Consider the following 72,089-nt stretch of genomic DNA (forward strand, 5'->3'; position numbering starts at 1 on the left):
TTAATTGCGTTGTTTCACTTGAAAGTTTCCCTTTAATGTAAATTTCAGTACTATTGTTTTACTCTATAACAGTTTTCTTTTTTAATTTTTTTATTGTAGTTAATATTTTGCACATGCATGTAGTAATGTGCTTTTTTCTAATCTACAGCATTGTGGAACATTTGTATCATTCATGCGGTATGTCCTTATTTTATTTATTCCAAATTTTTATGTCTTTTATAAAGGATACATATAAACAATGGCTTAGTGATAAACCCTTCACAGTTAGCAAATAACTGCATGCAGTTTGACAAGTGACACATCCTTGAATTCTGTGTTTCAGCCTCTATCTCCTGCTGTCCTCAGATTACATAGACAAAACCTGCTGACAGATTCCCTTCAATTGAGCATGGATCTGGGGTCAGCAATTAGTTTTCTCAAGGGCTCACATAAGAGACTGCGCCTGTTGTGCAGGGTTAAACCAACACACTGAATTTAAGAATATTAGTAGAAATATTAAGCAAAGTTATTATTATATTAATTTTGACTGCTTGCTATTTATCACAAGCATGTTGATCAACTGCCACTATTAATAGAGCTTATTGTAACGTGCTCTTACTTCGAGCAGCCAATCAAAACCATATAATTTATTGATTTTTATATCGCCCATGCCCCAAAGCTCCCTCCCACGCACAGTATAATAGCCATCACAGCCACCATACACATAGTAGATGCCCCTATGGCAGGATGACTACTGTTCACCCTACACATTTTATGGTACCCCATACATACAGTATCATTCCTCAAAGTTCTCCCCCAGACACACACAAGGTATGATACCAAACAGCTCCCTCCTCACAAAGCCACCATATGCACAGAATGCTGCCCACAAAATGTGTTGGCTCCACACCCCCAATTCAATATGATTGCCCCACTGTACCTCTGTGACTGTCTGAACCCAACCTGAACAGCTGTGGGGGAATTCTAAAGAGACAAGTTAAGAATCGCTCTACATTCAGGCTCTAAAAAGGTCCTTCTATAAGAATAGAAAAAGATAGATGTTACAATATGTCACCAACTTTTTCATTCCATGTCTAGAAGACTTGGTGCTGTCCTTAACAATATAGAGGTCATACAAAATACTACATGTAGTAGTTTTGATGTGGGGTGTATACATTTTTGCATCAACTAATGTGGGAAAACTGAAGAGTTTGTAAAGAAAGTTATAATATTAACCTTACCTTTATGCTTTATGGGTCAAAAAAAATGTTCTGTGAAACCCCGTCTTGTCAGCATTTTGGAAATTGTTCTTGTGTTCAGTGAGGTATTAGTTAAAATCCTACTTTTTGAAGGGGTTGTGGTCACTTTTTGCTGAGCACTGCAAAAAAAATTACATTTAAAACATGCATAAATATATCACCTATTTTCATGTTACATACATTATTGTATTACCCTGACTAATCAGTATTTCCTCTAATTACTATTTAGCATAAGAAGAGCATGACTTGATTTGTCAGGTATGTACTGCACATTACCATTCCATGTCTCCTAACCTTGTCTTGTGGTAATCAGTATTAACCTTCCTGACAGCCCCATTATTCAAGTTTGACACATCAATTTATGTGGTAATAACTGTAAAATGCTTCTGCCAGTGATACTGAGATTGTGATTTTCTTTTCTCTTTCGCTTCATTAGGTGACCCAGGAAACCATGGGTGTATGCTGCTGCCACTAGGAGGCTGACACTATGCACAAAAAAGTTAGCTTCTCCCCAGCAATGTACACCCCACTGACTGGCATTAAGTTAATCAGTTTAGTTTAGTGTCAGTAGGAGGTGGACACTGATATTTTACTAGACCCAGATTTACCTCGAGTTTCGTAGTTTTCCAGTAGTGTCTCCCTCTTCTTCAGAAGGCTCTTCTCCTAGATTAGCTCTGGAGGGATACAGTGTGCGACGGTCACACTGTACTCCCATTTAAAGGCTATGAGTATGGTGTGAACTGCCACTCCATATCCTCATGACTATCGGCTAGGACCCCAACCCCTTACAGTGTGTTCAGGTGATCCAATCGTCGTTCCTCGCACCCCTCTCCTGCCCGGTTGTCTACCAGAGCTTGACAGTTTCAGGAGCGGTGGACGTCCTACAACCCAATGAAGCCTGGACATCTTTTGATCCCACTACATCTTCAGGGATGGAGAGGTACTTCTTTTTCGCTCTCCATCAGGTTCTCATTCCAGAGGCTAAGAGAAGACAAAGTTCGATAGGAAGAAGAAAGAAGATTCCATAGGCATGGGGCTGATTTTATTGTTACTGTGTACTGTTACATTGTGCTTACCCGGGCACGTTAGTCTGAACTTTGTGCATTTATCTCTACAGGGGCCCTGCTTATTTGTGTTTCCCCTGCAGCAGGCTGTATCTGGGCATGTTAAATGGGACTCTAGGCTACTTGCAACGTCTTTTACAGCCTTCATGCCGCAACCCCCCTCTTCGTCGGCCTCACTTTCTAATTTAGGCTCTGGCTTCAGTGTGGCCTAATTGCAGTGTTTAGCTCTGCCCCTTCCCTGTCCCCTCAAGCGGGCTTTTCTCTGTCTGTGGTTAGCTCCACCCTTATCCGGCCTCATTGAGTGGGCTTCTCTGTCTGCCTTGGTCAAGTCCCCTTCCCAGTGGCGCGGAATCTGCGTGCCTTTTTACCTCCTCTTTCTCCTGCTTCATCCTGCTGCCCCCTATTTGCCGACATCCAGCCAGCTTGTGACAGGCGCTTTCCTCCGGTCGCCCTGAGCCCTCCCTTCTCCAGGAGTATCTTCAGCAGTTCCTTCCTGGTACATCCTCTCCTCAGACTACTAGCAGCAGACTTTAGGACCTCATCACTTCTGTGGGTAAGCTCTGCTCTGCAAACTGGCACTCTCCTCAGCAAATCTTTACCTGTCCCCTGACCTCTGGCATTGGTTAGTGACTCTGCCGTCTCTTTTATCATGTCTAAGTCTAAAGGAGAGCACTCTCGCCCTCCAGCCTCTACTACTCTGGTAACTGAATTTGTCTGTTCTTTATGTAAATGCAGTCTCCCTTCGGGTCACTTTTCTTTCCTCTGTCGGAACTGCAACATTACTCCCGCTCCTGCTACCCCAGAGGTCCCATTGCGTCCGGAGTGAGTGTTCCCCCTATCACGGGTGGGCGACTTCCCTGTTACCCTGGTAAGGTCCGTGACAGATTGTATCTCAGATCCTGGTATCTGCATTATACAGATTAGCTACACCTGCTTCTACCACTGCCAACGAATCACAGGAACCTCCGGCTAAGCCTACCAATTTCGGCTGTAAGAGATCTAGGCAGGAAAGCCGTTCCAGGTCCTCCTCTCTCTCCCACACTCCCCCTGGTCCTTCCCGGCGGGCAGCTTCTTCCCGGTCCTCATCCCCTGACTCACCTGTCGAGCCAGACTCGGATACGTTTACCGAACCTGACTCTGACATGGACTATGACCAGGCCTCTAACAAGTGGGACATAGTTCAGAGCCTTATTTTAGCTGTCAACCAGACCTTTAACATTAAGGATACCGCTATGGAAGCCGCTGAACAGCCAGTTTTGTTTTTGATGGTCTAGACCAACCCCTAATTTATTCGCTGCTCAAAAGGAATTTGAAGAGGTCCTTTCCAGGGAGCGAGAATACCTCACCAGATGCTTCCAGAGAGGGAAGCGTCTCGGCATCCTGTACCACTTTGCTCTCTGACGTTACTGAGAACTGGACCACATCCCCCATGGTAGACCTCCAGTCTCTAGGTTATCCACCAACATGGGTCTTCCTGTTACGGACGGGGCATCCCTCAAGGACTCCCATGACAGGCTCTTAGAGTAGTTTTCCAAATCAGCCTTCGAAGCAGCATCTTCCATGTTGTGCACTGCCTTTGCCACTACATGGGTTTCAAAATCCATCTCTGCATGGGCTAAACAACTCAGTCAAGTCATCCTCACTGGAGCTCGGGCTGAGGAGTTAGCTGATTTGGCGGATCAGATATCTCATGCGGGAAAATACGTGGTATCTTCCTCCTTTTACGCAGCTTCATGTGCCGCCCAAGTGGCCAGTAATGTAGTGGCCATCCGCAGAACCATTTGGCTAAAGGCGTGGCAAGTGGACTTGACATCTAAGAAGTCCCTTACCAATCTACCTTTCCAGGGATCGCAGCTATTTGGTACCAAGCTGGACCAGATTATTAAGGACGCCATGGTAGGGACAAGCTCTCTCCGTCCTCTGGCCAAACCCCGACGTCCTCCTCCGAAACTTAAGCTTTGGTCTTTTCGCCCCTTTCATCCACGGATGAGCCCTCAAGCTGGGAGAAGCAGCAGGCACGTAAGGAGAGGAAAAGGGTTTCCTTTAAACCAACCCCTTTCAAGGCAGATCCTCCACGGCCCAGCCTGGCATGTTCTCCTCCGCTTTACTCACTACCACCCAGGGATTCCCACAGGTTGGGCGGTCGTCTCATGTATTTCAAGGACATCTGGCTAGCTTCCATTGAGGACACCTGGGTCAGAGAAGTTGTATCTTCAGGATACAAGACAGATTTTGTTTTGTGGCCCTGAGATTACTTCGAATCCTTCTCCCCAAGGGATCCATCTCTGGTCCTGGGTTTTTTTGGAAGCCGTTGCCTCTCTCCTCAAATCAGGGGTCATCGTTCGTATTCCAATTCAGGAACGTTTCACAGGCTTTTATTCGAGACTCTTTGTGGTTCCAAAGAAGGACTGGTCAGTTTGTCCCATCCTGGATTTAAAATTGCTGAACAGAAAGGTTTGTCTTCACCATTCGTTCAGTAATAGCTTCCATGGAGTTGCAAGAGTTCCTGTGCTCTATAGACATCCAAGACACCTACAGTACAGACCAAAAGTTTGGACACACCTCATTTAAAGATTTTTCTGTATTTTCATGACTATGAAAATTGTACATTCACACTGAAGGCATCAAAACTATGAATTAACACATGTGGAATTATATACTTAACAAAAAAGTGTGAAACAACTGAAAATATGTCTTATATTCTAGGTTCTTCAAAGTGGCCACCTTTTGCTTTGATGACTGCTTTGCACACTCTTGGCATTCTCTTGATGAGCTTCAAGAGGTAATCACCGGAAATGGTCTTCCAACAATCTTGAAGGAGTTCCCAGAGATGCTTAGCACTTGTTGGCCCTTTTGTCTTCACTCTGCGGTCCAGCTCACCCCAAACCATCTCGATTGGGTTCAGGTCTGGTGACTGGAGGCCAGGTCATCTGGCGTAGCATCCCATCACTCTCCCTCTTGGTCAAATAGCCCTTACACAGCCTGGAGGTATGTTTGGGGTCATTGTCCTGTTGAAAAATAAATGATGGTCCAACTAAACGAAAACCGGATGGAATAGCATGCCGCTGCAAGATGCTGTGGTAGCCATGCTGATTCAGTATGCCTTCAGTTTTGAATAAATCCCCAACAGTGTCACCAGCAAAGCACCCCCACACCATCACACCTTCTCCTCCATGCTTCACAGTGGGCACCCAGGCATGTAGAGTCCATCCATTCACCTTTTCTGCGTCACACAAAGACACGGTGGTTGGAACCAAAGATCTCAAATTTGGACTCATCAGACCAAAGCACAGATTTCCACTGGTCTAATGTCCATTTCTTGTGTTCTTTAGCCCAAACAAGTCTCTTCTGCTTGTTGCCTGTCCTTATCAGTGGTTTCCTAGCAGCTATTTTACCATGAAGGCCTGCTGCACAAAGTCTCCTCTTAACAGTTGTTGAAGAGATGTGTCTGCTGCTAGAACTCTGTGTGGCATTGACCTGGTCTCTAATCTGAGCTGCTGTTAACCTGCGATTTCTGAGGCTGGTGACTCGGATAATCTTATCCTCAGGAGCAAAGATGACTCTTGGTCTTCCTTTCCTGGGTCGGTCCTCATGTGAGCCAGTTTCTTTGTAGCGATTGATGGTTTTTGCAACTGCACTAGGGGATACTTTCAAAGTTTTCCCAATTTTTCGGACTGACTGACCTTCATTTTTTAAAGTAATGATGGCCGCTCGTTTTTCTTTACTTAACTGCTTTTTTCTTGCCATAATACAAATTTTAACAGCCTATTCAGTAGGACTATCAGCTGTGTATCCACCAGAGTTCTGCACAGCACAACTGATGGTCCCAACCCCATTTATAAGGCAAGAAATCACACTTATTAAACCTGACAGGGCACACCTGTGAAGTGAAAACCATTTCCGGTGACTACCTCTTGAAGCTCATCAAGAGAATGCCAAGAGTGTGCAAAGCAGTCATCAAAGCAAAAGGTGGCCACTTTGAAGAACCTAGAATATAAGACATATTTTCAGTTATTTCACACTTTTTTGTTAAGTATATAATTCCACATGTGTTAATTCATAGTTTTGATGCCTTCAATGTGAATGTACAATTTTCATAGTCATGAAAATACAGAAAAATCTTTAAATGAGAAGGTGTGTCCAAACTTTTGGTCTGTACTGTACCTCCATGTCCCTATCTTCCCAGTGGATCAGAGATTCCTGCGCTTTGCGGTACTTCAGGACCACTTCCATTTCGTCACCCTGCCATTCGGCCTTTCTACAGCTCAGACTTTTCACAAAGATAATGGCAGCGGTAATGGTCCTTCAGGTCAGGGGCCTAGTGATCATTCCTTACCTTGAGACATTCTCGTCAAGGTTCCATCCTTCTCCCTCGCCCAGTCTTTCCATTGCTCTTGCTCTTGATACACTGTCTCGACTCGGGTGACTTGTAAACAGGAAAAAATCTTGTCTTGTTCCTACCCAGCGCCTGATCTTCCTCGGCATCCTACTCTCCGCGCACCAGCCGATTGTTAGCTCTCTTCAGACCCCTCAACCATTATCGCTCTGCTCGGCTATGGCGGTCCTGGGGAGGATGGTGGCGGTGTTGGTAGCGATTCCTTTTGAGCAGTTCCGCAACAGACCACTTCCGCACGCCATCCTTTCCTAATGGAACAGATCATCTCTCTCCCTTGACCGTCCAGTTCGGATCTCGTCCCGGGTCAGGATGTCTCTGAACTGGTGACTGTGTTCCCCTCTTATTAATCAGGGTCGATTCCTTCTCCCCGTTCACTGGCAAGTGGTGACTACAGATGCCAGCCTCCTTGACTGGGGAGCGGTACTCCACAACATTGCTGTCCAGGGACATTGGTCGTAGGAGGAGTCCACTCTGCCGATCAATATTCTAGAGATCAGAGCCATTCCATTGTCCCTTTGTCACTGCAGGACCTTCTCGGAGGCCTACCAGTCCGAGTTCAGATAGACAATGCCACGGTGGTGGCATATGTCAACCACCAGGGAGAGACTCTTGAGTCCTTTGGCATTATCCGAAGTCTCCAAGATCCTTCTCTGTGCTGATAGCAGGGTTCCGGCAATATCCGCAGTGCATATCCCCGGCGTCGAGAACTGGTCCGCCGATTTTCTCAGTCGCGATGGTATGGTCTCTACATCAGGACGTCTTCCTTCAGATTTGCCTGAGGAGGGGCACTTCGGTTGTAGATCTCATGGTGTCCTGGTTTAACCGGAAGGTGCCGCAGTTCATTTCCAGGTCCCTCCGACCCCCTCATGGTGGGAGTCGACGTGTTGTCGATACCCTGGTTGCAGTTTGCACTTCCTTATCTGTTCCCGCCTCTTTCCCTTCTTCCCAGACTGTTGAAGAAGATCAAAGCAGAAGGGGTGCCGGTCATCATGATCGCTCCGGATTGGCCCACGAGGTCCTTGTATGTAGAGGTCATCAGTCTTCTCGCAGATGCCCCTTGGAAGCTCCAGGACAGATCAGCTCTGCTTTCCCAGGGCCCCATCTTCCACCGGAAATTCTCGGTTGCTCGATTTGACGGCTTGGCTGTTGAAACCCTGGTCCTAAGAGCATCTGGATTTTCAGAACGAGTTGCTGAGACGATGATCTGGGTATGGAAGCCATCATCGTCTCGAGTATACTATCAGACGGCCTTTTTCCATTGTGAGATTAATCACAACGCACCTATGACATTCGCCCTTCCGGCAATTTTGGCCTTCCTTCAGGCTGGGCTTGACGCACGACTTGCTGTCAGCTCCTTGAAGGGCCAAGTCTCTGCACTTAATATCCTCTTCCAGAAGAATTTGGCATCTCGCTCTCAGGTCAAAACCTTTCTTCAGGGAATAGCTCACTCTGTCCCTCCGTACCGAACGCTCGTCGATCCCGGGTGGGCCTCAACCTAGTTCTGGGGGCCATTAGGAGTTCCCCCTTTGAACTGCTGCAAGAAGTGTCTCTGTCTTTTTTCTCTTGGAAGGTGGTCTTTCTGGTGGACATCACTTTCACTCGGTGTATTTCAGAGCTGGCGGCCTTTTTTTCTATTGATCTCCTTTCCTGATCCTCCACCAGGACAAGGTGGTCTTGCGACCGGTGCCTTCGTTCCTCCCCAGGTGGTCTCCACCTTTCACTTCAGTGAGGACCTCATCCTCCCTTGTTTTTGTCTGGCTCTGTCACCCTCTGGTGTGTTCCCTGAATAGGTTGGACATTGTCAGAGCAGTTAGGGTTTATCTTGCAAGGGCCGCCCCCTTCCGGAAGACGAATACCTCTTTGTTATCCCTGAGGGGGTGCGGAAGGCCTTCCGGCTTTTAAGGCTACAATTTCTCTCTGGATCCGGACGGCAATCTTTGAGGCATACCGGAGTAAGAACAGGACTGCTCCTCCCGGAATTAAGCCCAATCTACCAGAGCTATTGGCGCCTCCTGGGCAGTCCGCTCTACAGCTGTCATGCTAGCTATGGAAAAAACCCAGCGTACGAAGATGGGAAAAGGTGGTTAGCCCAGCAACTAGAGAAAAGGGGGAGTGGAGACCCCAATGCAGATCTAACAACTCCATGACTCCCCTATCATCCCTAAATAGGTTCCGCACCGATCGCCAAGCAGGATACCTTAGCCCTGGCTGACCCTAGAGCTAGTCCCTAGTTAGGGAGGGGTGAGCACTAGTCAGCCCCACTGCAACTAAAGACAAACAAGGGAGACATACAAGGGGATACACTTAACTTTGAGAAGACACCAGAGAGATAACGACTACAATCTACAAAGGAACTCCAAGGATAACCTAGCCGACTACTAGAATTCAGACCTGTACAGAGGAATTTACTCTATCACCAGCAAGTTTCTGGATAAACTGAGTGTATTTAACCCCTTAATGACCGGATCATTTTGCGTTTTCTTTTTTGCTCCCCTTCTTTCCAGAGCCAGAACTTTTTTATTTTTTGCTCAATATGGCCGTGTGAGGGTTCATTTTTTGCGAGACGAGTTTTACTTTTAAATGCCATCACTGGTTTTACCATATTGTGTACTAGAAAACAAGAAAAAAATTCCAAGTGCGGTGAAATTGCAAAAAAAATGCAATTCCACATTTGTTTTTTGTTTTTTTACCACGTTCACTGAATGCTAAAACTGACCTGCCATTATTATTCTCAAGGTCATTATGAGTTCTTAAACACCAAACATGTATAGGTTATTTTTTATTTAAGTGGTGAAAACAAATTCCAAAATTTGGTAAAAAAAATGTTTAGAGACCCGTAGCGTCTCCATTTTTCAGGATCTGGGGCCGGGTGAGGGCTTATGTTTTGCGCGCTGGGCTGACATTTTTATTAATACCATTTTGGGGTAGATCCCATGTTTTGATCGCCCTTTATTGCATTTTATTACAATGTTGCGGCGACCAAAAAAAACGTAATTCTGGCGTTTGGAAATTTTTTCTCGTTACGCTGTTTAACGATCGGATTAATTCTTTTTTTATATTGATAGATCGGGCGATTCTGAACGCGGCAATACTAAATATGTGTATGTGGGGTTTATTTTTTATTTTATTTTGAATGTGGCAAAAGGGGGGTGATTTAAACTTTTATATTTTTTTAATATTTTTAAAAACATTTTTTTTACACTTTTTGCTTGCTTCAATAGTCTCCATAGGAGACTAAAAGCAGCAGCTGTCCGATCGCCTCTGCTACATAGAGGCGATGAGCAGATCGCCTCTATGTAGTAGAAATGCTCACTTACTATGAGTGCCGACCACTGGGTGGCGCTCAAAGCAATCGAGACATGCCAATCCATCGATGACCCACGATTACGGGACTGGGTCACCGATGGGTGGGGCTTAGGACATGCTTCCTGTAAGTGCAAGTTAAATCCCGCTGTCAGAGATTAACAGCGGCATTTAACTGGTTAACAGCCGCGGGTGGATCGCGATTCCACCCGCGGCTGTTGCGGGCACATGTCAGCTGTATAAATCAGCTGACATGTGCCCGGTTCAGCGTGGGCTCAGCGCCGGAGCCCCCGCTGAACCGGCCTTTCCGATGTGGTGCGTACTATTACTGACCACGTCGGAAAGGGGTTAAAGATCCAGCAAAGGTGTGTCAATTAGCCGTAGAAAGTGGAGATCACCGCTGGGTCCTCCGATGATGGAAGGATCAAGAAGATGTCTGCAAGGCCAAGTGCAGAGACTTTCTATAGCTGGATCCAGAATGACTGTCTGTCAAACCTGACACAGCTGTGACAACAGCTTTGCAAAGCGGCAACCTGGTCCTCCATCCACACGTTCACCAAGTTTTACAGGTTTCATACCTATTCTTCAGCAGATGCCACCCTAGGTAGGAGAATCCTTCAGGTGACAGTGGTTAGTTCTCCCACCTGAATGGAGTTTCTTTCTGTTGTTTCCCTCGCCAGGGACTGGTTTTGGACATCCCATGGTTTCCTGTGTCCCCCAATGAATCAATAGAGAAAGCAGGATTTTTGGTTACTCACCATAAAATCTGTTTCTCAGAGTCTTCATTGGGGGACATAGCACCCTCCCATTTTGACAGCTTTACTAACTTTTATTGTTATGTTACAGTTTGTTTTTTTCTTGTATTTCTCTCTGTTTAATGTTGCTTCTCCTACTGCTTGTATACAAACTGATTAACTTAATGGCAGTTGGTGAGGTGTACAATGTACAAAATAAAATAGCTCCTCCCCAGCATAGTGGCAGCCTTCTAGTGGCAGCAACATACACCCATGGTTTCCTGTGTCCCCCAATGAAGGCTCTGAGAAACAGATTTTACGGTCAGTAACCAAAAATCCTGTTTTTGTAACACATTGTACCTGTTGCTACTGGTAAATTTAGATCAGTATGTTTTGTTGTTATTCATGAAAATATTTCAAAGTTTCAGAAAATTTTGAAAAATATGAAACTTTGAAAGTTAATTGTATACCCTTAATGACCTATAGAGTAGTGTTCAAAATAATAGCAGAGTTCAAAAACATGAGTTAAGCACAAAATCTTCATACTAGTTTTTATTTCGATTCATTGGAAACATTGCACACTGTTTTCTAATTCAAAACATGAAGAGAAATGTATATAATTTTTAACTACTTTACAGAAAATAACAAAAAAATGAACATTGGGCTGTTCAAAATAATAGCAGTGTCTGCATTTGTCTTTACAAACTCACAATATGTACTCTTTTTTGGAGATTTAGCATTCCTGTGGATCACTAACCTAATATTTAGTTGTATACCCACAGTTTTTTTGGAACTGGTTCATATCTATGTTGCATAGAGTCAACGAACTTCTGGGACCTGTCAACTGTTATTCCAGCCCAGGATGCTTTGACTACATCCCACAATTTTTTGGCATTTGTTGGCTTTGCCTCAGAAACTGCATTTTTTATGTCACCCCACAAGTATTCTATCGGATTAAGGTCCGGGGATTGGGCTGGCCACTCCATAACCTCCAATTTGTTGGACTGGAACCAAGATTTTGCTTGTTTACTGGTGTATTGAGGGTTGTTTTCCTAAACTGACTTGGTCAAATAACTTGACCCAGTCCACACTTACTTTTACTTTGCATGATAACAACAGCCGTGGCTGTGATTAGTATGTACTCCAGCGGTTCAGTATGCTTCTTAGCACATTTTGGTGAATACATAATGGCCCTCGAATTTGATTCCCCTCATTATCCTACCACCCACCCCTCTGTTGTAACTTGTGGGGTTGAACACCTGTGAACAGGGTGCCCGTGACAGGGCATCCACATTCCTTTGTGACTTCCTACCTCGATGTTCCACTCAAAAACTAATTTTTTTTAAGGACAGAAACCATCTGATGACCCCATCATTCCCCTCATTGCTTGTCTGGGCATATATAGATAACCGTTGAGTAAACCCGCAGTCATTGGGCTTTGCAGTCAGGGAGAAGTTGGCAGCCACCACATGTCCTGGCCCTTGGCACAGCCAGCACCTGATAGCAGTGGGACTTAGCGAGATCGGTTTAGGGTATACTGGACTCTTCCCGATCAATTGTGGCATGGTCCGGACTAACCGCAGCAGAGAATCGTATCCCTATGACATGTTTCTGGGCTCGTAGGGCCCGGCATGATATTTGCAGTGGGGCAGAATCTCGTACAAAGTCGTGTGTGGCCACCTTACCCTAGATCAGGCCACCTGATATAGGCTTCATGGGTCCCCTTGTCACGCCAAGCGCTGTATGGCTACTGGCGAAGGTCGCACCAACTGGTCGACTACTACCCTCTCTACCATCTAGGCTGGGCTCAAGGTCTCAGGCTGGAGCCATTTTTTACTGTAACTGTAACAAATCAAACGCCAAGCGGGGCTGGTTTCTACAAATGACAACTGGTACTCAAGGTGTTCCCATACATATGTATTAACTTCCATACGGGCAAGGATCTCACCTTTGAGTTTCCCATAGTTCTGGCCATCCTCCTGGCGGAGGTTAAAGTACCTCTGTTCCTGGCTGGGAGTCTCGCATCAGGAACGGAGTCACCACTTCAGCCCACTGTAAAATTGGCAAGCTCTCCCACTTCGCTGTGCATTCAAACATGGTGAGGAAAGCTTCTATGTTGTCCTCTGGACTCATCTTCCTCAGTGTCGACCTGACTATGTCCCAGGCCTCAAGACGAACCAGGGTTGGCAGTCTCTCGCAGGGCCACAGTCTGTTGCAGAATCAGATTGTTCGTCTGCTTCTACTGGTACAGCTGTTGCTGTTTGTGCTGATCCTGTTGTTGCCACTTAAACTGCAGCTGCTGCTGCTGGGGGAGGACCAAGGGCCTGATTTGTAATTTTGCAGCCTTAATTACCGACACGCAGTTTTCTTTGGGGTATGTTTCAATTCACACTGCTCGCATTCTCCACCATATGTAAGGCAGCAGTGTTTCCACCACAAAATTTAGTGAGACAGTGACCTAGGCAAGTTAAGTAAAATGTCCTTTATTGTCCAAATACTGCACACATGAAATTGCTCACCTCCGATTAGCAGCTGGGAACACTTCAATAAAGCCCAGTGCAGCTAGCACTTGCATCCCCGTAAGGTTCTTGGGTGCCATCGTTGATGCCCACGTTGCTGGCTCTGGTCTGTGCTTGCTTCACACAGCTAGTCATACATCCACAGTGCCTTCAGTTCTGCTTCATGTGAAATCCAAAACTTAACTGCAGGTTTAAATAAAAACCATGACCATGGGCCATTTGTACAGTCCAGAATGGAGGGAGAAATCCGTCCCACTACCATCCTACAGATCTCTCCAAAAATAAAAGCCCAATACAGGTTTTCCTAAACTGATTTGGTCAAATAACTTGACCCAGTCCACACTTTTATTTTGTATAGTAACTGTGATTACTCTGCTCTCCAGCGATTCAATATGCTTTTAAGCACATCCTGGGGGATACATACCGGTCCTCGAATATAATTCCACTCACTGTCTCACAGTAGGCTTGTTGCTCTTTACGCTGTTTAACTGGCAAGTAATATATTGTATCTATATAAAGGTCCTTTATTTCTGGGATCATCTCTGAGCTCTTGGTTTCATGATTGTGGTATTATCTTAGTTATATCTAACATTATTACACTGTGTGACTTTCAGTATTTCTTATGACATGTACAATTATATTGATAATATATGCTAATTGCTTTCCTAGTGTTGCTAGTGCCACATTACTATTGTAAACCGATGGCTACAAAATGTGGAGGGGGGGGGAATGCCTCTTGCATCAGGGAGACTTTTGTTTGCTACCATATTTTCAGAACTTCCCCCTGATGCTTATCTTTTTAGTTTGGCCTCTTATATTATTATTACAATCTTTTTTTTTCATTTGACAAATCCAGTATTAGGGTATGTGCACACAGCATCGCAGCTGCCACATATTCCCAATTGAAGCCACTTGATGATAACGCCTGCAATTGTTTTCCTAAAGCAGTTTCACTGGCGGTTTTCAATTTGTACTCTGAATATAGAGCATGGCAGCTTCCCAAAAGAAGCCGCCCAAAGATTGAACATGTTACTTTTTCTAACCGCTTCAGGGTTTACGAACCCTAAAACAGTTAAAAGAAGTGAAATAAGGCATAACGTGGCCAGCAATCACAATACATTACTGTGCACAATGCTCATTTTATGGGATGCCTATGTGGCACTTTTTCAAGCGGATTCTGGGCAGAATGTAGCTGAAAAAGACGCTTGTGCAAATGGCCTTAACTGGTTCCTGTCCCATTTGGTTTGTTTTGTGTTTAGTTCATCTCACAGGGGTCTTGTTGTAGTGTGTTTGGAGATTTAGGCTACGTTCACATGTTCAGTATTTTACATCAGTATTTGTAAGCCAAAATCAGGAGTGGGTGAAAAATACAGAAGTGTTGCGTGTTTCTACGGGCTTCGTTCCCATGATGAGCTTTTATTGCGTTTTTGACACTGCGCATTTTCCCTGCATCTTAAACGCAACATCTTACAGTTCCAGCAAAGTGGATGGGATTTCTAGAAATCTCACGCCCACCGTGCTTCTTCTTTACGTTGTGTAAACTGACCTGCGGTCCATTTTTCAAATGCGCAACATGTCAATTTCCCTTGAGGGTACGCTGAGGTTTCTGTGCAGATTTTCCTCATAAACTTACGCTAGATTCGGAAAATCCGCAGGTAAAAATGCACATGTGTTTTTAGTGCATTTACACAGCTTAAACGCATCAAAAACACATGTAATCCGCACCTAACTATATGAATAAATTTCAATGAAATCAAAATACCAAGGAGTTTCAAAAACAAAGCAGCTTTATTTAAAGAATGACACACCAAACAGAGACAGTGTTAAATAACGCTCACAAAAACACAATGAAAAAATGCAAATGACTTAATTTAAATAATAGGTGTAGAAATGGTGCAGAAATTCGGCAACATCAAAAGCTCATTGTGGGAATGTAGCCTTATACTTTGTTCTACTCCTTGTTTTGGCTTACAAATCTTCAGCTAAAATACTCACCAAATACTTCACGTATACACGTGGCCTTATTGTTCCGTTCCTGATTTTGGCTTACTGATGTAAAATACTGACTAAATGCTGGACATGGTCTTAAATGTACTGTAGGTTTAATTCTGTAAAAGTTATCTATTAACCATTTTATGTGAACTGACTGTTTTAAAGGTATACAAATTAAAATTTTTTAAATTTTCATCAAATTTCAGATATATTCAGAATTAGTCCTAAATTATAATGACCTAAATTTAGTAGAAGGTATAACCCCCTCACAACCTTGGACATATTGGTACGTCCAAGGTCGTGTCCCTTCCTTTGATACGGGCTCCGATGCTGAGCCCGCATCTTTCCCTGCTCATGCGACATCCACATGCGGCTGTTAATCACTGACAGCAGCATTTAACACGCAATGTCTAGAAGTGTGTCACAAGACCCACCCATCAACACTCCTGTCACGTGATCACGGGGCGCCGATGGGTTGTCATGAGAGCCAGGGGTCTGCCGAAGATTCGGCATTCATAAGAGATAGTGATTTCAACTACACTTAGCAGGGCTAAAGCCCTTCTATGTGTAGCACAGGCGATCGGATGATCACAGCTTCAAAGTCTCCTAAGGGGACTATTGAAGCCAGTAAAAAGTTAAAAAAAAAAAAAGTTTTAAAAAGTAATAAAAAAATGAAAACCAAAAGTTCAAAACACCCCCTTTTGCTACATTCAAAATAAAACAATAAAAAATATAAAGTAAGCTAATCAGATTTGTAAATAACGTAACGAGAAAAAAGTTGAAACTCCAGAATTACTTTTTTTTGGGCCGCCACAACATTGCAATAAAATGCTGTAAAGAACGATCAAAACATTGTATCTATCCCAAAATGGTATCAATATAATGTCAGCTCACGGCACAAAAGATAGCCCCTCATATAGCTCCATATCACAAAAAATAAAAATGCTATAGGTCTTGGGAAAATGGCGACAAAGCAAAATTTTGTCTTAAGAATTTCATAATTTTTTTTCACCATTTAAATAAAAAAATGTCATCAATGTAGTAGTGCAATGCACAGCCCATAGTCATCCATATATGTAGTATAATACACAGCCAATAGTCATTCATGGAGTATAATGCTCATCCCATAGTCAACCATGGAGTATAATGCTCATCCCATAGTTATCCATGGAGTATAATGCTCATTCCATAGTTATCCATGGAGTATAATGCTCATCCCATAGTCATCCTTGTTGTATAATGCAAAACCAATAGTAATCCATATAGTATAATGCACAGCCCATTTTCATATTTTTTTTTATCAATGTAGTATAATGCGCAACCCATAGTCACCCATACAGTATAATGAACAGCCTATAGTGTTCCATATATTAACCACTTTATGACGTCAGACGTAATAGTACTCCTGATATCATAACCCCCTGTTCAGCGCGGGCTCCAACACTGAGCCCGCACTTTTCCAGGCAATATATATAAAAGTTGACCCCATGCGACCCCGGTCACGTGCACGCCAACGTCAGCTGCTTACCTCTGATTGGCTGGCAGTGTGTTTTGCTGCGCACGGACCCAATGGGTCTGTTCGCTACACTACACTTCAGTTGAATGTGCGTCCGAGGATGCACATCTAGCTAAAATATTTGCTGATGTTGGCGGGCTCCTCACCCGCTGGGCCCAGGCAATCACAACTGCGACTGCGGTAGTTATTCCCCATGCCGACGGCGAGTTGGCCTCCCCGTTTGTCCAATTACCCCAGCATTTCCTGGGTTCGCCGGATGGTGGCACCAGCCCCGCATACAGTGGTGGCCAAAAGTATTGGCACCCCTGCAATTCTGTCAGATAATACTCCGTTTCTTCCTGAAAATGATTGCAATCACAAATTCTTTGGTATTATTATCTTCATTTAATTTGCTTGCAAGGAAAAAACACAAAAGAGAATGAAGCAAAAATCAAATCATTGATCATTTCACACAAAACTCCAAAAATTGGCCAGACAAAAGTATTGCCACCCTCAGCCTAATACTTGGTTGCACAACCTTTAGCCAAAATAACTGCGAACAACCGCTTCCGGTAACCATCAATGAGTTTCTTACAATGCTCTGCTGGAATTGTAGACCATTCTTCTTTGGCAAACTGCTCCAGGTCCCTGATATTTGAAGGGTGCCTTCTCCAAACTGCCATTTTGAGATCTCTAGACAGGTGTTCTATGGGATTCAGGTCTGGACTCATTGCTGGCTATCTTAGAAGTCTCCAGTGCTTTCTCTCAAACCATTTTATAGTGCTTTTGGAAGTGTGTTTTGGGTCATTGTCCTGCTGGAAGACCCATGACCTCTGAGGGAGACCCAGCTTTCTCACACTTGGCCCTACATTATGCTGCAAAATTTGTTGGTAGTCTTCAGACTTCATAATGCCATGCACACGGTCAAGCAGTCCAGTGCCAGAGGCAGCAAAGCAACCCCAAAACATCAGGGAACCTCTGCCATGTTTGACTGTAGGGACCGTGTTCTTTTCTTTGAATGCCTCTTTTTTTTTCCTGTACACTTTATGTTGATGCTTTTTCCCAAAAAGCTCTACTTTTGTCTCATCTGACCAGAGAACATTCTTCCAAAACGTTTTAGGCTTTCTCAGGTAAGTTTTGGCAAACTCCAGCCTGGATTTTTTATGTCTCGGGGTAAGAAGTGGGGTCTTCCTGGGTATCCTACCATACAGTCCCTTTTCATTCAGATGCCGACGGATAGTACGGGTTGACACTGTTGTACCCTCGGACTGCAGGGCAGCTTGAACTTGTTTGGATGTTAGTCGAGGTTCTTTATCCACCATCCGCACAATCTTGCGTTGAAATCTCTCGTCAATTTTTCTTTTCCGTCCACACCTAGGGAGGATAGCCACAGTCCCATGGGCTTTAAACTTCTTGATGACACTGCACACGGAAGACCCAGGAACATTCAGGTCTTTGGAGATGGACTTGTAGCCTTGAGATTACTCATGCTTCCTCACAATTTGGTTTCTCAAGTCCTCAGACAGTTCTTTGGTCTTCTTTATTTTCTCCATGCTCAATGTGGTACACAAGGACACAGGACAGAGGTTGAGTCAACTTTAATCCATGTTAACTGGCTGCAAGTGTGATTTAGTTATTGCCAACACCTGTTAGGTGCCACAGGTAAGTTACAGGTGCTGTTAATTACACGAATTAGAGAAGCATCACATGATTTTTCAAACAGTGCCAATACTTTTGTCCGGCCCCTTTTTTAGGTTTGGTGTGGAATTGTATCCAATTTGGCTTTAGTACAATTCTTTTTGTGTTTTTTCAATTTAGACAAATTAAATGAAGGCACTAATACCAAAGAATTTGTGATTGCAATCATTTTCAGGAAGAAACTGAGTATTATCTGACAGAATTGCAGGGGTGCCAATACTTTTGGCCACCACTGTATGTGGTATCTACATACTCTGACTGACTTGGAGAATCATACTGCCCGGTCCGTTTTACTACATACTTTAGTGTACATGGTAAACCCAAAAAACAATTTTGGTATTGCAATTTTTTTGCAACTCAGCACACTTTTATTTTTTTTCTCTGCTTTCCAGTGCATCACATGATAAAATGAATGATGTAATTTAAAAGTGCAACTCACCCCACAAAAAACAAGCCATCATACTTCTATTTTGTTGGAATAGTAAAGGAGTTATGGCTCTTGGAAAAGGTGGAGGTGAAAACGGAAAATCACCCTGGGATGAAGGGGTTGAAGGGATTGTCCTCTTTCAGCAATCTATTGCACGCTAGCTTTGCTTGCTCTTACTGGGTTTTATACTGAGTCTTCCCCACTACCCCTCTCTCTGTTTAGCTGCAGCATAATGTCAACAGCGCTGCACCCAAACAATACTAAACTCCGTAGCTTCTGCCATTTACATTCGCAGACCTGCTGAGTGGAGTGATTAGCTGCAGGGCTGTCGACGTAGCGTCACTGCTGAATCCACACAACAGGGACCAGAGCAACAAAACACAGTATTGGCGGTTTGTTTAACCCCTTTACGACCAATGGCGGACATAGCATGTCATGAGCAGTTTCCACATCATGACGTGCTATGTCCATTGTGATTTAAAACTGTCAATGCGTGTAAACATGCTGTGACAGTAACATGCTAACAGCTGAGCAGCACGGGAAGAGGTGCGGGGACCCATGCCGGTGGTCAACGTGCTCAGAGTGCTGTGTTTGGTCAGTCAATGTGACTGACACAGTATGATCATGCAGGAAGTATTAAAATATCAGCACCTCCCACATGATCCCCGCAGGAGCTTGAGGCAGCTAACAACCGAGCTCCTGCAATGAGAGCCAGAGACGGTGCCAGCACAGCCCCAGGCTCATTATCCCTCCAGATGCCACGATTGAGAGCGATCGCAACATTTGAAAGGTTGTGAGAGGGAGGCGGCTCCCTCTCTAAATCCCATTGGCACCCCCGTGACCAAATCAAGGGGAGTCGATGGTTGTCACGGCACCCAGATGTCAAACAATAACCACCTGGTGTGCCATGTACAGTGGCCTGTTACACCCAGCCATAGACTGGTTATAACAGTGGTTCTGCCTGTGTAATCACACAGGTCTCATACATTGCAATGCATGATGCAAAAACAAAAAAGTACACACATTTAGTATTGCCACGTCTGGAACGATTTGATCTACAAAACTGTCTCACTAGTTAACGTTTTCAGTGAACACTGTAAAAAAAAAAAAGTGGAAAAAACTATGGTTTTTCATCATACCGGTGGAAAAAAAGTAGAATAAAACACAGTCAAAAAGACCAATGTTACTAAAAAGAGTATCGCTGAAAATACAACCTTGCCCTTCAAAAAACAAGCCAACATACAGCCCCATCAGTGAAAAAAATAAAAAAGTTATAGCTCTCAGAATAAAGCGATGCAAAAACAATATTTTTTCTATAAAATAGTTTTTATTGTGAAGAAGTGACAAAACATAAAAAATTATATAAATGTGGTATCGCTGTAATCGTACTGACCCGAAGAGAAGAATAAAGAAATGTTATCACTTTTACCACACTGTGAACGCCATTAAATAAAACCGCCCAAAAAACAATTTCTGAATTGCTCTTTTTTGTTAATTCTGCCTCCCAAAAATCATAATACAAAAGCGATCAAAAAATGTTATAAGCTAAAAAATGGTACCAATAAAAACATCAACTTGTCCCGCAAAAATAGAGCCCTCACATGACTCTGTCGGCGTGAAAATGATAGCTCTCAAAATATGGCGATGCAAAAACTTTATTTTGCAAAACAATGCGTCTTTTAGTGTGTGACAGCATGACAGCAGCCAAACATAAAAAAAACTATATACAGTGGCTTTTGGAAGTATTCACCCCCCTTCGTGTTTTGCTACCTAACATGGAATTTCACAGATTTTTTTTTAAGGGTTTGCATAAGTTTATATAAAAAACATGCCTACAAATGTGAACATTTGGTTTTCTTTTTATTGTGAAGAAAACAACATATAGGACAAAATACCTGAAAACTTCAGTGTGCATAACTATTCACCCCCCTAAAGTGACTACTTTGTTGTGCCTCCTTTTGCTGCAATTACAGCTGAAAGTCACTTTGGATAAGTCTCTGAGCTTTCTTTATCGCTTTGTCACTGGGAGTTTTGCCCATTACTCAAGGCAAAAGTGCTCCAGTTCCTTCAAGTCAGGTGGTTTCCTCTGATGAACACTAATCTTCAAGTCTGACTACAGATTCTCAATTGGATTAAGGTCTGAGCTTTCACTAGGCCACTGCAAAACATTTACACATTTCCCCTTAAAGCACTTGAGTGTTGCTTTAGCAGTATGCTTTGGGTCATTGTCTTTTTGGAAGGCTAACCTCCTTCCCAGTCTCAAATCACTGACAGACTGAAACAGGTTTTGCTGAAGAATATCCCTGTATTTAGCGCCATCCACCTTACCTCAGACTCGGACCATTTTCAATGTCTCTGCTGCTGAAAAACATCCCCACAGCATGATGTTGCGACCACTATGCTTCAGTGCGGTGTTCTTGGGTTGATGAGCTGTGTTGGTTTGGTGCCAGACATAGCATTTACCTTGGTGGCCAAAAAGTTCTATTTTGGTCTCATCTGACCACTGCACCTTCTTCCATACATTTGAGGAGTCTCCCACATGATATACAATTTTTTTTGTGTGTGAAGAGACAAGACACTGGTACCAGAACAGCATGGAGGTGTGGCAGAGGGGAGGAGTTTGATCAGGTCTCTGGGGACAGCATTGTCAGGAAAATGAGCTGAGGAGAAAAACAGCACGTGTACAAGTTCTGAGGTGGTTATGACACTAAAGAGAGAGACGGGAGGAGCAACAGTAGCGTCCGGAGCTCCTGTCAGGAAGAAAGGTGCCACGTATCCACCGAGGACAGACGTCCACGTTCAAGCCCCGAAGACCCAAGTGATGCCAGTAAAGGTTCCCAGCCCAGAAGTCGACGGTGAAGACTCGAGCGATGCCAGTCAAGATTCTTCATACGGGTGACGTCTGTCAACAGAACGGGAACAGGTTGTGGTGGCACAGTTCTCAGACGTATGCGGCAGTGACAAGACGTCGCAAAAGCTTTTCAGTTGTCAGATTGGAGATTCATGGTCGGGTCGACGACCAAGAAGGATACACGAAACGGGCCGTTACCGCTGACAGGGACATATAGTACCGGTCACAGATAGAGGGAAAGACAGTAGTCATTCGAGGACCAGCAGACGCCAGAGCGGCATTGCAAAAGTGGATAGGGAGTTACGGGGCAAAGGGACAGCGAGTTGTGATAGGAACAGAGTATTGCCAAAGCTTTAAAAGACTGCCTCTTGCCCACTATAGTTAATATAGTTCCCCTTTCCTCCAATAGATCATTTGAAACTACCAACCCCTGAATTCTAGTGTACTCTGATAATTTATTCTGTTATGTGATTGGCTGCTAATTTTACTGTCAAATGTTGTAAAGAAATTGTTACCATATAATACATTTTACAGTTTATATTACTTGTTTGACTGCACTATATTTGGCGTATTCGGCAGGATGCAACATTCCAGTGCGGAAAAGGCGGGACAGGGTGATGGCGGACATGTCAGGAGAAGTATTGCCCTAGGGGCCCTGCTCAGTAACTTCCCAAAATTTGCGGGGAATAATATAGAGTTGAGGGATTGGGTGGAGAGACTGCAGATGATGATCAGCATGTACCCTATGACCCCAGCCATGCAGGCAGAGCTAGCCTTTATGCACAGTGACACTACTGACCTTGGTAACTTACCCATGCGCTTATTTAAATGAATTCAAGGGAAAAGTGAGACTATTGCTCTGCGGGAGGTGACGGCCCATATCGCCAAGAAGAGGAATTTCAAGGGCTAGGATCCTTAGACGAAGTACTGTGGGATCAATTTGTTGCCGGACTAAGGGAACCCTGCCTGCGACAGGCTCTGAAGGAGCAGTAACTGACTAATCCGGACATGACTTTCTTGGAAACGGGGCTGAGGCACAAGTTCGAGAAAAAGAGGCACCCGCCTTGATGGGTATGGTCTGGAGTCACCAGGTAGCTACCGCATCGGAGGCTAACAGGGAACCTGACTGGGCACGAGAATTTCGTCAGGATATTAGAAATATTCGAGGAGAGTTACACAATCTCAAAGGAGCCTCTAGTAACTTGCCAAAGGATGGCCCCTCAGATATATAAAAAAAGGACCAAGGAGAGGATGCTATACCCGCACATTCCTTGTCTCAGACCCGTCACCGGACGGAAGAGCAAAGAGTTGAATGTTGGAACTGTGGTGACTGAGGACATATATCCTGAGAGTGCCCAAGCCGGAGCCAAGGAAGAAGGGGGCATCCTTTAAACTAAGGAGCCCCACAGTTGAGGAGCACACCGTGGGGTACCATGTCCCAGGAGAAGGGGAGGAAGGCTCCGAAAACATTGTCTCTGAAAGGCCCATGATTTGGGACGGATTTGATGGGAAACGCATTCAATGTTTAATGGACATGGGGTGACCACTGTGGCTGAAGAATACTTCCACGCTCACTTCCCTGCAGTCAGCTGGTCCAACAAGGGGCCGAATATTAGACTAGTAGCTGCCAACCAGCTCCCCATTCCAGTGGCTGGGGTGATATGGATGACTGTCTGTATGTGTGGATGAAAATTAGGAAAGAAAAGGATTGTGTTGGTGAAAGGCCCAATAATCCCCGGGCCCATAGTGACATTGAGAATGAATAGCCTAAAGGAAGTAGGGGAGTTCCTGATTGGTGAATCACAAAGAGGCAACTGGAATCGCGTAACCAGGCGTCACGTTAGACAAAGTGTTTTTCAATAACTCATCCAAGGGAGTCAGGTCCAGAACTTACCAGACACCTCTCAGCTTCTTGGCAAAGTGATTATGCCTCCGGAGGCTGCCGTGACTCTACCCATTGGACAAACTACACTCACCCTCCCTGTAAGGGCTTGTGTACCTATCGAGGGGGTGAAGTTGCAATTTGAGCCCAGAGAAGGTGACAAAACCTGGGCTCTTGGTCACCTGAACTCTCACCCCAGTGCGGCACAGGCATGTGCCAGTATGCTGCGTTAACTTGAGCGAAATAAATTTATAGTTGAACCCTCAGAATGAAATCGCCCAGGTGAACTTAATGCCAGAGGATCTCCCCAAACTAGACTCCATTGAGTTAACACCCCTGGAAGGAGATCCATGGACTCTATCAGTGTCTCTCACTAAGAGAATAAAAGAAAGGGGAGCATGGGTTGGTTGCTCTCTCCTAGAACAGATGAAGGCTGACCTTACCGAATTTTCCCCTGAGCAAGCAGAACAAATTGAGGGCCTACTGCAGCGTTATCACGGGGTGTTCGCTCGTCGTGAAGACTATTTTGGGTGCACTGAGGCTATCCAGAATGAGATACCTATGGGGGACACCGCTCTCATTAGAGAGAGATACCGTAAGATTCTGCCACGAATGTATCAAGAAGTGAAAGACCTCTTGTCCCATATGTTACGAAATGGAGTAATTTGAGAAAGTCAGAGCCCTTGGGCTGCACCCATTGAACTAGTTCGGAAGAAGAATGGGACGGTTGAACGCTTGTACGATGTGGGATTCCTATCCCCTGCCGCGGATTGAAGAGTCCCTGTCTGATTTAGGAAAAGCTTAATATTTCTCCTCCCTCAAGCTGGCCAGCGGCTACTGGCAAGTTCCTATGGCCGACGTCACGGGGTTACCGTGACAGTTTGGAGCCAGAAGACCTCAGAGTCAGATGGCTCCTACTGCTGCTTTGAGAAGAAGCACTTCTCCTTCATTTTAAATGTGTTGGTTTCTTTTGGCAGAACAGGGGTTAAGCGGCCATCTTGAATTTCCCTGTTCACAGCTGAGCTAGGTTAATCACTCACTCTCCCTTTATAATCTGGGCTCTGACTCTGTTCTTTGTCAGAGCTAGCATCTTGCTGCATGGCTAGTGGAGAGTGGAGTTTATGAAAAGGAGCTTTGGAGGAATTACTTGTGACTGGTGTTTTGTTCGTATGTGTGGTTATTCCTTTTCCATTTTGGTTCATTCACCCTATCTTCACACCCTGGTGATTCCCTCTGTTATATGTGAGAGAATATTTTGTGTGCCTGGAGTTTTCTGTTTACCCCTTTCTGTGTTGCCCTGTTTGTCGGGTGGGTGTACTTCGGTGCACAGAAGCGCCCCTCTTCCCCGGGTGGGGGAGGAGATCAATCGGAGGGCTAACTCAAGAGTTAGGGAGAGGGTGGATGCCACGGCATCCTCATCTTCAGAGGTATCCTGTGGAATAGGGCAAGCATGGGCGCCCCCTAGTGTTAGGGTCAGGGTAGGAGCCCCTGAACCCTGTGCACTCGGCAGCTGTGCCGTGACAGCCGATAAGGGTCGGTTGAAGACTGCCTTCATCCTCCCCATTGGTCTGTACGAGTTCAACCAGATGCCCTTTGGCCTAACTAACGCACCTGGAACTTTTCAACGGTTGATGGAGAGATCAATTTAAAAGTCAGCTTAATCTATCTGGATGACATTGTATTATTTTCCACCTTCGAGGAAGATCTCCGTCGGTTAGAACAAGTGTTAGAGAGGATCCAAAAGCTTGGGCTGAAGATTAATACTCTGAAATTTCACTTGTTCCAGAGGGAGATTGAGTATCTGGGGCACAGTCTCCTGTGCTGGGGTCTACCCCACCCAAGAAAAAGTGTTGGCTGTACAGAACTGGCCCATTCCGACTAATATAAGAGAGCTAAGAGCGTTCCTGGGCCTGGCAGGCTACTATCGAAGATTCATCAAAGATTTTGCCTAAATAGCGACCCCTCACCACAAGCTTCTGAGAGGATCAGCTGGGGAACATAGACAATGGGCCATTCAGTAGGGGCGCCGGCAGCAAGAAGCCTTTTGTACCCTGAATATGGCATTAACCAATGCTCCCATATCGGCCTATGGCGACTTCTCCCAACCCTTCTTACTATACACGATGGAAGTCTGTACGGCTTAGGAGCAGTATTAGTGCAAATTCAAGAAGGCAAAGAACGGGTGATTGTATATGCTTGTTGGTCACTGAGAGAAACTGAAAGGAACCCTGATAACTACAGTTCATTCAAGTTAGAGCTGAAAAGGTTGTTAAGGATCTGTCAGGGTCAGAGGTTCAGGTGAGAACCGATAACAATCCCCTTGCTCATCGCGAAAATGCAAAGTTAGGAGCGCTGGAACAAAGGTGGGTTGCCAGAATATCCAAGTACCAGTGCTGAATCGCGTATTGGTCAAAAGCTCAGAATACCCATGCCGATATTTGTCTCAAGTCACTTCAATAAGTCCAAAGGGAGACACAGATGAAGATCTAGAAGGCGACGAGAACACGGATTTCACTCATTTTGCAGCCGACGTGGTGGCTGCTCAAGAAAAAGAAGGGGAGCGTAAACCAGGGCTGTGGAGTCGGTAAGCCACAGTTGCGACTCCGACTCCTGGATTTTATCAGGTTCCGGCTCCGACTCCGACTCCTTCATAAATGGCCAATTTGTAACAATAAATTTACTGTTGTAAAATATTAACATTGTGCTTATTCAGTTTCTCACCATCATATAAGTAATCAGACCACTTAGAGCAAAAACTATATTTATTAGAATACAATTAGAATATAGCAAATAACTTTTATAAACTTTTCTAAACTCTTGTAAGTAAATATGCAATAAACACTGTTATGCAGTTAATAAGAAGTCTATAAATTTGTCCTCAGAAAAAGTATTGCCTCTGTCAGATCCTCCTTCATGGATGCCCTCAAATCTGATCTAATTATTTTGAGAGCAGAGAACAACCTCTCTACACTAACTTGGGTTGGTGGCAAAGCAGTAACCACTCGGGCAACATCTCTGACAATGTCAGGATACAGAGGAATCGCTTGTTGCACTGTTATTTTTGATGAACGGTCAAATTTCTCAATTTCTTTTAGTGCACATGAAAAATTCTGCTGAAATGTACTGGCTGTGTTCTTTGATGGGGATGACTCTTCTATGCGGGAACGCTTTGCACGGTCCTTGTGATCCAAATATTTTTCTAAATTAAATTCTTCATCAGTTGATGAGGGTGAAGATGTGGCAGGACGACCAAATTCTTCTTGTTCCTCCTGACTGTTCTGCAACCCTTTCATCCTTACTGCTATTTCAAACAGAGCTTCTTTTCCTTTAGTTAGCTGTTGATCATCTAGAAGAATCCGATGCATTGGGTCTACCTAAACAGCTGCCAAAAGAATGTTATTTTGTAATAGTAGCTCCTCTCTCCGTTTCATTGATGTAGCAATGCCACTTGCAATTAACCCTCCTCTTTGGGACAGGCGAAACATCAGGTTCTTCCACTCCTTTAAGAAAATACCTGGAGTTAAGTCCTCTGCTTGTAATTTTTTAGTCACTGTAAATGGGTGCTCTAGCAATTTTTCCAGCTCAGTCACCTGATGCCACTGACTTTCATTTAGCGTCAGTTGAGGGTTAGCCATGTCTACAAGAAAGGTTTTCAGTTCAACCAAGCGCTGAATCATTAAGTAAGTACTGCCCCATCGTGTGGCTTGATCAATAATTGCCCTTTTTCCAGCACGTCTCTTCAAAATTGAGTCAACTTTAGGGGTTCTGGCAACAGTAGCCAATTTTCTCACCTTGCCAATCAGTGCAGCAGCATGTCCTTCTTGCAGACAGTCTCTTATAGCCAGCTGTAGCGTATGCACAACACAGCGCATGTGATGAATGAAAGAACGTATTGACACAGTTTCAACAAGATCATCTAAACTATCATGTTGCTGTTCATGTGAAGCAACTTCAATTTGCTCCTCAGTTACAATACTGTGTTCCTCTATTTCAAACATTTCTGTGTCTGTGGACCCAGAATGTTCTTCTAGCTGCTGGTCACCATCATTACTCTCATTCCTGGATCAGTAGTGGGCAGAGACCTCAACTTCGACTCATATGCCAGCAAGGTGGAGGTGGGGTACTGCTATGGGCTGGTTTTATTAAAGATTAGCTATTTGGACTTTTTTTTGGTTGAAAACTCAATGTCAACTTCCAAACCTACTGCCAGATTTTAGAAGCTGTGCTGCAGGAAAAGACTGCATCTTCCCAGAAAAACATGATTTTCATGCAGAACAATGCACAATCGCATGCAAAAATAATAAATAACTAATAATAATGAATAAAAAAACAAAAGTTGAAAAAAATAATGTATTCATTATTATTTATGTATTACATATATACATATATATATTTTTAGCTATGTATTTGTTATGTATGTTTTTTATTTATTGTTAATTCTTTTTTACACTTTTACTTTCAATAATTCCAATATTGTTTAGGATCCCATTTGTTATATTTACTTCATGGTCTATAGTCTATATTGGTCTATTATCACCATCATTTACCTATCTTCTTCCATGCACACAAAGTACGTTTATTATTAGGGGTAGTCATCATCCATTCATTTAATGCCTTCCTTGGATACTCGGTGCTAAAGATTTTTCTAAGCCCTTGCATATATCGGAGCAGCCACACTCATTCATTCATCCTTGACATGCTGTTGTTCTTAATAGTGCAATAACGCTCCTGCTACTCGTTGAGGTTCCTCGTCACCTCGTGTCGAAGTGCGCATGCTTGACCTTAACTCCTGGGTTCCTGCTCATGTAGCACAGCACAGCGGGACTCCGGCGCATGCTGGACGTACTTTGCACATCGCTACAATGGTGTCTGGGCCTGGCTTGCGTCTCGCTGCCCCGAAACAGAAAGAGGACATTACACCATCCCATGAGCCGACATGCTATGCGCCACACACGCGACTTGAATGCTTATTGATTTCAGCTGGAATTGCGGTTCTGGCCTCATTCTATTGGTCATTACACAATACTTTAATCCACAGCACTTTCTCCCCTTTACACACGTCACCTGCGGAAGCAGGGTAAAACACACATGTTGGGGCTCTTGGTTTGTCCTGTCTGATCGTGATCCTGCCCATTTCTCTGTAACCTGTTTCTGAGCCAGTCCTATCTCTACAAAGTCCTGAGTCTGATCTGCATTGTCCGCACCTACAGTGCTGGCCAAAAGTATTGGCACCCCTGCAATTCTGTCAGATAATACTCAGTTTATTCCTGAAAATGATTGCAATCACAAATTCTTTGGTATTATTCTCATCATTTAATTTGTCTTCAATGAAAAAAACACAAAAAGAATTGCCCTAAAGCCAAATTCGATATAATTCCACACCAAACCTAAAAAAGGGGGTAGACAAAAGTATTGGCACCCTTTGAAAAATCATGTGATGCTTCTCTAATTCGTGTAATTAACAGCACCTGTAACTTACCTGTGGCACCTAACTGGTGTTGGCTATAACTAAATCACACTTGCAGCCAGTTAACATGGATTAAAGTTGACTCAACCTCTGTCCTGTGTCCTTGTGTACCACATTGAGCATGGAGAAAAGAAAGAAGACCAAAGAACTGTCTGAGGACTTGAGAAACCAAATTGTGAGGAAGCATGAGCAATCTCAAGGCTACAAGTCCATCTCCAAAGACCTGAATGTTCCTGTGTCTTCCGTGCGCAGTGTCATCAAGAAGTTTAAAGCCCATGGCACTGTGGCTAACCTCCCTAGATGTGGACGGAAAAGAAAAATTGATGAGAGATTTCAACGCAAGATTGTGCGGATGGTGGATAAAGAACCTCGACTAACATCCAAACAAGTTCAAGCTGCCCTGCAGTCCGAGGGTACAACAGTGTCAACCCGTACTATCCGTCGACGTCTGAAGGAAAAGGGACTGTATGGTAGGATACCCAGGAAGACCCCACTTCTTACCCCGATACATAAAAAAGCCAGGCTGGAGTTTGCCAAAACGTACCTGAGAAAGCCTAAAACGTTTTGGAAGAATGTTCTCTGGTCAGATGAGACAAAAGTAGAGCTTTTTGGGAAAAAGCATCAACATAGAGTGTACAGGAAAAAAAGAGGCATTCAAAGAAAAGAACACGGTCCCTACAGTCAAACATGGCGGAGGTTCCCTGATGTTTTGGAGTTGCTTTGCTGCCTCTGTCACTGGACTGCTTGACCGTGTGCATGGCATTATGAAGTCTGAAGACTACCAACAAATTTTGCAGTATAATGTAGGGCCCAGTGTGAGAAAGCTGGGTCTCCCTCAGAGGTCATGGGTCTTCCAGCTGGACAATGACCCAAAACACACTTCCAAAAGCACTATAAAATGGTTTTAGAGAAAGCACTAGAGACTTCTAAGGTGGCCAGCAATGAGTCCAGACCTAAATCCCATAGAACACCTGAGGAGAGATCTCAAAATGGCAGTTTGGAGAAGGCACCCTTCAAATATCAGGGACCTGGAGCAGTTTGCCAAAGAAGAATGGTCTACAATTCCAGCAGAGCATTGTAAGAAACTCATTGATGGTTACCGGAAGCGGTTGTTCGCAGTTATTTTGGCTAAAGGTTGTGCAACCAAGTATTAGGCTGAGGGTGCCAATACTTTTGTCTGGCCCATTTTTGGAGTTTTGTGTGAAATGATCAATGATTTGATTTTTGCTTCATTCTCTTTTGTGTATTTTCCTTGCAAGCAAATTAAATGAAGAGAATAATACCAAAGAATTTGTGATTGCAACCATTTTCAATAAGAAACTGAGTATTATCTGACAGAATTGCAGGGGTGCCAATACTTTTGGCCAGCACTGTATACCGCTACCCTCACCAATTCAGTCTGAACCTGCACCTGTGACCCTGCTTGTGTTTCTTAACCTATCCTGTCCATTCCTGATCCAGAACCTGTTCTGTCTACCAGCCGAGCAGTCCAGATCCTGAACCTGTACTGTCTAACCAGCCACACGTCTTCCTATTTACCAGTTCCTTGCCGGTTCTGCTTCCCTGACCCTTTGGGGGACAGTTGCTGCGGCTCCGGGGTCTGCCCCACCGTCAGGGATTCTAGTGAAGAACCAAGTGGTCACTTAGTTATGCCTCTCCAGACTCTCCCCGGACTGTGGCATAGTAGTTCCACAACCACGTGCGTAACTCCCTACACTTTTCCCTATCTACCTAATCTCTAAATGTATTTTCTTACTGTACATCCTGTGACGTTTTGTTTGAGAAGAGTCTTTCCCCCGGATGATGATTTGTTTGAGGGCGGTACTAGAAGCTGTTGGGCGATGCTGGTATTACTCACTGCTTCTACATTATCTCCGCCCCCTGATGACGTCTTCGTTCACAGAAGCGACAGTTGAGATAGAAGCACTCACATCTCCCATGGCATCCATACCCATGATTCAGGACTTCTTCAGAGGGGGCAGCGATGCAAGAAACTAGTGAGTAATTGCAGCACTGTCCCCTGTGACATCCTGTTCCAGACAGGCAATGGACTCTGAGGGGAGTGAGTGCAGTCCAAGCCTTCTGTGACTTCACGTTTGAGACTCCTCAAATGAAACGTCACAGGAAGTACAGTAAAAAGCACATTTAGAGATTAGCTAGATATGGAAAAGTGTATTTGTGTAATAAAACTCATTACAAAAGTGGTTAGGGTGTAAGGATAGATATTTAGAAAATACATTTTAGGTGCCCAACCACCCCTTTGAGGCTACGAAGTCCCTGATTTTCCCAATTTATGTCCTTATACAAAGTAAGGCCAATCTTGAATCACTATTTTCATTCAGACAGTCTGAGGAGGGTATCGCAAACAAGGGATTGCACTGACTACTTCTCACATGATTGTGAAAAAGAACTTTGATCTTTATATCTCTCTCAAATCTGATCTGCAGTCCACTATTTTAGAATGATCTTCATGACGAAGATTTTGTATCTCTTCAGAAGCATTGCTGTAAACATTCCAAGGACTCGAATCTCTAAATTCCAAGCTCTATTCATCAAAGTGTTTTCGGCCAAAACTTTTTGAAAAGGCTCATAAAAATTTTTTGCAAATTGATGTTGCGAAAAAAAATTGCGATTTTTTTATTTATTTTTTTTCTCTTATGGCAAAAATGTTATTCCAGTTTTTATAAGATGTGCAAAATTTATTAAGTGGGTCTTAATAAATTTGTGCGAAACGCCAGTCGTACTGATTCTGGGCCCAAGATTTGCACAAAAAGGGATGTTTTTTTTCTAATAATTTATGTCTGATGGGAGCCCCTCACGTTATGGTCTATGCTAAGCCTGCAATTTTAGACTTGACTAAAGGTTGGTGTATTTCAAATATGACACATACCTTATTTTTCAGATTATAAGACACACTTTCTTTCCTCAAAATTTGCAGGGGAAATGGGAGTGCGTCTTATAATCTGAATGTAGCTTACCGGCTGAGGTGGAGCAGGGACCCAGGGTCATTGCTGCAGGAAACTGGGGGCGTTTGGAGGAGTGCGGCGATGCTGTTGTTCCCAGGCTGGTAGGAGGGGGTGTTGGGCAGTGGAGGGGTTCGCCGACATTTTGAGAAAGCCTGGAGCCCCCACACTTTCCATGATTTTGAATGCAGTGGACTTTGGGAAAATGGTCGCCGAAGGCGGCGCATGGCAGATCGACATCTTGGTGCTGAGATATCAATCTACGCATGTGCCACCTTCACAAAATGTCAGCAGAGCCCCCGCACTACTGAACACCCTCTCCTACCAGCCTGGGGCCCACAGCATCGCCCCACTCCTGCCTCCAGCTACCGTAAAAACAGACTATAAGACGCACCATCATTTTATTTAAAAAAAATTTTTCCTATTTTCTTCTTCAAAATTTGTGGTACGTTTTATAATCCAGTGTTTCTAATAATCCGCAAAATACGGTAGGTGGTAACAGATTTAAAATTAGTTTGCTAAGCTTTGTTCTGCTAGATGAACTCTTGATACAGAAGATATGAAAGCATCCTCTTTTGCTTCAATTCTCCAACCATGTCTGCTATCATCACCGTTTGGAAACACTGGATGATTAAAAACATGTCCATTTATCTGAGATTTCCGTTAAATCATATTCCTTATCTAAATATGTCATCATGAGTTATTGACTCTAGCAGACGTGTGGAAGTTCCTCTCCTTTATCATTTGATGAGATTGTTAAAGGGCACCTGACAGCTGATACATGCTGCCCGTGGACCGGGCAGCATGTATCAGACACTAGCTGCACGACTTCAGCCATTCATGTGCAACTGTGAAACACTGCAGAGTTTCAGAGAAATACATAGTTTAATAGTCGCCGTGGACTGCGGCCATGGACACGTCTCTCCCTCTGCAGGGAGAGACCTCTCATTCTAGGGCAAGGTGTTGGCGAGAAGCCACCAGGGACCCTCCCGTCTGACTAGTCTCTTGTATGACAGTACCCGGTAGCTTTCCAACTATGTTTTTATCTGAAACACTATGGCATTTCAGAGTTAGACTTATATGGCTGGAATCATGCAGCCAGGGTTTGATACATGGTGCCCTTTGATCGGGCAGAATGCATCAGCTGTTAAGTTCCCTTTCGTCTCTTCAACATGGATAGTTTTTACCAATATCTGCAGATTAGACACTTTATCTTCCGTTTTCCCTTACTCTTGTAATTCTTCTTTCTTTCCCTTTCAAAACTTTTCTCTTAATACACAAGTCCTCAATTATTTACAAGTTGTTAAATGCCCCCCTGGATGATCAGAAACTCCCTTATATGGTCAAATGGAAGGAGGGTTCATCCTTTCCATTTACATGAACGCAGTGTCATTGAGCTCTAGTTGGGTCTCAAAAAACAACTACATGTATTAGTCCTATAGAACAGGGGTGAAGAAACCTCCATTTGGATATTCATACCATCCTTCGGGGACCGTACAAATTGTATGCTAACTCCACCCACAAATTAAGCCTTAACGCTGGCACTGGTGTCAGGACGTAATCAGCATTACGTAGTGAAAGCGTTCAGTAGTGAAAGCTGCATTGCATGTGCTCACAGAGTAAGAAGAAACTAAGGGGCATCAAAACTAAGCTGCCAACCCACGCACTGTAGTCCCCAGAAATCTGCTTGGCGGCAGGAAAAAAGGCCATCTAGGGCTGTAAATGGCCCTTGGCCCTGAGATTCTCCACCCTTGCTATAGAGATGCTATTTGACACTTGGAAGACTAGCCAACTGTTCTCAAGGTTTTTTCCTTTCTGTTGGAAAGGCTGTTTCCAACCAGGAATCTAAGCCATGCTTGGTGGTTTTGTCCAATAGTGAGTGGAATTCGGACTGATATTTTAAAACCTCTTTCTATGGTTACTAAAACTGACATCCAGGCACATCCAGGTTTAGCAGATCTGAATATTGTCGTTGAAGATATCCCACTTAAAATAAACTCATTTTCATCATGAAACTGGCAATTGAAATTGAAAAATATGGTCCCTGTGGTCATCCTAGTCTTTGGCTACTTCTTCTATTGAGTCTTAGGCTATGTTCACACACGTTGTGTTTTTTTCAATCAAAAATATGCAGCAAAACTGATCTCTGGCAGGAAATCTGCCTAAAAAATGCTTGTTTTGCTGCTTTTTTTCAGGGGTTTTTCAGCATTTTTTTCACTGTCCTTCTGTCTCTATTCATGCATGTACATAAAATTCTGTGAAAAAAAGAACCCCTTTCTATTTTGCCATCAAAAATGCTGAAAAAATGTACCTGCGTTTTTTGGTGCGTTTTTTCAACGGGTTTTTTTTACCACTCATTACTTCCTATGGGTGAAAAAACGCTGAAAGAAGTGACATGCTCTATTTTCCAAAAACCCAACCAAGGCAGAAAATACGCAGCAAAAAAACACAAGTTGTGTGAACAGAGAATTCTGGTTTCTCATAGACTTTGCTGGTACTTCAAAACGCAACTGAAAATTTGCATAAAAATCTGCCACAAAATTCGCTGAAAAACACAACGTGTGTGAACATAGTCTTAGTCTTTTGTTTGCTATTTTCTTTACCTCCTCACCCCTACCTACTCCCCCTCCAAATCTTTATTCTTCATCCCTTCCTCCTTCTTTCCCCATCTTGCACATCTTAAGTTTATTTCTTCTTTCTTCCTCTTCTCTTATTTTACTCATACTTGACAGGCTGACATATGATGGCATTTTCCATATCACATTATATGATATATACTACATTTTATATATGCTGGCCTGTGTGCTAGCAGATGTTTTCTTGTAACTGCTTGTTCTTGCAATTCTGTGTTATCTTGCTATACTTTTCATAAATAATGATAAAAATCTATTGCAGAAAAGCTGCCATTTTCTGAGACCTGTCCATCAATGGAGCTCTGGGGGTCTTGCTTTTTTGCATCCCGAGCTGCTGTTTTTTTATACTAATTTTTAACTTTTTTATTTTTGAAGGGAACAAAGGACTGATTATAAACTTTTGTATAATTGGATTTTTTATGTTTTATGAACAAAGTTTTTATTTTATTTTTACTTTACTTTACTTTTTAGTCACCTTAAAGGGAACATGTTACCAGTAGTGATGAGCGAGCATGCTCGTTACTCGAGATTTACGAGCATGGTCAAGCGTTTTCCGAGTATTTTCAGCGTGCTCGGGTGTTATGTTTGACTCACTCCGTGCACATGATTTGCAACTGTTTGACAGCTTTAATTCATGTGAGGAATGCCTGTTTCTTAGGCATTCCTCACATGTATTAAAGCTGTCAAACAATCGCAAATCATGCGCACAGAGAGACTTAAACATAACACCCGAGCACGCTGAAAATACTCGGCGAGCACTCGAGCATGCTCGATGAAAGGGTTAACAGAACATACTCGCTCATCACTAGTCATCAGAAATAATACTATTAACTTGCAGATATCCGGTTAATCTGCAAGTTTAACCGCACCCCCGGCCCTGACTGACATTGGCTCTGCATTGCGGCTGATTGTCAGTCAATGCTGGGGCGCCATTACAGCCGCTGCAGTCTATACTCGGAGCAGGTGACTTGGCCAGCACCACCCTCACCCCCATGACTGAAACTGAACGCTGGTGGGGAGAATACAGTTAATTTTCTCCCCGCTGCATTCGGCTACGCGCAGGCGCCGTGCAGCATGATAACGCTGTTGACATGCAGCTTAATGAATGGTGATTGTAAATGAAGCTGTTGTAGTTCTGAATGTAATGATAATGCGACTGCTGAAAAGTCATCTGTACAGAACAGGAAATCCAGTATTATGCTCAGCGATGTGTGAAAATTACAATATTTCAGTTTTTTCTTTTAAATATTGTAATATGGAAAATGGAAAGAAAATCTTTTTTCGATATCAATAATGATTTATTGTATTCCTATAATAATAATGATCTAGAAGTTGACTTCTACAATTAAGTCCTGGTTGAAATCTTTTAATTAATTGGAAATTTCAAATTCCTTCTGTTTTATGAAAATGTTATTTCCAGTCCTCTCCTTGTATTAGACCTGTTAAAAGGGTTGTTAGGATGATACATAAAAGTGATAAAGCAATACCTCCCCCCCACCCCCCTGTGTTGGCATGCAGCTGGCACATGCCTGAGTCAGGTAGAGGATCATTTCAGAAGGAGTGGGCTTGTGTAAAGTGCGGGATCCTTTCTTACCATGTTGCATTTAGTTTACCTGTGGCTTGATGTTCACCAAGCTGTCCATGTAACCTTGAAGCGTCATTAGCATTTTTTGGAAAGTGGTGAGAAAAGCTTTTTAGCCTAACTTAATTCTCTTCAAAAAAACATAATATATATATACATATAATATTATCTGTGTTAAATTACCAGACTTGTAAAGACTTGATTGCAAGAGTCAAGAGTATTTATTTATTGAAACCTCTTTATTTTTCCATCAACAGTTCGTGTAATCTAAAAGAAGAAAAGCCAATAAAAACAATGCCGGCCTTCCACATTTTATATAAGAATTTTATCACAGGCTGTGATTCTTAGTTCACGACCGGCTGCCCTACTGTAAGTGGGAATATAGAATGTTATATATATGTGTGTGTGTGTGTGTGTGTGTGTGTGTGTTTTATACTGTCTGTAGTAACTATTTCTAATATATATTTGTACATACGTATATGTTTGTGTGTGTGTATATATCTTCACTGATTCACTCATAAAGAAAATCTTGATTGGCTCTGTTCTGCACTGTATCCTGCAACCTACCTGATTGACAGGTCTCTCCTGTGTGTACATAGGGAGAGTCCTCTCAATTCCCTGGTGCATCACTGTGATAAGCTGGCTGAGAGAGTCACTGGCATTCGTGCTGCCAGGCTCTGATTCGTGCTGCCCATGATTTACTCAGCACAAATTAGTTGACAGGTTCCCTTTAATGATTCCCATGCAGTCTACATACTTTATACAGCAGCTACTATGTTCATCCACTGTTATTTAATGAGGTGTTGTCAAGTTCTTAAATTGCTTTAATTACTTTTTAATGACAGCATGAAAATAATCAAGTTTGTCTTTGCCTTGTTTTTCCTATCTGCTGTCATTCTGCTATTAGAGATTTTATATTTTATAGCGTACCAGTAAAATCTGCTTGTGTCAAGAAACCCATTGCCAAAACTTTATCTTACGACTATTTTTTTTTTAAATCAAACGTTTTTTATTAATTTTTATAGGGCTCGGGGTATAGACATTACTGGGCAGGCTGGGAGCCTTCCCCAGTGATGTCCATACCCCCAGCCCTACTCAGTGATATTTATGCCCCCCAGCGTTATCTATGACCCCAGCTCACCCCATTGATGTATATGCCTCCCAGCCCTCCTCAGTGATGTCTATGCCCCCAGGGATGTCTGTGCCCCCTAGCCCTCCACATTGATGTATATGCACACCAGCTGTCCCTACTGATGTATATGCTTCTCAGCCCTCCCCAGTGATTTTAATGAAGAGGAGATTCTAATGTAATACAGCACTTTGTTTTGCAACTTTCAGAGTCTCTCTCTACTCCCTTGTAGCTTTTTATTTTTGTAAATCACTTTCTCAACTAACCTATTAATTTATTTTCTATAGACCATGCACAGCCCTGTGTGGATGATGGGAATGTGATACACTTTATTAAAAATCACATTCTTAATTTTTCTCAGTCATGTAGTAACAGTTATTCAAACCTCACGTTATGTAAAGGCAATTTTATTTAGTTGACATGATCAAATGGTATATACCGTATATACGCAAGTCTAAGCTGACTTTTTCAGAACATTTTTTATGTTGAAAAAGCCCCCCATCGGCTTATACGTTATATACTCAGGTATAGTATATACGTTCCGATGGTGGTGGGGAGGTTGCGGCAGCAGAAGAGCACTGCACAGGCAGTAGCCGCTGCTGCAGCTACCACGTGTGCCCGCTGCTAAAAGAAAATTAATACTCACTCTTCTCCATGCTCATGTGAGTGGAGAGGAGTGAATATTAATTTTCTTTAATAGCGCGCACTGTCAGCAGCGCCGCAGCTTCTGCTGCGGCTCAGCTATCCTCTGTGCCCACTATTAGAGAGAATGAATATTCACTCCTCTCCACTCCCATGGGCACACACAGGATTGTTGCTGACAGTATGCGCTGTTAAAGAAAGTGGATATTCACTCCTCTCCACGCCCATAGTCCTGGTGTGAAGAGGAGTGAATATCCCCACAGCTCACATTGGCATCTGAGGGCGCATGGCAGTGACATCATGCGATGCTCAAGTGCTGAGATGAACTAGTGGCAGAACAGGATACAGCGCTGGAGCAGAGGGGAGGAAGGAAGGTGAGTAAAAGTGTTTATTTTTTTCTTGTGTGCGGTGATGGGGGGGGCATGTATACCAGGATAGGGGGCCATGCATACCACGATTGGGGATGAGGGTTGCCATACATAGCAGGATTGGTGATAAGGTGACCATGCATACCCGGATTGGGGATGAGGGGACCATTCATACCAGAATTGGGTATGAGGGGACCATGCTTACCAGGATTGGTGATGACGGGAGCCATGCATACCAGGATTAGATGAGAGGGCCATATATACCAGGATTGGGGGACCATGCATATGAGGATTGGGGATGAGGGGGCCATACCTACCAGGATTGGGGATGAGGGACTCATGCATACCAGGATTAGGGTGAGGAACCCATGCATTCCAGGATTAGGGATGAGGGACCCACGCATACCAGGATTGGGGATGAGGGGCCCACGCATGCCAGGATTGGGGATGAGGGGCCCACGCATGCCAGGATTGGGGATGAGGGGCCCATGCATGCCAGGATTGGGGATGAGGGGCCCATGCATACCAGGATTGGGGATGAGGGACCCATGCATACAAGGATTGGGGATGAGGGGCAATGCTTGCCAGGAAGGGGAAATTTACCAGTAGTTGCTGCATTTCCCACCCCTGGCTTATACTCGAGTCAATACTTTTTCCTATTTTTTGTGGTAAAATTAGGTGCCTCGGCTTTTATTCGGGTTGGCTTCTACTCTCGTATAATGTAAAAAACATTTAAAAAGACCAAAACGATAATAAGACAAAAACTGACCTAGTCTCTGTAGGACTTGGGTCCAGCCAACTGCCCTGAAACCTCAAACAATGTATAACATGATTGGTGTATAACATGTTTAATAATTATACAAAAAAGATGATTACATACAGATTAGTCAGGGCTCATATACTTGATAAATTTAATGTACTCAAGAATATAGAAAGTGCATAACATTCATATCAAGTGCAATGGGAAGCAAATATGCTTTACGTATACACAGCAGCAAATATGTGAATAAAATCCTATATCAATCCGCAGCATTACTAATGTTAATCTGCAATTTTGGTATTCAGCACTTATGAGGAGTTTTTAGTACAGAGTAAATTAGCATGAGCTCACTATAAAAGAGTAATACAATACCAGCACCACCAATTAAAAGTGGGTCCATTTAGAGGGGTTGTGCCACCATAAAGAATACAGTAAACCAACCAGAAAAGGTGGAAATAGTTTTGTAATTCATAGTGATTCAAAATTATGCTTCATTCAAAAGTTACCAAGCTTTTATTTTTTGAATGCTGCTCTCTGGTGCCCCCTCATGTTATTCCATTACGTCCTGGTAGTGGGTGATCAGCTGGTTGAATTTGCGCAGTTCCTGTCATAAGAGCTCCCCACCCGCAGCGTGCACAATGTATTTTCTGTCACAAGGCTCAGATTCAGACCCTCCCCCTGCACTCACATCTGATTTCCTGGTGATTCACCCTCTCCCCCTGCACTCACAGCTCATCTCCAGGTGATTCACCCTCTCCCCCTGCACTCACATCTGGTTTCCTGGTGATTCACCCTCTCCCCCTGCACTCACAGCTCATCTCCAGGTGATTCACCCCACCCCCTGCACTCACATCTGATTTCCTGGTGATTCACCCTCTCCCCCTGCACTCACAGCTCATCTCCAGGTGATTCACCCTCTCCCCCTGCACTCACATCTGGTTTCCTGATGATTCACTCTCTCCCCTGCACTCACAACTGATCTCCGGGTGATTCACCCCACCCCCTGCACTCACATCTGGTTTCCTGGTGATTCACCCTCTCCCCCTGCACTCACAACTGATCTCCAGGTGATTCACCCCACCCCCTGCACTCACATCTGGTTTCCTGGTGATTCACCCTCTCCCCCTGCACTCACAACTGATCTCCAGGTGATTCACCCTCTCCCCCTGCACTCACAGATGATCTCCGGGTGATTCACCCCACCCCCTGCACTCACAGCTGTTCTGCAGATGAGACACCTCCTCCCCCTGCACTCACAACTGATCTCCACGTGATTCACCCCACCCCCTGCACTCACAGCTGTTCTGCAGATGAGACACCCTCTCCCCCTGCATTCACAGCTGATCTCCACGTGATTCACCCCACCCCCTGCACTCACAGCTGTTCTCCAGATGAGACACCCTCTCCCCCTGCACTCACAACTGATCTCCAGGTGATTCACCCATCTCCCTGCACTCACAGCTGATCTCCAGGTGAGACACCTCCTCCCCCTGCACTCACAGCTGATCTCCAGATGAGACACCCCCTCCCCCTGCACTCACAGCTGTTCTCCGGGTGAGACACCCCCTCCCTCTGCACTCATAGCTGATCTCTGGGTGAGACACCCCCTCCCCCTGCACTCACAGCTGAAATCTGGATGAGACACCTCCTCCCCCTGCACTCACAGCTGAAATCTGGATGAGACACCTCCTCCCCCTGCACTCACAGCTGATCTCCAGGTGAGACACCCCCTCCCCCTGCACTCACAGCTGATCTCCGGGTGAGACACCCCCTCCCTCTGCACTCACAGCTGATCTCCAGGTGAGACACCCCCTCCCCCTGCACTCACAGCTGATCTCCAGGTGAGACACCCCCTCCCCCTGCACTCACAGCTGATCTCCAGGTGAGACACCCCCTCCCTCTGCACTCACAGCTGATCTCCAGGTGAGACACCCCCTCCCTCTGCACTCACAGCTGATCTCCAGGTGAGACACCCCCTCCCCCTGCACTCACAGCTGAAATCTGGATGAGACACCTCCTCCCCCTGCACTCACAGCTGAAATCTGGATGAGACACCTCCTCCCCCTGCGCTGACTGCTGATCTCCGGGTGAGATCATCTAGTTCACAGACTTGTAAGCAGCATAGCAGAGACTCTTCCTGTGCTTAGTCTGTGAATCAGATGATCTCACGCAGAGATCAGCTGTGAATACAGGTGGAGGTAGTGAATCACCTGGAGATCAGCTGTCAGTGCAGGGGGAGGGGGTGTCTCACCCACAGATCAGCTGTGAGTGCAGGGGGAGGAGGTGTCTTACCTGGAGATCAGCTGTGAGTGCAGGGGGAGGGGGTATCTCACCTGGAGATCAGCTGTGAGTGCAGGAGGAGGGGGTATCTCACCTGGAGATCAGCTGTGAGTGCAGGGGGAGGGGGTATCTCACCTGGAGATCAGCTGTGGGTGCAGGAGGAGGGGGTGTCTCACCTGGAGATCAGCTGTGAGTGCAGGAGGAGAGGGTATCTCACCTGGAGATCAGCTGTGAGTGCAGGAGGAGGAGGTATCTCACCCGGAGATCAGCTGTGAGTGCAAGGGGAGGGGGTATCTCACCCGGAGATCAGCTGTGAGTGCAGGGGGAGGGGGTATTTCACTCGGAGATGAGCTGTGAGTGCAGGGGGAGGATGTGTCTCACCTGGAGATCAGCTGTGAGTGCAGGAGGAGAGGGTATCTCACCTGGAGATCAGCTGTGAGTGCAGAGGGAGGGGGTATCTCACCTGGAGATCAGCTGTGAGGCAGGGGGAGGGGGTATCTCACCTGGAGATCAGCTGTGAGTGCAGGGGGAGGGGGTATCTCACCTGGAGATCAGCTTTGAGTGCAGGGGGAGGGGGTATCTCACCTGGAGATCAGCTGTGAGTGCAGGGGGAGGGGGTATCTCACCTGGAGATCAGCTGTGAGTGCAGGGGGAGGAGGTGTCTCACCTGGAGATCAGCTGTGAGTGCAGGGGGAGGGGGTATCTCACCTGGAGATCAGCTGTGAGCGCCTGGGGAGGGGGTGTCTCACCTGGAGATCAGCTGTGAGTGCAGATGGAGGGGGTATCTCACCTGGAGATCAGCTGTGAGCGCCTGGGGAGGGGGTATCTCACCCGGAGATCAGCTATGAAGCAGGGGGAGGAGGTTCCAACCTGAGATCAGCTGTGATTGCGGGGGGAGGGGGTGAATCACAGACACACTGTGCTTACAGCAAGGAGCCTTGTGACAGAGAATACATTTTGCACGCTGTCGGTTGGGAGCTCTTATGACAGAAACTGGGCAAATTCAACCAGCTGATCACCCACTACCAGAACATAGTGGAATAACGCCAGGGGGCGACAGAGAGCAGCATTCATAAAAGTAAAAGCTTGGTATCTTTTTAATGAAGAATAATTTTGAATCACCATAAATTACAAACTATTTCCACCTTTTCTGGTTGGTTACTTGTATTCATTATAGTGGCACAACCCCTTTAAGAAGGATACTACTCTGAGGTACAGGATAAGACCAGAAAGGGTGTTCCCCCACTCGAATCGCCGCTACCAGTGCGGCTTCATCAGGAGTACCTGCATTAAAGAGCGTTCAAAGCTTGTGTGTACATGTATGTATATAATATATATTTATGTAACTCATAAATTAACTTACATCTGGAGGGGCGGCCGCCTCGGCAAACAGACATGCGCCAAATACTCTGACTTTGTTTCCTCGTAAGTGCTGGCCCAAGTACTGTGGTCCCCAGTAATCTGCCTGGGGGGCCACAGAGAAGCTGATCACGGGCCCGGGGTTCCCCAGCCCTGCTCTAATGGAAATGTACTGCAGAGGAAACAAGCTATTGCAATGACAATGACTCAAAAAGATCTAATCAAATAAAAGTTTAAGATCCAGTAGCAGTTTTGGTATTCAGCACTTATGAGGAGTTTTTAGTACAGAGTAAATTAGCATGAGCTCACTATAAAAGAGTAATACAATACCAGCACCACCAATTAAAAGTGGGTCCATTTAGAGGGGTTGTGCGACCATAAAGAATACAGTAAACCAACCAGAAAAAGTGAAAATAAATAGATTTGTAATTTATTGTGATTAAAAATTATGCTTCATTCAAAAGATACCAAACTTTTATTTTTTAAATTATGCTCTCTAGCGCCCCCTGGCGTTATTCCACTATGTTCTGGTAGTGGGTGATCAGCTGGTCAAGATTGCGCAGTTCCTGTCATATGAGTTCCCCACCCGCAGCCTGCACAATGTATTGTCTGTCACAAGGCCCCCTGCTGTAAGCACAGTGTCTGTGATTCACCCCCTCCCCTTGTGCTCACTGCTCACCTCCTGCTGACTCACCCCCTCCTCCTGCACTCACAGCTGATCTCCGGGTGAGACACAGCCTCCCCCTGCACTCACAGCTGATCTCCAGGTGAGACACCCCCTCCCCCTGCACTCACAGCTGATCTCCGGGTGAGATACCCCCTCCCCCTGCTCTCACAGCTGATCTCCAGGTGAGACACCTTCCCCCTGGGCTCACAGCTGATCTCCGGGTTAGACACCCCCTCCCCCTGCACTCACAGCTGATCTCCAGGTGAGATACCCCCTCCCCCTGCACTCACAGCTGATCTCCAGGTGAAATACCCCCTCCCCCTGCACTCACAGCTGATCTCCAGGTGAAATACCCCCTCCCCCTGCACTCACAGCTGATCTCCAGGTGAAATACCCCCTCCCCCTGCACTCACAGCTGATCTCCAGGTGAAATACCCCCTCCCCCTGCACTCACAGCTGATCTCCAGGTGAGATTCCCCCTGCACTCACAGCTGATCTCCAGGTGAGATTCCCCCTGCACTCACAGCTGATCTCCAGGTGAGATACCCCCTCCCCCTGCACTCACAGCTGATCTCCAGGTGAAATACCCCCTCCCCCTGCACTCACAGCTGATCTCCAGGTGAAATACCCCCTCCCCCTGCACTCACAGCTGATCTCCAGGTGAAATACCCCCTCCCCCTGCACTCACAGCTGATCTCCAGGTGAAATACCCCCTCCCCCTGCACTCACAGCTGATCTCCAGGTGAAATACCCCCTCCCCCTGCACTCACAGCTGATCTCCAGGTGAAATACCCCCTCCCCCTGCACTCACAGCTGATCTCCAGGTGAAATACCCCCTCCCCCTGCACTCACAGCTGATCTCCAGGTGAGATTCCCCCTGCACTCACAGCTGATCTCCAGGTGAGATTCCCCCTGCACTCACAGCTGATCTCCAGGTGAGATTCCCCCTGCACTCACAGCTGATCTCCAGGTGAGATTCCCCCTGCACTCACAGCTGATCTCCAGGTGAGATTCCCCCTGCACTCACAGCTGATCTCCAGGTGAGATACCCCCTCCCCCTGCACTCACAGCTGATCTCCAGGTGAGATACCCCCTCCCCCTGCACTCACAGCTGATCTCCAGGTGAGATACCCCCTCCCCCTGCACTCACAGCTGATCTCCAGGTGAGATACCCCCTCCCCCTGCACTCACAGCTGATCTCCAGGTGAGATACCCCCTCCCCCTGCACTCACAGCTGATCTCCAGGTGAGATACCCCCTCCCCCTGCACTCACAGCTGATCTCCAGGTGAGATACCCCCTCCCCCTGCACTCACAGCTGATCTCCAGGTGAGATACCCCCTCCCCCTGCACTCACAGCTGATCTCCAGGTGAGATACCCCCTCCCCCTGCACTCACAGCTGATCTCCAGGTGAGATACCCCCTCCCCCTGCACTCACAGCTGATCTCCAGGTGAGATACCCCCTCCCCCTGCACTCACAGCTGATCTCCAGGTGAGATACCCCCTCCCCCTGCACTCACAGCTGATCTCCAGGTGAGATACCCCCTCCCCCTGCACTCACAGCTGATCTCCAGGTGAGATACCCCCTCCCCCTGCACTCACAGCTGATCTCCAGGTGAGATACCCCCTCCCCCTGCACTCACAGCTGATCTCCAGGTGAGATACCCCCTCCCCCTGCACTCACAGCTGATCTCCAGGTGAGATACCCCCTCCCCCTGCACTCACAGCTGATCTCCAGGTGAGATACCCCCTCCCCCTGCACTCACAGCTGATCTCCAGGTGAGATACCCCCTCCCCCTGCACTCACAGCTGATCTCCAGGTGAGATACCCCCTCCCCCTGCACTCACAGCTGATCTCCAGGTGAGATACCCCCTCCCCCTGCACTCACAGCTGATCTCCAGGTGAGATACCCCCTCCCCCTGCACTCACAGCTGATCTCCAGGTGAGATACCCCCTCCCCCTGCACTCACAGCTGATCTCCAGGTGAGATACCCCCTCCCCCTGCACTCACAGCTGATCTCCAGGTGAGATACCCCCTCCCCCTGCACTCACAGCTGATCTCCAGGTGAGATACCCCCTCCCCCTGCACTCACAGCTGATCTCCAGGTGAGATACCCCCTCCCCCTGCACTCACAGCTGATCTCCAGGTGAGATACCCCCTCCCCCTGCACTCACAGCTGATCTCCAGGTGAGATACCCCCTCCCCCTGCACTCACAGCTGATCTCCAGGTGAGATACCCCCTCCCCCTGCACTCACAGCTGATCTCCAGGTGAGATACCCCCTCCCCCTGCACTCACAGCTGATCTCCAGGTGAGATACCCCCTCCCCCTGCACTCACAGCTGATCTCCAGGTGAGATACCCCCTCCCCCTGCACTCACAGCTGATCTCCAGGTGAGATACCCCCTCCCCCTGCACTCACAGCTGATCTCCAGGTGAGATACCCCCTCCCCCTGCACTCACAGCTGATCTCCAGGTGAGATACCCCCTCCCCCTGCACTCACAGCTGATCTCCAGGTGAGATACCCCCTCCCCCTGCACTCACAGCTGATCTCCAGGTGAGATACCCCCTCCCCCTGCACTCACAGCTGATCTCCAGGTGAGATACCCCCTCCCCCTGCACTCACAGCTGATCTCCAGGTGAGATACCCCCTCCCCCTGCACTCACAGCTGATCTCCAGGTGAGATACCCCCTCCCCCTGCACTCACAGCTGATCTCCAGGTGAGATACCCCCTCCCCCTGCACTCACAGCTGATCTCCAGGTGAGATACCCCCTCCCCCTGCACTCACAGCTGATCTCCAGGTGAGATACCCCCTCCCCCTGCACTCACAGCTGATCTCCAGGTGAGACACCCCCTCCCCCTGCACTCACAGCTGATCTCCAGGTGAGACACCCCCTCCCCCTGCACTCACAGCTGATCTCCAGGTGAGACACCCCCTCCCCCTGCACTCACAGCTGATCTCCAGGTGAGATACCCTCTTCTCCTGCACTCACAGCTGATCTCCAGGTGAGATACCCCCTCCTCCTGCACTCACAGCTGATCTCCAGGTGAGACACCTCCTCCCCCTGCACTCACAGCTGATCTCCAGGTGAGATACCTCCTCCTCCTGCACTCACAGCTGATCTCCAGGTGAGACACCTCCTCCTCCTGCACTCACAGCTGATCTCCAGGTGAGACACCTCCTCCTCCTGCACTCATAGCTGATCTCCAGGTGAGACACCCCCTCCTCCTGCACTCACAGATGATCTCCAGGTGAGATACCTCCTCCTGCACTCACAGCTGATCTCCAGGTGAGATACCCCCTCCTCCTGCACTCACAGCTGATCTCCAGGTGAGATACCCCCTCCTCCTGCACTCACAGCTGATCTCCAGGTGAGATACCCCCTCCTCCTGCACTCACAGCTGATCTCCAGGTGAGATACCCCCTCCTCCTGCACTCACAGCTGATCTCCAGGTGAGATACCCCCTCCTCCTGCACTCACAGCTGATCTCCAGGTGAGATACCTCCTCCTCCTGCACTCATAGCTGATCTCCAGGTGAGGTCATGTGCTTCACAGAATTGTAAGCAGGATAGCAGAGAGACTCTTCCTGTGCTTAGTCTGTGATGCAGATGATCTCACCCGGAGATCAGCTGTGAGTGCAGGAGGAGGTAGTGAATCACCCGGAGATCAGCTGTCAGTGCAAGAGGAGGGGGTATCTCACCTGGAGATCAGCTGTGAGTGCAGGGGGAGGGGTATCTCACCTGGAGATCAGCTGTGAGTGCAGGGGGAGGGGGTATCTCACCCAGAGATCACCTGTGAGTGCAGAGGGAGGGGGTGTCTCACCCAGAGATCAGCTGTGAGTGCAGGGGGAGGAGGTGTCTCACCTGCAGATCAGCTGTGAGTGCAGGGGGAGGAGGTGTCTCACCTGGAGATCAGCTGTGAGTGCAGGGGGAGGGGGTGTCTCACCCAGAGATCAGCTATGAGTGCAGAGGGAGGGGGTGTCTCACCCAGAGATCAGCTGTGAGTGCAGGAGGAGGAGGTATCTCACCTGGAGATCAGCTGTGAGTGCAGGGGGAGGAGGTGTCTCACCCAGAGATCAGCTATGAGTGCAGAGGGAGGGGGTGTCTCACCTGGAGATCAGCTGTGAGTGCAGGGGGAGGGGGTATCTCACCTGGAGATCAGCTGTGAGTGCAGGGGGAGGGGGTATCTCACCTGGAGATCAGCTGTGAGTGCAGGGGGAGGGGGTATCTCACCTGGAGATCAGCTGTGAGTGCAGGGGGAGGGGGTATCTCACCTGGAGATCAGCTGTGAGTGCAGGGGGAGGGGGTATCTCACTTGGAGATCAGCTGTGAGTGCAGGGGGAGGGGGTATCTCACCTGGAGATCAGCTGTGAGTGCAGGGGGAGGAGGTGTCTCACCTGGAGATCAGCTGTGAGTGCAGGGGGAGGGGGTATCTCACCTGGAGATCAGCTGTGAGTGCAGGGGGAGGGGGTGTCTCACCCAGAGATCAGCTGTGAGTGCAGGAGGAGGAGGTGTCTAAGCGGGAGAACAGCTGTGAGTGCAGGGGGAGGGGGTATCTCACCTGGAGATCAGCTGTGAGTGCAGGGGGAGGGGGTGTCTCACCTGGAGATCAGCTGTGAACACAGGGGTAAGGTGGTGTCTCACCTGGAGATCAGCTGTGAGTGCAGGGGGAGGAGTTGTCTCACCCTGAGATCAGCTGTAAGTGCAGGAGGAGGAGGTGTCTAAGCGGGAGAACAGCTGTGAGCGCAGGGGGAGGGGGTGTCTCACCTGGAGATCAGCTGTGAGTGCAGGGGGAGGGGGTGTCTCCCCTCGAGATCAGCTGTGAGTGCAGGGGGAGGAGGTGTCTCACCTGGAGTTCAGCTGTGAGTGCAGGGGGAGGAGGTGTCTCACCTGGAGATCAGCTGTGAGTGCAGGGGGAGGGGGTATCTCACCTGGAGATCAGCTGTGAGTGCAGGGGGAGGGGGTGTCTCACCTGGAGATCAGCTGTGAGTGCAGGGGGAGGGGGTGTCTCACCTGGAGATCAGCTGTGAGTGCAGGGGGAGGAGGTGTCTCACCTGGAGTTCAGCTGTGAGTGCAGGGGGAGGAGGTGTCTCACCTGGAGATCAGCTGTGAGTGTAGGGGGAGGGGGTGTCTCACCCAGAGATCAGCTGTGAGTGCAGGAGGAGGGTGTGAATCACCTGGAGATCAGCTGTGAGTGCAGGGGGAGGGGGTGTCTCACCTGGAGATCAGCTGTGAGTGCAGGGGGAGGGTCTGAATCTGAGCCTTGTGACCAAGAATACATTGTGCACTCTGCGGGTGGGGAGCTCTTATGACAGAAACTGCGCAAACTCGACCAGCTTATCACCCACTACCTGAGCGTAATGGAATATCGCCAGGTGGCGCCAGAGAGCAGCATTCAAGAAATAAAAGCTTGGTATCTGTTGAATGAAGCATAATTTTTAATCACTAGAAATTACAAAACTATTTCCACCTTTTCTAGTCGGTTTATGGTGGTACAACCCATTTAAGTAGGATACTATTCTGAGCTACTCAGTACAGGATAAGACCTGGAAGGGTGTTCCCCCACTCGAATCGCCGTTACTAGTGCGGCTTCATCAGGGGTACCTGCATTAAAGAGCGTTCAAAGCTTGTGTGTATATATTGATATAAAAACTAGCTATTGAACCCGTTCTACGCCCGGGTGGCGAGCATTTTTATTGGTACATTTTTAATTTTATTAATGGCAGAGGAGTCGGCGCGTGCGCTTATTGCGCTATCCTGCGCCATTTTTTAAAGACATTATGTCTGCGAATTTACAGACAGTGTCTTCAGTAAAATGGAGCTGGATATCGCAGGATGCGCACGTTCTGACTCCGGCAACATAGCAGAGCGCACACCCGCCTATAGGGATAATTGTAATGCCCGGCGTGCGCATCCCACGATATCCAGCTCCATTTTATTGAAGACTCTGTCTGTGAATTCGCAAACGCAGTGTCTTCAATAAAATGGCGCAGCAGTGCGGTATACACACATACTGACTCTGGCGACTCACTGCACAGGTGACACTGATCCTGCTACAGACAACAGAAAGCGTCCAAAATATATAAAATGTAATGATAATACGGGGGTGTACTCACTTATGCTGAGCCCCGTATATATAATGTACTGATAATACAGGTGTGTACTCACTTACACTGAGCACTGTATATATAATGTACTGATAATACAGGGGGTGTACTCACTTATGCTGAGCACTGTATATATAATGTACTGATAATACAGGGGTGTACTCACTTATGCTGAGCCCTGTATATATAATGTACTGATAACACAGGGGTGTACTCACTTATGCTGAGCACTGTATATATAATGTACTGATAATACAGGGGTGTACTCACTTATGCTGAGCGCTGTATATATAATGTACTGATAATACAGGGGTGTACTCACTTATACTGAGCACTGTATATATAATGTACTGATAATACAGGGGGTGTACTCACTTATGCTGAGCACTCCATATATAATGTACTGATAATACAGGGGTGTACTCACTTATGCTGAGCACTGTATATATAATGTACTGATAATACAGGGGTGTACTCACTTACACTGAGCACTGTATATATAATGTACTGATAATACAGGGTTGTACTCACTTATGCTGAGCGCTGTATATATAATGTACTGATAATAAAGGGGGTGTACTCACTTATGCTGAGACCTGTATATATAATGTACTGATAATACGGGGGTGTACTCACTTATGCTGAGCCCTGTGTATATAATGTACTGTTAATACAGTGATGTACTCACTTATACTGAGCACTGTATATATAATGTACTGATAATACGGGGGTGTACTCACTTATGCTGAGCCCCGTATATATAATGTACTGATAATACAGGTGTGTACTCACTTACACTGAGCACTGTATATATAATGTACTGATAATACAGGGGTGTACTCACTTATGCTGAGCCCTGTATATATAATGTACTGATAATACAGGGTGTACTCACTTATACTGAGCCCTGTATATATAATGTACTGATTATACGGGGGTGTACTCACTTATACTGAGCACTGTATATATAATGTACTGATAATACGGGGGTGTACTCACTTATACTGAGCGCTGTATATATAATATACTGATAATACAGGGGTGTACTCACTTATGCTGAGCACTGTATATATAATATACTGATAATACAGGGGTGTACTCACTTATACTGAGCACTGTATATATAATGTACTGATAATACAGGGGGTGTACTCACTTATACTGAGCACTGTATATATAATGTACTGATAATACAGGGGTGTACTCACTTATGCTGAGCACAGTATATATAATGTAATGATAATACAGGGGTGTACTCACTTATACTGAGCACTGTATATATAATGTACTGATAATACAGGGGGTGTACTCACTTATACTGAGCACTGTATATATAATGTACTGATAATACAGTGGTGTACTCACTTATGCTGAGCACTGTATATATAATATACTGATAATACAGGGGTGTACTCACTTATACTGAGCACTGTATATATAATGTACTGATAATACGGGGGTGTACTCACTTATGCTGAGCCCTGTATATGTAATGTACTGATAATACAGGGGTGTACTCACTTATGCTGAGCTCTGTATATATAATGTACTGATAATACAGTGGTGTACTCACTTACACTGAGCACTGTATATATAATGTACTGATAATACAGTGGTGTACTCACTTATGCTGAGCACTGTATATATAATGTACTGATAATACAGTGGTGTACTCACTTATGCTGAGCACTGTATATATAATGTACTGATAATACAGGGTGTACTCACTTATGCTGAGCCCTGTGTATATAATGTACTGATAATACAGGGGTGTACTCACTTATACTGAGCACTGTATATATAATGTACTGATAATACAGGGGGTGTACTCACTTATGCTGAGCCCTGTGTATATAATGTACTGTTAATACAGTGATGTACTCACTTATGCTGAGCCCTGTATATATAATGTACTGATAATACGGGGGTGTACTCACTTATGCTGAGCCCCGTATATATAATGTACTGATAATACAGGGTGTACTCACTTATGCTGAGCCCTGTGTATATAATGTACTGTTAATACAGTGATGTACTCACTTATACTGAGCACTGTATATATAATGTACTGATAATACAGGGGTGTACTCACTTATGCTGAGCACAGTATATATAATGTAATGATAATACAGGGGTGTACTCACTTATACTGAGCACTGTATATATAATGTACTGATAATACAGGGGGTGTACTCACTTATACTGAGCACTGTATATATAATGTACTGATAATACGGGGGTGTACTCACTTATGCTGAGCCCTGTATATGTAATGTACTGATAATACAGGGGTGTACTCACTTATGCTGAGCTCTGTATATATAATGTACTGATAATACAGTGGTGTACTCACTTACACTGAGCACTGTATATATAATGTACTGATAATACAGTGGTGTACTCACTTATGCTGAGCACTGTATATATAATGTACTGATAATACAGTGGTGTACTCACTTATGCTGAGCACTGTATATATAATGTACTGATAATACAGGGTGTACTCACTTATGCTGAGCCCTGTGTATATAATGTACTGTTAATACAGTGATGTACTCACTTATGCTGAGCACTGCATATATAATGTACTGATAATACAGGGGGTGTACTCACTTATGCTGAGCCCTGTGTATATAATGTACTGATAATACAGGGGTGTACTCACTTATACTGAGCACTGTATATATAATGTACTGATAATACAGGGGGTGTACTCACTTATGCTGAGCCCTGTGTATATAATGTACTGTTAATACAGTGATGTACTCACTTATGCTAAGCACTGCATATATAATGTACTGATAATACAGGGGGTGTACTCACTTATGCTGAGCCCTGTATATATAATGTACTGATAATACAGTTGTGTACTCACTTATGCTGAGCCCTGTGTATATAATGTACTGATAATACAGTGGTGTACTCACTTATACTGAGCACTGTATATATTATGTACTGATAATACGGGGGTGTACTCACTTATGCTGAGCCCCGTATATATAATGTACTGATAATACAGGGGGTGTACTCACTTATGCTGAGCCCCGTATATATAATGTACTGATAATACAGGGGTGTACTCACTTATGCTGAGCACTGTATATATAATGTACTGATAATACAGGGGTGTACTCACTTATGCTGAGCCCTGTATATATAATGTACTGATAATACAGGGGGTGTACTCACTTATGCTGAGCCCTGTGTATATAATGTACTGATAATACAGAGGTGTACTCACTTATGCTGAGCCCTGTGTATATAATGTACTGTTAATACAGTGATGTACTCACTTATGCTGAGCCCTGTGTATATAATGTACTGATAATACAGGGGGTGTACTCACTTATGCTGAGCCCTGTATATATAATGTACTGATAATACAGGGGTGTACTCACTTATGCTGAGCACTGTATATATAATGTACTGATAATACAGGGGTGTACTCACTTATGCTGAGCACTGTATATATAATGTACTGATAATACAGGGGGTGTACTCGCTTATGGTGAGCACTGTATATATAATGTACTGATAATACAGGGGGTGTACTCACTTATGCTGAGCCCTGTATATATAATGTACTGTTAATACAGGGTGTACTCACTTATGCTGAGCCCTGTATATATAATGTACTGATAATACAGGGGGTGTACTCACTTATACTGATCCCTGTATATATAATGTACTGATAATAGAGGGGTGTACTCACTTATGCTGAGCACGGTATATATAATGTACTGATAATACAGGGGTGTACTCACTTATGCTGAGCACTGTGTATATAATGTACTGATAATACAGGGGGTGTACTCACTTATGCTGAGCTCTGTATATATAATGTACTGTTAATACAGTGATGTACTCACTTATGCTGAGCGCTGTATATATAATGTACTGATAATACAGGGGTGTACTCACTTATGCTGAGCCCCGTATATATAATGTACTGATAATACAGGGGGTGTACTCACTTATACTGAGCCCTGTATATATAATGTACTGATAATACAGGGTGTACTCACTTATACTGAGCCCTGTATATATAATGTACTGATAATACAGGGGGTGTACTCACTTATACTGAGCCCTGTATATATAATGTACTGATAATACAGGGGGTGTACTCACTTATACTGAGCCCTGTATATATAATGTACTGATAATACAGGGGGTGTACTCACTTATACTGAGCCCTGTATATATAATGTACTGATAATACAGGGGGTGTACTCACTTATGCTGAGCCCTGTATATATAATGTACTGATAATACAGGGGGTGTACTCACTTATGCTGAGCCCTGTATATATAATGTACTGATAATACAGGGGTGTACTCACTTATGCTGAGCACTCTATATATAATGTACTGATAATACAGGGGTGTACTCACTTATACTGAGCTCTGTATATATAATGTACTGATAATACAGGGGTGTACTCACTTATGCTGAGCATTGTATATATAATGTGCTGATAATACAGGGGTGTACTCACTTATGCTGAGCTCTGTATATATAATGTCCTGATAATACAGGGGTGTACTCACTTATGCTGAGCCCTGTATATATAATGTACTGATAATACAGGGTGTACTCACTTATACTGAGCCCTATATATATAATGTACTGATAATACAGGGGGTACTCACTTATGCTGAGCACTGTATATATAATGTACTGATAATACAGGGGTGTACTCACTTATGCTGAGCACTGTATATATAATGTACTGATAATACAGGGGGTGTACTCGCTTATGGTGAGCACTGTATATATAATGTACTGATAATACAGGGGGTGTACTCACTTATGCTGAGCCCCGTATATATAATGTACTGATAATACTGGATGTACTCACTTATGCTGAGCACTGTATATATAATGTACTGATAATACAGGGGTGTACTCACTTATGCTGAGCCCTGTATATATAATGTACTGATAATACAGGGGTGTACTCACTTATGCTGAGCGCTGTATATATAATGTACTGATAATACAGGGGTGTACTCACTTATGCTGAGCACGGTATATATAATGTACTGATAATACAGGGGTGTACTCACTTATGCTGAGCCCTGTATATATAATGTACTGATAATACAGGGGTGTACTCACTTATGCTGAGCCCCGTATATATAATGTACTGATAATACAGGGGGTGTACTCACTTATGCTGAGCGCTGTATATATAATGTACTCATAATACAGGGGGTGTACTCACTTATGCTGAGCGCTGTATATATAATGTACTGATAATACAGGGGGTGTACTCACTTATGCTGAGCACGGTATATGTAATGTACTGATAATACAGGGGTGTACTCACTTATGCTGAGCACTGAATATATAATATACTGATAATACAGGGGGTGTACTCACTTATGCTGAGCTCTGTATATATAATGTACTGTTAATACAGGGGTGTACTCACTTATGCTGAGCCCCGTATATATAATGTACTGATAATACAGGGGGTGTACTCACTTATGCTGAGCTCTGTATATATAATGTACTGTTAATACAGTGATGTACTCACTTATGCTGAGCGCTGTATATATAATGTACTGATAATACAGGGGTGTACTCACTTATACTGAGCCCTGTATACAGTCATATGAAAAAGTTTGGGCACCCCTATTAATCTTAAGCTTAATGTTTTATAAAAATTGGTGTTTTTGCAACAGCTATTTCAGTTTGATATATGTAATAACTGTTGGACACAGTAATGTTTCTGCCTTGAAATGAGGTTTATTGTACTAACAGAAAATGTGCAATCTGTATTCAAACAAAATTTGACAGGTGCATAAGTATGGGCACCTCACCAGAAAAGTGACATTAATATTTAGTAGATCCTCCTTTTGCAAAAATAACAGCCTCTAGTCGCTTCCTGTAGCTTTTAATGAGTTCCTGGATCCTGGATGAAGGTATTTTTGACCATTCCTCTTTACAAAACAATTCCAGTTCAGTTAAGTTTGATGGTCGCCGAGCATGGACAGCCCTCTTCAAATGATCCCACAGATGTTCAATGATATTCAGGTCTGGGGACTGGGATGGCCATTCCAGAACATTGTAATTGTTCCTCTGCATGAATGCCTGAGTAGATTTGGAGCGTGTTTTGGATCATTGTCTTGCTGAAAGATCCATCCCCTGCGTAACTTCAACTTTATCACTGATTCTTGAAAATTATTGTCAAGAATCTGCTGATACTGAGTGGAATCCATGCGTCCCTCAACTTTAACAAGATTCCCGGTGCCGGCATTGGCCACACAGCCCCAAAGCATGATGGAACCTCCACCAAATTTTACTGTGGGTAGCAAGTGTTTTTCTTGGAATGCTGTGTTTCTTTGCCACCATGCATAATGCCTTTTTGTATGACCAAACAACTCAATCTTGGTTTCATCAGTCCATAGGACCTTCTTCCAAAAAGAAATTGGCTTCTCCAAATGTGCTTTTGCATACCTCAGCCGACTCTGTTTGTGGCGTGCTTGCAGAAACGGCTTCTTTCGCATCACTCTCCCATACAGCTTCTCCTTGTGCAAAGTGCGTTGTATAGTTGACCGATGCACAGTGACACCATCTGCAGCAAGTTGATTCTGCAGCTCTCTGGAGGTGGTCTGAGGATTGTCCTTGACTGATGTCACCATTCTTCTTCTCTGCCTTTCTGAAGTTTTTCTTGGCCTGCCACTTCTGGCCTTAACAAGAACTGTCCCTGTGTTCTTCCATTTCCTTACTATGTTCCTCACAGTGGAAACTGACAGGTTAAATCTCTGAGACAGCTTTTTGTATCCTTCCCCTGAACAACTATGTTGAATAATCTTTGTTTTCAGATCATTTGACAGTTGTTTTGAGGAGCCCATGATGGCACTCTTCAGTGGAGCTTCAAACAGGAGAACAACTTGTAAGTGGCTACTTTAAGTAGCTTTTCTCATGATTGCATACACCTGGCTATGAAGTTCAAAGCTCAATGAGGTTACAAAACCAAAAAAAGTGCTTTAGTAAGTCAGTAAAAAGTAGGTAGGAGTATTTAAAACAAGAAAATGATAAGGGTGCCCATACTTATGCACCTGTCAAATTTTGTTTGAATGCAGATTGCACATTTTCTGTTAGTACAGTAAACCTCATTTCAAGGCAGAAACATTACTGTGTCCAACAGTTATTACATATATCAAACTGAAATAGCTGTTGCAAAAACACCAATTTTTAGAAAACATTAAGCTTAAGAATAATAGGGGTGCCCAAACTTTTTCATATGACTGTATATAATGTACTGATAATACAGGGTGTACTCACTTATACTGAGCCCTGTATATATAATGTACTGATAATACAGGGGGTGTACTCACTTATACTGAGCCCTGTATATATAATGTACTGATAATACAGGGTGTACTCACTTATACTGAGCCCTGTATATATAATGTACTGATAATACAGGGGTTTACTCACTTATGCTGAGCACTGTATATATAATGTGCTGATAATACAGGGGTGTACTCACTTATGCTGAGCCCTGTATATATAATGTACTGATAATACAGGGGGTGTACTCACTTATACTGAGCCCTGTATATATAATGTACTGATAATACAGGGTGTACTCACTTATACTGAGCCCTGTATATATAATGTACTGATAATACAGGGGGTGTACTCACTTATGCTGAGCCCTGTATATATAATGTACTGATAATACAGGGGTGTGCTCACTTATGCTGAGCACTGTATATATAATGTACTGATAATACAGGGGGTGTACTCACTTATGCTGAGCCCCGTATATATAATGTACTGATAATACCGGGGTGTACTCACTTATACTGAGCACTGTATATATAATGTACTGATAATACCGGGGTGTACTCACTTATGCTGAGCGCTGTATATATAATGTACTGATAATACAGGGGTGTACTCACTTATGCTGAGCACTGTATATATAATGTACTGATAATACAGTGGTGTACTCACTTATGCTGAGCCGTGTATATATAATGTACTGATAATACAGGGGGTGTACTCACTTATGCTGAGCCCCGTATATATAATGTACTGATAATCCAGCGGTGTACTCACTTATGCTGAACCCCGTATATATAATGTACTCTTAATACAGGGGTGTACTCACTTACACTGAACACTGTATATATAATGTACTGATAATACAGGGGTGTACTCACTTATGCTGAGCCCTGTATATATAATGTACTGATAATACAGGGGTGTACTCACTTATGCTGAGCCCTGTATATATAATGCACTGATAATACAGGGGGTGTACTCACTTATGCTGAGCTCTGTATATATAATGTACTGTTAATACAGGGGTGTACTCACTTATGCTGAGCGCTGTATATATAATGTACTGATAATACTGGGGTGTACTCACTTATGCTGAGCGCTGTATATATAATGTACTGATAATACATGGGGTGTACTCACTTATGTTGAGCACTGTATATATAATGTACTGATAATACAGTGGTGTACTCACTTATGCTGAGCACTGTATATATAATGTACTGATAATACAGGGGTGTACTCACTTATGCTGAGCACTGTATATATAATGTACTGATAATACAGGGGTGTACTCACTTATGCTGAGCACTGTATATATAATGTACTGATAATACAGGGGTGTACTCACTTATGCTGAGCACTGTATATATAATGTACTGATAATACATGGGTGTACTCACTTATGCTGAGCACTGCATATATAATGTACTGATAATACAGGGGTGTTTTCACTTATGCTGAGCACTGTATATATAATGTACTGATAATACAGGGGTGTACTCACTTATGCTGAGCGCTGTATATATAATGTACTGATAATACAGGGGTGTACTCACTTATGCTGAGCGCTGTATATATAATGTACTGATAATACAGGGGTGTACTCACTTATACTGAGCGCTGTACATATAATGTACTGATAATACAGGGGTGTACTCACTTATACTGAGCACTGTATATATAATGTACTGATAATACAGGGGTGTACTCACTTATACTGAGCCCTCTATATATAATGTACTGATAATACAGGGGTGTACTCACTTATGCTGAGCCCTGTATATATAATGTACTAATAATACAGTGGTGTACTCACTTATGTTGAGCACTGTATATATAATGTACTGATAATACAGGGGTGTACTCTCTTATGCTGAGCCCTGTATATATAATGTTCTAATAATACAGTGGTGTACTCACTTATGTTGAGCACTGTATATATAATGTACTGATAATACAGGGGTGTACTCACTTATACTGAACCCTGTATATATAATGTACTGATAATACAGGGGGTGTACTCACTTATGCTGAGCACTGTATATATAATGTACTGATAATATAGGGGGTGTACTCACTTATGCTGAGCCCTGTATATATAATGTACTGATAATACAGTGGTGTACTCACTTATACTGAGCACTGTATATATAATGTACTGATAATACTAGGGTGTACTCACTTATGCTGAGCACTGTATATATAATGTACTGATAATACAGGGGTGTACTCACTTATGCTGAGCCCTGTATATATAATGTACTGATAATACCGGGGTGTACTCACTTATGCTGAGCCCTGTATATATAAAGTACTGATAATACAGGGGTGTACTCACTTATGCTGAGCGCTGTATATATTATGTACTGATAATACAGGGGTGTACTCACTTATGCTGAGCCCTGTATATATAATGTACTGATAATACAGGGGTGTACTCACTTATGCTGAGCACTGTATATATAATGTACTGATAATACAGGGGTGTACTCACTTATGCTGAGCACTGTATATATAATGTACTGATAATACAGGGGTGTACTCACTTATGCTGAGCACTGCATATATAATGTACTGATAATACTGGGGTGTACTCACTTATGCTGAGCACTGTATATATAATGTACTGATAATACAGGGGTGTACTCACTTATGCTGAGCACTGCATATATAATGTACTGATAATACTGGGGTGTACTCACTTATGCTGAGCACTGTATATATAATGTACTGATAATACAGGGGTGTACTCACTTATGCTGAGCACTGCATATATAATGTACTGATAATACAGGGGTGTACTCACTTATGCTGAGCACTGTATATATAATGTACTGATAATACAGGGGTGTACTCACTTATGCTGAGCACTGTATATATAATGTACTGATAATACATGGGTGTACTCACTTATGCTGAGCACTGTATATATAATGTACTGATAATACAGGGGTGTACTCACTTATGCTGAGCACTGCATATATAATGTACTGATAATACAGGGGTGTACTCACTTATGCTGAGCCCTGTATATATAATGTACTGATACTACAGGGGTGTACTCACTTATGCTGAGCCCTGTATATATAATGTACTGATAATACCGGGGTGTACTCACTTATGCTGAGCCCTGTATATATAATGTACTGATAATACAGTGGTGTACTCACTTATGCTGAGCACTATATATATAATGTACTGATAATACAGGGGTGTGCTCACTTATGCTGAGCACTGTATATATAATGTACTGATAATACCGGGGTGTACTCACTTATACTGAGCACTGTATATATAATGTACTGATAATACAGGGGTGTACTCACTTATACTGAGCACTGTATATATAATGTACTGATAATACCGGGGTGTACTCACTTATGCTGAGCGCTGTATATATAATGTACTGATAATACAGGGGTGTACTCACTTATGCTGAGCACTGTATATATAATGTACTGATAATACAGGGGTGTACTCACTTATGCTGAGCACTGTATATATAATGTACTGATAATACAGGGGTGTACTCACTTATGCTGAGCACTGTATATATAATGTACTGATACGACAGGGGTGTACTCACTTATACTGAGCCCTGTATATATAATGTACTGATAATACCGGGGTGTACTCACTTATGCTGAGCCCTGTATATATAATGTACTGATAATACAGTGGTGTACTCACTTATGCTGAGCACTGTATATATAATGTACTGATAATACAGGGGTGTGCTCACTTATGCTGAGCACTGTATATATAATGTACTGATAATACAGGGGTGTACTCACTTATACTGAGCCCTGTATATATAATGTACTGATAATACAGGGGTGTACTCACCTATGCTGAGCAATGTATATATAATGTACTGATAATACAGGGGTGTACTCACTTATACTGAGCCCTGTATATATAATGTACTGATAATACAGGGGGTGTACTCACTTATGCTGAGCTCTATATATATATAATGTACTGATAATACTGGGGTGTACTCACTTATGCTGAGCACTGTATATATAATGTACTGATAATACAGGGGTGTACTCACTTATGCTGAGCACTGTATATATAATGTACTGATAATACAGGGGTGTACTCACTTATGCTGAGCACTGCATATATAATGTACTGATAATACTGGGGTGTACTCACTTATGCTGAGCACTGTATATATAATGTACTGATAATACAGGGGTGTACTCACTTATGCTGAGCACTGCATATATAATGTACTGATAATACTGGGGTGTACTCACTTATGCTGAGCACTGTATATATAATGTACTGATAATACAGGGGTGTACTCACTTATGCTGAGCACTGCATATATAATGTACTGATAATACAGGGGTGTACTCACTTATGCTGAGCACTGTATATATAATGTACTGATAATACAGGGGTGTACTCACTTATGCTGAGCACTGTATATATAATGTACTGATAATACATGGGTGTACTCACTTATGCTGAGCACTGTATATATAATGTACTGATAATACAGGGGTGTACTCACTTATGCTGAGCACTGCATATATAATGTACTGATAATACAGGGGTGTACTCACTTATGCTGAGCCCTGTATATATAATGTACTGATACTACAGGGGTGTACTCACTTATGCTGAGCCCTGTATATATAATGTACTGATAATACCGGGGTGTACTCACTTATGCTGAGCCCTGTATATATAATGTACTGATAATACAGTGGTGTACTCACTTATGCTGAGCACTATATATATAATGTACTGATAATACAGGGGTGTGCTCACTTATGCTGAGCACTGTATATATAATGTACTGATAATACCGGGGTGTACTCACTTATACTGAGCACTGTATATATAATGTACTGATAATACAGGGGTGTACTCACTTATACTGAGCACTGTATATATAATGTACTGATAATACCGGGGTGTACTCACTTATGCTGAGCGCTGTATATATAATGTACTGATAATACAGGGGTGTACTCACTTATGCTGAGCACTGTATATATAATGTACTGATAATACAGGGGTGTACTCACTTATGCTGAGCACTGTATATATAATGTACTGATAATACAGGGGTGTACTCACTTATGCTGAGCACTGTATATATAATGTACTGATACGACAGGGGTGTACTCACTTATACTGAGCCCTGTATATATAATGTACTGATAATACCGGGGTGTACTCACTTATGCTGAGCCCTGTATATATAATGTACTGATAATACAGTGGTGTACTCACTTATGCTGAGCACTGTATATATAATGTACTGATAATACAGGGGTGTGCTCACTTATGCTGAGCACTGTATATATAATGTACTGATAATACAGGGGTGTACTCACTTATACTGAGCCCTGTATATATAATGTACTGATAATACAGGGGTGTACTCACCTATGCTGAGCACTGTATATATAATGTACTGATAATACAGGGGTGTACTCACTTATACTGAGCCCTGTATATATAATGTACTGATAATACAGGGGGTGTACTCACTTATGCTGAGCTCTATATATATATAATGTACTGATAATACCGGGGTGTACTCACTTATGCTGAGCACTGTATATATAATGTACTGATAATACAGGGGGTGTACTCACTTATGCTGAGCACTGTATATATAATGTACTGATAATACAGGGGGTGTACTCACTTATGCTGAGCCCTGTATATATAATGTACTGATAATACAGTGGTGTACTCACTTATGCTGAGCACTGTATATATAATGTACTGATAATACAGGGGTGTACTCACTTATGCTGAGCACTGTATATATAATGTACTGATAATACAGGGTGTACTCACTTATACTGAGCCCTGTATATATAATATACTGATAATACAGGGGTGTACTCACTTATGCTGAGCGCTGTATATATAACGTACTAATAATACAGGGGTGTACTCACTTATGCTGAGCCCTGTATATATATTGTACTGATAATACTGGGGGTGTACTCACTTATGCTGAGCGCTGTATATATAATGTACTGATAATACAGGGGTGTACTCACTTATGCTGAGAACTGTATATATAATGTACTGATAATACAGGGGTGTACTCACTTATGCTGAGCCCTGTATATATAATGTACTGATAATACAGGGGTGTACTCACTTATGCTGAGCCCTATATATAAAGTACTGAAAATACAGGGGTGTACTCACTTATGCTGAGCGCTGTATATATAATGTACTGATAATACAGGGGTGTACTCACTTATGCTGAGCCCTGTATATATAATGTACTGATAATACAGGGGTGTACTCACTTATGCTGAGCACTGTATATATAATGTACTGATAATACCGGGGTGTACTCACACTGAGCACTGTATATATAATGTACTGATAATACAGGGGTGTACTCACTTATACTGAGTGCTGTATATATAATGTACTGATAATACCGGGGTGTACTCACTTATGCTGAGCACTGTATATATAATGTACTGATAATACAGGGGTGTACTCACTTATACTGAGCCCTGTATATATAAAGTACTGATAATACAGGGGTGTACTCACTTATGCTGAGCGCTGTATATATAATGTACTGATACTACAGGCGTGTACTCACTTATGCTGAGCACTGTATATATAATGTACTGATAATACAGGGGTGTACTCACTTATACTGAGCACTGTATATATAATGTACTGATAATACAGGGGTGTACTCACTTATACTGAGCCCTGTATATATAATGTACTGATAATACAGGGGGTGTACTCACTTATGCTGAGCTCTATATATATAATGTACTGATAATACCGGGGTGTACTCACTTATGCTGAGCACTGTATATATAATGTACTGATAATACAGGGGGTGTACTCACTTATGCTGAGCCCTGTATATATAATGTACTGATAATACAGGGGTGTACTCACTTATGCTGAGCACTGTATATATAATGTACTGATAATACAGGGTGTACTCACTTATACTGAGCCCTGTATATATAATGTACTGATAATAAAGGGGTGTACTCACTTATGCTGAGCGCTGTATATATAACGTACTGATAATACAGGGGTGTACTCACTTATGCTGAGCCCTGTATATATATTGTACTGATAATACTGGGGGTGTACTCACTTATGCTGAGCGCTGTATATATAATGTACTGATAATACAGGGTGTGTACTCACTTATTCTGAGCCCTGTATATATAATGTACTGATAATACAGGGGTGTACTCACTTATGCTGAGCCCTATATATAAAGTACTGATAATACAGGGGTGTACTCACTTATGCTGAGCGCTGTATATATAATGTACTGATAATACAATGGTGTACTCACTTATGCTGAGCCCTGTATATATAATGTACTGATAATACAGGGGTGTACTCACTTATGCTGAGCACTGTATATATAATGTACTGATAATACAGGGGTGTACTCACTTATACTGAGCCCTGTATATATAATGTACTGATAATACAGGGGGTGTACTCACTTATGCTGAGCACTGTATATATAATGTACTGATAATATAGGGGTGTACTCACTTATGCTGAGCCCTGTATATATAATGTACTGATAATACAGGGGTGTACTCACTTATGCTGAGCCCTGTATATATAATGTACTGATAATATAGGGGTGTACTCACTTATACTGAGCGCTGTATATATAATGTACTGATAATACCGGGGTGTACTCACTTATGCTGAGCACTGTATATATAATGTACTGATAATACAGGGGTGTACTCACTTATACTGAGCCCTGTATATATAAAGTACTGATAATACAGGGGTGTACTCACTTATGCTGAGCGCTGTATATATAATGTACTGATAATACAGGGTGTACTCACTTATGTTGAGCACTGTATATATAATGTACTGATAATACAGGGTGTACTCACTTATGTTGAGCACTGTATATATAATGTACTGATAATACAGGGGGTGTACTCACTTATGCTGAGCACTGTATATATAATGTACTGATAATACAGGGGTGTACTCACTTATGCTGAGAACTGTATATATAATGTACTGATAATACAGGGTGTACTCACTTATTCTGAGCTCTGTATATATAATGTACTGATAATACAGGGTGTACTCACTTATGTTGAGCACTGTATATATAATGTACTGATAATACAGGGTCTACTCACTTATGCTGAGCACTGTATATATAATGTACTGATAATACAGGGTCTACTCACTTATGCTAAGCACTGTATATATAATGTACTGATAATACAGGGTGTACTCACTTATTCTGAGCTCTGTATATATAATGTACTGATAATACAGGGTGTACTCACTTATTCTGAGCTCTGTATATATAATGTACTGATAATACAGGGTGTACTCACTTATTCTGAGCTCTGTATATATAATGTACTGATAATACAGGGTGTACTCACTTATGTTGAGCCCTGTATATATATTGTACTGATAATACTGGGGGTGTACTCACTTATACTGAGCACTGTATATATAATGTACTGATAATACAGGGGGTGTACTCACTTATACTGAGCACTGTATATATAATGTACTGATAATACAGGGGGTGTACTCACTTATGCTGAGCGCTGTATATATAATGTACTGATAATACAGGGGTGTACTCACTTATGCTGAGCACTGTATATATAATGTACTGATAATACAGGGGGTGTACTCACTTATGCTGAGCACTGTATATATAATGTACTGATAATACAGGGGGTGTACTCACTTATGCTGAGCCCTGTATATATAATGTACTGATAATACAGTGGTGTACTCACTTATGCTGAGCACTGTATATATAATGTACTGATAATACAGGGGTGTACTCACTTATGCTGAGCACTGTATATATAATGTACTAATAATACAGGGTGTACTCACTTATACTGAGCCCTGTATATATAATATACTGATAATACAGGGGTGTACTCACTTATGCTGAGCGCTGTATATATAACGTACTGATAATACAGGGGTGTACTCACTTATGCTGAGCCCTGTATATATATTGTACTGATAATACTGGGGGTGTACTCACTTATGCTGAGCGCTGTATATATAATGTACTGATAATACAGGGGTGTACTCACTTATGCTGAGAACTGTATATATAATGTACTGATAATACAGGGGTGTACTCACTTATGCTGAGCCCTGTATATATAATGTACTGATAATACAGGGGTGTACTCACTTATGCTGAGCCCTATATATAAAGTACTGATAATACAGGGGTGTACTCACTTATGCTGAGCGCTGTATATATAATGTACTGATAATACAGGGGTGTACTCACTTATGCTGAGCCCTGTATATATAATGTACTGATAATACAATGGTGTACTCACTTATGCTGAGCCCTGTATATATAATGTACTGATAATACAGGGGTGTACTCACTTATGCTGAGCACTGTATATATAATGTACTGATAATACAGGGGTGTACTCACTTATGCTGAACACTGTATATATAATGTACTGATAATACCGGGGTGTACTCACACTGAGCACTGTATATATAATGTACTGATAATACAGGGGTGTACTCACTTATACTGAGCCCTGTATATATAATGTACTGATAATATAGGGGTGTACTCACTTATGCTGAGCACTGTATATATAATGTACTGATAATATAGGGGTGTACTCACTTATGCTGAGCACTGTATATATAATGTACTGATAATACAGGGGTGTACTCACTTATGCTGAGCCCTGTATATATAATGTACTGATAATATAGGGGTGTACTCACTTATACTGAGCGCTGTATATATAATGTACTGATAATACCGGGGTGTACTCACTTATGCTGAGCACTGTATATATAATGTACCGATAATACAGGGGTGTACTCACTTATACTGAGCCCTCTATATATAAATTACTGATAATACAGGGGTGTACTCACTTATGCTGAGCGCTGTATATATAATGTACTGATACTACAGGGGTGTACTCACTTATGCTGAGCACTGTATATATAATGTACTGATAATACACGGTGTGTACTCACTTATGCTGAGCCCTGTATATATAATGTACTGATAATACAGGGGGTGTACTCACTTATGCTGAGCACTGTATATATAATGTACTGATAATACAGGGGTGTACTCACTTATGCTGAGCACTGTATATATAATGTACTGATAATACAGGGGTGTACTCACTTATACTGAGCCCTGTATATATAATGTACTGATAATACAGGGGGTGTACTCACTTATGCTGAGCTCTATATATATAATGTACTGATAATACCGGGGTGTACTCACTTATGCTGAGCTCTATATATATAATGTACTGATAATACAGGGGTGTTCTCACTTATGCTGAGCACTGTATATATAATGTACTGATAATACAGGGGGTGTACTCACTTATGCTGAGCCCTGTATATATAATGTACTGATAATACAGTGGTGTACTCACTTATGCTGAGCACTGTATATATAATGTACTGATAATACAGGGGTGTACTCACTTATACTGAGCCCTGTATATATAATGTACTGATAATACAGGGGTGTACTCACTTATTCTGAGCTCTGTATATATAATGTACTGATAATACAGGGGTGTACTCACTTATGCTGAGCGCTGTATATATAACGTACTGATAATACAGGGGTGTACTCACTTATACTGAGCGCTGTACATATAATGTACTGATAATACAGGGGTGTACTCACTTATGCTGAGCGCTGTATATATAATGTACTGATAATACAGGGGTGTACTCACTTATACTGAGCGCTGTACATATAATGTACTGATAATACAGGGGTGTACTCACTTATACTGAGCACTGTATATATAATGTACTGATAATACAGGGGTGTACTCACTTATACTGAGCCCTCTATATATAATGTACTGATAATACAGGGGTGTACTCACTTATGCTGAGCCCTGTATATATAATGTACTAATAATACAGTGGTGTACTCACTTATGTTGAGCCCTGTATATATAATGTACTGATAATACAGGGGTGTACTCTCTTATGCTGAGCCCTGTATATATAATGTACTAATAATACAGTGGTGTACTCACTTATGTTGAGCACTGTATATATAATGTACTGATAATACAGGGGTGTACTCACTTATACTGAACCCTGTATATATAATGTACTGATAATACAGGGGGTGTACTCACTTATGTTGAGCACTGTATGTATAATGTACTGATAATATAGGGGGTGTACTCACTTATGCTGAGCCCTGTATATATAATGTACTGATAATACAGTGGTGTACTCACTTATTCTGAGCCCTGTATAAATAATGTACTGATAATACAGGGGTGTACTCACTTATACTGAGCACTGTATATATAATGTACTGATAATACTGGGGTGTACTCACTTATGCTGAGCACTGTATATATAATGTACTGATAATACAGGGGTGTACTCACTTATGCTGAGCACTGTATATATAATGTACTGATAATACAGGGGTGTACTCACTTATGGTGAGCACTGTATATATAATGTACTGATAATACATGGGTGTACTCACTTATGCTGAGCACTGTATATATAATGTACTGATAATACAGGGGTGTACTCACTTATGCTGAGCACTGCATATATAATGTACTGATAATACAGGGGTGTACTCACTTATGCTGAGCACTGCATATATAATGTACTGATAATACAGGGGTGTACTCACTTATGCTGAGCACTGTATATATAATGTACTGATAATACAGGGGTGTACTCACTTATGGTGAGCACTGTATATATAATGTACTGATAATACAGGGGTGTACTCACTTATTCTGAGCACTGCATATATAATGTACTGATAATACAGGGGTGTACTCACTTATGCTGAGCACTGTATATATAATGTACTGATAATACAGGGGTGTACTCACTTATGCTGAGCACTGTATATATAATGTACTGATAATACAGGGGTGTACTCACTTATGCTGAGCACTGTATATATAATGTACTGCTAATACATGGGTGTACTCACTTATGCTGAGCACTGCATATATAATGTACTGATAATACAGGGGTGTACTCACTTATGCTGAGCACTGTATATATAATGTACTGATAATACAGGGGTGTACTCACTTATGCTGAGCACTGTATATATAATGTACTGATAATACTGGGGTGTACTCACTTATGCTGAGCTCTGTACATATAATGTACTGATAATACAGGGGTGTACTCACTTATGCTGAGCGCTGTACATATAATGTACTGATAATACAGGGGTGTACTCACTTATGCTGAGCGCTGTACATATAATGTACTGATAATACCGGGGTGTACTCACTTATGCTGAGCGCTGTATATATAATGTACTGATAATACAGGGGTGTACTCACTTATACTGAGCACTGTATATATAATGTACTGATAATACAGGGGTGTACTCACTTATACTGAGCCCTCTATATATAAAGTACTGATAATACAGGGGTGTACTCACTTATGCTGAGCGCTGTATATATAATGTACTGATAATACAGGGTGTACTCACTTATGTTGAGCACTGTATATATAATGTACTGATAATACAGGGTGTACTCACTTATGTTGAGCACTGTATATATAATGTACTGATAATACAGGGGGTGTACTCACTTATGCTGAGCACTGTATATATAATGTACTGATAATACAGGGGTGTACTCACTTATGCTGAGAACTGTATATATAATGTACTGATAATACAGGGTGTACTCACTTATTCTGAGCTCTGTATATATAATGTACTGATAATACAGGGTGTACTCACTTATGTTGAGCACTGTATATATAATGTACTGATAATACAGGGTCTACTCACTTATGCTGAGCACTGTATATATAATGTACTGATAATACAGGGTCTACTCACTTATGCTAAGCACTGTATATATAATGTACTGATAATACAGGGTGTACTCACTTATTCTGAGCTCTGTATATATAATGTACTGATAATACAGGGTGTACTCACTTATTCTGAGCTCTGTATATATAATGTACTGATAATACAGGGTGTACTCACTTATTCTGAGCTCTGTATATATAATGTACTGATAATACAGGGTGTACTCACTTATGTTGAGCCCTGTATATATATTGTACTGATAATACTGGGGGTGTACTCACTTATACTGAGCACTGTATATATAATGTACTGATAATACAGGGGGTGTACTCACTTATACTGAGCACTGTATATATAATGTACTGATAATACAGGGGGTGTACTCACTTATGCTGAGCGCTGTATATATAATGTACTGATAATACAGGGGTGTACTCACTTATGCTGAGCACTGTATATATAATGTACTGATAATACAGGGGGTGTACTCACTTATGCTGAGCACTGTATATATAATGTACTGATAATACAGGGGGTGTACTCACTTATGCTGAGCCCTGTATATATAATGTACTGATAATACAGTGGTGTACTCACTTATGCTGAGCACTGTATATATAATGTACTGATAATACAGGGGTGTACTCACTTATGCTGAGCACTGTATATATAATGTACTAATAATACAGGGTGTACTCACTTATACTGAGCCCTGTATATATAATATACTGATAATACAGGGGTGTACTCACTTATGCTGAGCGCTGTATATATAACGTACTGATAATACAGGGGTGTACTCACTTATGCTGAGCCCTGTATATATATTGTACTGATAATACTGGGGGTGTACTCACTTATGCTGAGCGCTGTATATATAATGTACTGATAATACAGGGGTGTACTCACTTATGCTGAGAACTGTATATATAATGTACTGATAATACAGGGGTGTACTCACTTATGCTGAGCCCTGTATATATAATGTACTGATAATACAGGGGTGTACTCACTTATGCTGAGCCCTATATATAAAGTACTGATAATACAGGGGTGTACTCACTTATGCTGAGCGCTGTATATATAATGTACTGATAATACAGGGGTGTACTCACTTATGCTGAGCCCTGTATATATAATGTACTGATAATACAATGGTGTACTCACTTATGCTGAGCCCTGTATATATAATGTACTGATAATACAGGGGTGTACTCACTTATGCTGAGCACTGTATATATAATGTACTGATAATACAGGGGTGTACTCACTTATGCTGAACACTGTATATATAATGTACTGATAATACCGGGGTGTACTCACACTGAGCACTGTATATATAATGTACTGATAATACAGGGGTGTACTCACTTATACTGAGCCCTGTATATATAATGTACTGATAATATAGGGGTGTACTCACTTATGCTGAGCACTGTATATATAATGTACTGATAATATAGGGGTGTACTCACTTATGCTGAGCACTGTATATATAATGTACTGATAATACAGGGGTGTACTCACTTATGCTGAGCCCTGTATATATAATGTACTGATAATATAGGGGTGTACTCACTTATACTGAGCGCTGTATATATAATGTACTGATAATACCGGGGTGTACTCACTTATGCTGAGCACTGTATATATAATGTACCGATAATACAGGGGTGTACTCACTTATACTGAGCCCTCTATATATAAATTACTGATAATACAGGGGTGTACTCACTTATGCTGAGCGCTGTATATATAATGTACTGATACTACATGGGTGTACTCACTTATGCTGAGCACTGTATATATAATGTACTGATAATACACGGTGTGTACTCACTTATGCTGAGCCCTGTATATATAATGTACTGATAATACAGGGGGTGTACTCACTTATGCTGAGCACTGTATATATAATGTACTGATAATACAGGGGTGTACTCACTTATGCTGAGCACTGTATATATAATGTACTGATAATACAGGGGTGTACTCACTTATACTGAGCCCTGTATATATAATGTACTGATAATACAGGGGGTGTACTCACTTATGCTGAGCTCTATATATATAATGTACTGATAATACCGGGGTGTACTCACTTATGCTGAGCTCTATATATATAATGTACTGATAATACAGGGGTGTTCTCACTTATGCTGAGCACTGTATATATAATGTACTGATAATACAGGGGGTGTACTCACTTATGCTGAGCCCTGTATATATAATGTACTGATAATACAGTGGTGTACTCACTTATGCTGAGCACTGTATATATAATGTACTGATAATACAGGGGTGTACTCACTTATGCTGAGCACTGTATATATAATGTACTGATAATACAGGGTGTACTC

The sequence above is a fragment of the Phyllobates terribilis genome, unplaced genomic scaffold (assembly GCF_046119375.1).
Source record: "Phyllobates terribilis strain yellow unplaced genomic scaffold, ASM4611937v1 Scaffold_597__1_contigs__length_995708, whole genome shotgun sequence".
Classification (NCBI taxonomy): Eukaryota; Metazoa; Chordata; class Amphibia; order Anura; family Dendrobatidae; genus Phyllobates; species Phyllobates terribilis.